The sequence below is a fragment of the Pogoniulus pusillus genome, chromosome 5 (assembly GCF_015220805.1).
Source record: "Pogoniulus pusillus isolate bPogPus1 chromosome 5, bPogPus1.pri, whole genome shotgun sequence".
In the NCBI taxonomy this organism is placed as follows: domain Eukaryota; kingdom Metazoa; phylum Chordata; class Aves; order Piciformes; family Lybiidae; genus Pogoniulus; species Pogoniulus pusillus.
Window position 1 is genome coordinate 31,356,063 of NC_087268.1, and position 70,662 is coordinate 31,426,724.

At 43.5% G+C, this 70,662-nt stretch overlaps 3 protein-coding genes across 19 annotated transcripts in view; all 3 read right to left on the bottom strand.

Annotated features, from left to right (window-relative positions):
• Positions 1 to 4,311: 4,311 nt before the first annotated feature.
• F10 (coagulation factor X) lies at positions 4,312 to 22,891 on the bottom strand. Of its 2 annotated transcripts, none has more exons than XM_064143705.1 (8): positions 22,614 to 22,891; positions 20,110 to 20,270; positions 12,452 to 12,476; positions 9,922 to 10,035; positions 8,927 to 9,067; positions 7,319 to 7,569; positions 6,436 to 6,553; positions 4,312 to 5,644 (listed from the first exon to the last, which is right to left on the bottom strand). In XM_064143705.1, exons 1-8 carry the CDS (start codon positions 22,678 to 22,680, stop codon positions 5,097 to 5,099), a joined length of 1,425 nt encoding a protein of 474 aa, XP_063999775.1. In that variant the 5' UTR covers positions 22,681 to 22,891; the 3' UTR covers positions 4,312 to 5,096. The 2 variants fall into 2 exon arrangements, with proteins under 2 accessions (XP_063999775.1, XP_063999776.1); XM_064143706.1 differs by lacking the exon at positions 22,614 to 22,891 and adding an exon at positions 22,274 to 22,367.
• Positions 22,892 to 24,838: 1,947 nt separating this feature from the next.
• F7 (coagulation factor VII) lies at positions 24,839 to 38,489 on the bottom strand. Its single transcript, XM_064143707.1, has 8 exons — positions 38,420 to 38,489; positions 35,122 to 35,282; positions 34,439 to 34,463; positions 34,232 to 34,345; positions 29,124 to 29,264; positions 26,795 to 26,901; positions 26,152 to 26,272; positions 24,839 to 25,533 (listed from the first exon to the last, which is right to left on the bottom strand). Exons 1-8 carry the CDS (start codon positions 38,487 to 38,489, stop codon positions 24,995 to 24,997), a joined length of 1,278 nt encoding a protein of 425 aa, XP_063999777.1. The 3' UTR covers positions 24,839 to 24,994.
• Positions 38,490 to 47,405: 8,916 nt separating this feature from the next.
• MCF2L (MCF.2 cell line derived transforming sequence like) overlaps positions 47,406 to 70,662 on the bottom strand; it is a 123,263-nt gene continuing 100,006 nt past the window's right edge. For 3 of the 16 annotated variants that reach the window (XM_064143719.1, XM_064143721.1, XM_064143720.1), the window contains exons 14-31: positions 70,442 to 70,508; positions 66,892 to 67,007; positions 65,861 to 65,930; positions 64,605 to 64,697; positions 64,374 to 64,466; positions 62,821 to 62,946; positions 60,750 to 60,971; positions 59,541 to 59,633; positions 58,840 to 58,918; positions 58,637 to 58,703; positions 56,505 to 56,614; positions 55,776 to 55,862; positions 54,518 to 54,577; positions 54,094 to 54,168; positions 50,825 to 50,952; positions 50,099 to 50,211; positions 49,870 to 49,973; positions 47,406 to 49,720 (exon numbers count right to left, since the gene is read on the bottom strand). In XM_064143719.1, the coding sequence (XP_063999789.1) occupies positions 49,626 to 49,720; positions 49,870 to 49,973; positions 50,099 to 50,211; positions 50,825 to 50,952; positions 54,094 to 54,168; positions 54,518 to 54,577; positions 55,776 to 55,862; positions 56,505 to 56,614; positions 58,637 to 58,703; positions 58,840 to 58,918; positions 59,541 to 59,633; positions 60,750 to 60,971; positions 62,821 to 62,946; positions 64,374 to 64,466; positions 64,605 to 64,697; positions 65,861 to 65,930; positions 66,892 to 67,007; positions 70,442 to 70,508 (1,798 nt within the window). In that variant the 3' untranslated portion in view covers positions 47,406 to 49,625. Of the gene's footprint in view, positions 49,721 to 49,869; positions 49,974 to 50,098; positions 50,212 to 50,824; positions 50,953 to 54,093; positions 54,169 to 54,517; positions 54,578 to 55,775; positions 55,863 to 56,498; positions 56,615 to 58,636; positions 58,704 to 58,839; positions 58,919 to 59,540; positions 59,634 to 60,749; positions 60,972 to 62,820; positions 62,947 to 64,373; positions 64,467 to 64,604; positions 64,698 to 65,860; positions 65,931 to 66,891; positions 67,008 to 70,441; positions 70,509 to 70,662 lie in introns of all 16 variants that reach the window. The other 13 variants (XM_064143725.1, XM_064143713.1, XM_064143723.1 and 10 more) reach the window with 11 other exon arrangements.

Genomic DNA, 70,662 nt, shown 5'->3' on the forward strand with positions numbered 1-70,662 from the left:
AGCTGGTATAGCTCGGTGCTTGTATTCAGTTCCTTTAATTGCAGCTTCCTCCTGGCCCCTTACCCTTATGCATGCATTCAGGTGTTGCACCCCAGGGAATCTTCCTTCGTGCTGGGGCCTCCACCTCCTCCTTTGCCTTCTACCTGTCCACACACCAATATACATCTGGGGTTTATAAGGTTCAGTGGTGAATCTGTCACACAGTCCAGAAGCTTTTTCACTGTCCCCCTTTTCCAGAGCAGCTGCAGCCTTGACGAGTAGAGATGATCTTATCTTTGTTGCCCATTCCAGATGTCTCCCACCACACATCTCCCCAGGCAGCTACTGTCTGGTGAGTAAAGGTGATTTTATCTTTGTTGATTTACATGTACATGAGACTCTCTCAGTGCCTTAAATGTTTTGAGTTTTTAGTGGGCTATTTTAGAAGTAGCCTGATCTTTCTCTCATATAAAAGATACAGTGATTTGATTTTCTTCTTCTTTATCTTTACTTTCTTCATGAGCTCTGTCATTTTACAGTTAATTTTACTAAAGTCATCTTCTGTATATTGTCAGCCACTTCTAGTCTGTTAATTAAAATGAAATGTAGATGAGTGCACTCAGAGTTGCTTTCTACATGTACATTGTATGAGAAACCTACCCTTGAAATAGTCTGAAGATTCTTGGGGCACCTGGTGCCCCATTAAGTACCTTCCCCACCTCATCCCTTGGTAATGTGGATGACTCAGTTGTTTGTTCAGATTTTTCAAACCACTTAATGACTTTTACATCAAAATTAAACATCAACAAGGCATGTATCATGTATGCAGCATGTTTCACACACTTATTCTGCAGAGAAGCATCTCAAGGTCCAGCCTCAAAGACAGTGAGGCACTTCCTCAAGTGGAGATGTGACATCTGTTTTGAGACACACAAAAGCACAGTGGGTGCTGATGTAGAGTTCTGGCTCCACTCAGCACTGTTAATTCTTGTGGGGTTTTGTCAGCAAATAGCTATCAATACAGATGTTGCCTCTCAGCTCTGCTAGAACCTTGAGAAGCAAGTAAAGCATGGAGCTAATTAGAACAAGAGAAAACAAGAGAGAAAATGCAGGTTTTCTTCTGGGTTGATTGACATGCTCATAGGTGAAGTCTTGGAATATAGTGGAGCTGGTAAGCAGGTATCCAGTACAGATGCGGCAAGCTGGATGGAACCTCTAAGTCCCAGAGGTCCTGTCTCTGTCACAAGCACCTAGACAGACCAATTCCCACCTTATTCTGGACTTCTTTTTCTTTTGTTTTGTCACACCACTGCATGGGAACAGCTGTTGACAGGGCCTTGTGGTCTGGGGCCCTGCCTGTGGAAGACAATCCTGTCAGGTAAATCACCTGTCAGGCAGCAGCAAAGAGGAAAGAAAACCTTGTACGTTATTACTGTGCTAAGTCACAAATGCATGACTATAACTGTGACTCTTTGCTTGTGTTGCCCATATAGACACACAGAAAACCGTGGCTAGCTCTGGGATCTCCCAGACCAGCTTACACACTAAAAAAGATAGCAAGTTTACCTCTGTTTTTCTTGGCATGTTGCCCAAAGTGTCAGCAAAAAGCCTCCTAGGAAACTGCTTCCATTTGGACACTATGCCTGCAAAAGTGTAGTTCTCTCCCAAAGGACAACTCATCCATATTCAGTCCCTGGCACAGCCTGTGTTGTGCTGCATACCTGACAGCACCTTACCTCCTCTGTTCTGAAAGACTGCCACATTGGCAACTACACTGGCCTCCACACAAAAGCTATCACAGGTCTTTTCTAGTCAGTTAGGTTTTCCCTGGCATCTCCCTGAAACTTCCATGCTGTAGTTGAGGTGTGCTGTGTATTCTTTTCACTACAAACATGAAGTTTGATTAGTCCCTCTGTCTCTGCAGCAGCCTTTTGCACACATGAAGGCTACTCCTATGTTTCTCCTCAAGCTTTCTGTTTTAGCCTAAAGGAGACTCATTTTTTTCCAAAGCTCAGTGCCTCATGCACAACAGTCTCTTGCCCAGCTGTATTATCTTGGACCTGTGTCTGCAATGTCCTACCTTTTCACTCTTCATATTGCCCTTTCCAAACCCCCAAAGTTATTTTCTTATCATCCTTCTTTTCTTCCCTGGACTGGCTTTTACTTGAAGCCTGAGCATGAGATAGTAGCTTAGACCATCTTTTACCATCCTTGGTGTCACTTTCTGCCTAAACCAGCGGTGTTTGCTTGCTGTGAGGAGTTCTGGTATTTTAAAATCCATTAGCTTACTCAGCACTTGTGTGCTGTACCTCTTTTCAAATCTATTCCAATTTTGCTACAAGAAATGACCCCTAAATAATTAGTCTACAATAAAAACTTGTCCTTTAATCCTTTTCTTGCGGGCTCTAGAATTGGTTACGCTCTTTTGTAGGAGGCCAAGAAGAAAATAGATGTTTCACAGGTTCACAGATTGCATTGAGTTGGAAGGGACCCTCAAAGGTCATTTTGTCCAACCTCTCCCTGCAGTGAGCAAAGACACCTCCAACTGGATTAGGCCACCCAAGGCCACATCAAGTCTCACTCATCGAGTTTCACTCCTGTTTTTTTAGCATGGCAGAGACACCATTATGGAACGAGGAGTGAATGTGATGCCTTTGAGCTTCGGCCACTCCAGGCACCATAGCACAGGATAAAAGGCTAAGAACCAGTTTAATTTGTAAAAGACAAACAAACTGATTGCAAAGCCTAAGGACAAAGTCCCTTGTAGTCTGCAGAGTAATGACAGTTCTCTGCTAATAACAGCCATGTTGCACATAAACATGGACTTTCCTCACCCTCTTGCACGCTCACCTTTTAAACCGGCTCTGTGCCTGCTCTCAAGGTGCTACTTGGCTTGTCAAGAACCTGTATCTGCACCAGCAAGTAAATCTCAGCTACTGCCATCACTCCCAGCAAGGGAGGTCCTCTCCTCTGCTATCTCAACACCTTGCATAGTCCAGGTCTGAGTTTCACTTCAGTCCTCAAGCTTCACTGAAGTAGGAGAATGCTCTTGGCACAAGCATGTAAATAGGATTTAAGTAGCACCTAGGCATGAGGTTGTCCCTTTGAACAGGGATGTTTCATTCTGTTGGTGGACAGGGCAAGCTACCAGTGGGACAAGTGATTCAACCAGGAATCCAGCAGACAGAACTTAGGGAACAAACAGTTGAACAAACACTGAAGTAAGCCTGCTGAGGATTTGTACAGGTAGAGACCACGAGTCTGGGGTAATTGACCTGCAGTGTCTGCTGCCCACAGTTACTGCTGATTGCAGCATCTCCTGTTGCTCTGCAGAGTTGTATTTCTGGTTTGTCAGCCTGGTTTGCAAACAGCACCTGCTATACAAAACTAGCCAGCACCAGCTGAGACCCTAAGAGATAAACAGCACAGGTCTGGTGCAGTTTGGTGTCCCTCAGACAGCAAGGAAGCAAAACAGATTGGAGGAGCTCTGACATCAGGATATTTAGGGTGCTAAAGCACATGATGTACAGCAACAAGCTGAGGCATCTGGGATTGTCTAGATGGGGAGAGCTGGGAAACCTAACTGCAGTCATCCACTGCCTAAATGAGGATTACAGTGAAGACAGGGCAAACCCTATCCCAGAAGTGCCCACAGAAAGAAGAGTCAGAGGTTGCAACAAGGAAAATTCTGCTTGAACATGAGAAACTTCAACCATTAGAAGACCAAAGCACAGTAACAGGTTGCTCAGAGGGCAATAAAACCTCAACCAGAACTTGACTGGGCCACTTCCCACACGACCTGATTTAACTTTGCCGTTAGTCCTGCCTTGAGCACAGGGTTGGACCAGGTCGCTTTCACCTGTCTCTTCCACTGTAAATTTTGCCATGATCTCTGCCACTAGATGTAAACTGTAAATTGATGTTTACAGATCATATGGAAGAACACTACTCCACATTAAAAGAAACCAACAAAACCATCAGTGGGCCAAGCTTCTCCCTGGAAACCTTACAGTACAAATCAGATCACGGTACCTGAAATTACTATGTGTGGAATGTCACTGTTTGAATTCATCACTAAGAAAATTATTTTCTTGGCAGCTAAATTGCCCAATTGCCCTTTATGAACTTCTAGGCCAGTGAAAGTCCTTTAATTACCCCTCCCCATTCTCTACCTCTTCTTCAGCCTTGACAGAAGGCAGGTGAAATGTGTCACATTTGTTTAGGGACATCAAATTCCCCCCCCCCCCCCCCAATGAGATTTTGTTTTCATATATTTGTAATCTGACTGGGGGAGTAAATAAAGAAAAAGGACAAAAAAAGAAAGATTTTTTTTTTATTTCAAATGCTAGTGTAACTCAATATAGCCTCTTACAGAAACACCCAGAACGAGGCAAGGAGTGTTCCAGTTCTCAGCCATATACAATTCAGACTGTGATACAGAAAATAGTGAACATGCACATATTCATCTTTTGTTTGATGAGCAGAACAGAAGTGTTCAAATTAAACTGAAGTGAAGCACAAGCCATATATAGCAAAACCCCATTTCAGTTGGGTACTGTGACCTAAGTAGGCACTTTTGTGGAATGTGCAGTTATTTATCATCACACATTGAATACTTCTGTCTCAGCTTTTACCAAGCAAGCTTCCCTGATCCCTCAATCTGCAGGTAGAAGCTAAACAAACTCCCTACTGAGTCAGCTGGCTGTAATAGAGGATTAACTAAAGTTCTGTCCTTCCCACTTCTATCATAATTAGTGGGAGGTTCATATTATGTTCTGGAGTCTCCGGTGGATAGCCCTTGGATGAACACACAGGAACCAAAATGGCAACAGAAAAACACCCAAACAAGGAAACCGAGGACCCTGCTGAGCTTCTCATCGTACAAACGGCAAACAACACCAGCAGCCTGCATATACACACTTAAAACCAGGAACAAAACAAAAAGAAGCAACACCATAACTTTAAGGAATGAGCTCTCGAAATTTAAGATTAGCAGATGTGGCTTAAAAAAAAAAAAAGGTAAAAAAAAGGTAAAAAAAAAGAATAAAAGAAAGAGTCATGTTTCTATTACAGAAACTGCACTTGGTTAGCTAACAGAAGGATCGAGAACCATACCACTACAAATTCTGTCTCATGACCATTCTTACCCAGCGTAAGAACCTGGACAGTTTGGTATAGACACCATATTTGCCTTTCTTTGCACATCCTTCTCCCCAGCTAACAATTCCAGTAACAAAATAAGTATCCTTATACCTGGTGACATGAGGCCCTCCGCTGTCGCCCTGACACGCATCTTTTTGCTCTGTCTCATAGCCGGCACAGAACATGTTTTCTGTTATTGCAAAGTTGGTGGATTGCTTGCAAGTGTTCCTATCAACATAAGGGACCTCAAGCACTTTCAGTTTCTTGGACAGTCGTCCGCCTTCAAATTCACGCCCGAAGCCACTAACCATGCCAGACCTTTGGTTCATCAGAACTTCATTAGCAAAGTCTGCTTCGGGGAGGCATGCTGCGATAATGTACTCAGAAAAGGTTATAGGTTCCTTCAGCTTTATTAAGGCTATGTCATTATCGTAAGTCTCAGCGATGTATTTAGAGTGAACGAGAATTTTGTCCACAGTATGCATCGTTTCAGATTGTTCTTTCTTTTCTCTGTCCACTTCACCTGCATGAGATCATCCGAAAACGTATTAATATGGCGAGAGTAGTATTAGGAATGACCCTGACAAAGGAAGAGGTTAGTATACCCATTCCTAACGCTCTGCATATGACTTTACACCACACAAGTAAACTATAAAAATGTGTTGCAATGGTTGCTAGCAGTACCTGGACCAGTTTCAGTTCCAAGCATTTGTCCATGGAGATTTTGGTACCAGTTTACAGAAACCTATTGACATAAACTAACACAACTTTGGGTGGAAGCTCTTACAGGAGCTTGAGCCTGGCTTGTATCAGGGAAGAAAAACTGGCCAGGGTCAGGACCAAAACCAGTGCAAATATAAAGTTGCTTTGATCCTGGGTCATGCCTCAGGTATGAGGCTGTCATCATGTGAGGCTGCTGCTTCTTCCTGTAGTCCGTGTGTCACAGCTTTCCTGAGTGTTCCTACACAAACAAACCTGCTTGTTTCAGGTGTGCCTGGAATGATCAGCTTTCTGAAGAAGCACCACTGTGATGAATACAATGCTAGACAATATTTCAAGAACATTTGTTCTTAATCACTTCCAATTAGCTGGTAAAGAAGAAAGGGATGTACCATTACCACGTCCTGTATCAGCTGCCTCTGTTTTCACAGAGCAGGATTCCCAGAACAATGAGAAAGAATAAAAAGCAACAAAGTGACAAATCATAACAAATAAAGCAATATGACTACAATATGACTGCAAGATTTAGAGCACAAAGGATTAGTCCACGACACATGCTCAAACGTCAGAGGAGTAAAATAAATAAGCACTTACCGACAACAACTTTAATTTCTTTAGATTGGTTCATACAATGAGCTGCAGTAAGTATAAATTTTTCAGTTAAAATAGTTCCACCACAAAACTCTTCCCCTTCCTCATTTAACAGAACAGCCTGCAAAAGAAAAAAAAGAAGCCAAGTGCAGAATTAACTTAAATGAGCTATAAACAGGTAATTTATTTCTCTGCATACTACATATATGCTTATTACTACAACATTTACTGTTTGGCAGGTATCTCCAAGTATTGCACACGCATGAGGAAGTATACAGTACAGAATCTTGATTGTCTTTACATGATGTAGATGTTTGCTTCCCACTGCTTAGTAATGTCCTTTAGGAATAAGCCACTGATTGAGCAGGGATAGCGCAGCCCCCAAGTCACACCATTTCTTGGACTTACTACCCCAAAGAACTTCTGTTCAAATTCTGTTTCACTCCCTTAGTGGCCCAAATAGAGAAACTCATTTTGGCTGATCCAAACTGAAGAGGAGAACTTGGATATGAAAGCATATTTGTGAGGCAAATGCATGATTTCTTTGACATGCACTCAGGTATACCACCCTAAATAGACCACCGTAAAGCAGAAAGTGAATATAACCTGCAAAAACATCTGCCAGCATGACTAAAAAGCCCTCTCTGGTGACAGCACCATGTAAAGCAGCAGCACTGAAAACTGCACAAAGCCTTCTTCATTTCCACATTGTAAGGCTGCAGTTTGCAGAATAGCAGATCTAAGTGCTCTGGTTCGTACAACTCAGTCACATCCAACTACTAATGGCCTGCTAGCCAGGTAACAGTCAGAAAGCAAGGAGTTTATATGAACTGTTTCCCTCAGAAACACATTCTGTTTACATGCAGAGCACAAACACCAGCTTTACCTGCCATGGACACTCGCCAAGACGACACTCATCACCACCTACTATCCTGGTAATGACATGTGGATTCCTGTCACTTGCTTCATTTCCAGGACTGACGGTTGGACTTTCTGTGGTAGTAACAATGTCCTCCTCCAAAACTGTCCCATTTATGGAAGGGACATCTTCATCAGTAGTTACACTGCTATTATCAGGGGGTGAAATAACTGACCTTTTTTTTCTTTTCACAAAAACTCTTCCACATGGATACTTTACTGTAAAGTCAAGAACGTAAGAATTAGAGATGGACAGAAGCGTCAGCACAAGAGGAAATTCCTTAACAACACCATCTCACAACAAACCAATTAATGAAGCTGTCCAGCTTCCAAAATGCTAGCAAAACCTTGACAGATACAATAAAGGAGTGAGACCACAAGGTTTGAAAATAATAGGCATTTTGTAGTCCCAAATCTCATCCATAAGTTCAGTCTTTGAACAATGTTTCCAAAGCAGCTAAAATGTAAAACATCATCTTCAATTGTTGACATTGCTATATTCATGTACTCTTAAAACCATCTTAATTAAGAAATTAAGTGAAGTGTTTGATTTTAGGACTAACAAGGATGTGCTAGTTTGAGCCTAGCTAGAATGTTTTGGTGAAAAGGACTAGATTACAGACTGTGAAAGGAAAACAATGGTGATGTCTACTTCCCTCATAGGCCTGCTGAGATGTATAGGAACAAGAAATAAAAACACAGATAACCACTCTCACTGGGGCTGCTGGCTGAGCTGCATCTCTCTACCTCACCCTCCCTTTGCTTCCTAACCCCCCTGGCCTAACCTCCATTCTTCCCTGGGACTGGGGTAAAGTTGAGAGGGGTAGGGGGAAGGTGAAGGGGCAGTTGAGAGCCCCTCCTGGGGACTCAGGTTTCTGGGAGGAGAGTTGTGTTTCTGTATTACCTTTTACCTTGTATATTTCTGTCTATAACTGTATATACTGTAAATATCTGCTTGTACATTGTGCTAGCTGTAAATATAAGCTTCATTCCTATTTCCAGAGCTGGCTGAGTCTAGTCTGGGTGATTTCCAAAAGTGTGGGGGGTGGGGAACACCCAAACCATCACAAAGGCTCAGGACAGAAATGTATTATTAGTTACAATAGACAGGAAAACTGACATCAGGAGCATACAGTTGATTTAACCTCTCTCCCCCCCCCGATTTGTGGAAATATAACTAAAATTAACAAACGTAAATAACATTAATTGTAACTATTTAATGTAAACCAATTACTATTTGATTATGTTAATTAAAACCTAAAGTGGGAAAGTTTGTGAGCTGCTGGTTCTTATGAGTTTAAATGTTCATGCAAAGGAGAAATAACTGCAATCACTTTTCTCCTGTCAACAGTGGAGTCTCCTCAGGTAATTCTGTGAAAGGCACTTTGCAAAGGGTTCCAAATCGGCTGGATTTTGATACATCCATTGCATCACCACACAAATGGAAAGCTTTGGAAATCAGTTTGCCTCAGTGTTATATCTATGGCATGTAGAACACTGATGGTTCGAAAGACATTCTTAAACTGTGCAACAAGTCTCACCAGCATTGCTAGGAGTTTGTTACGTGGCTTCATACCTGATGAAACGCAGTGTTTGCCATCCTCTGCTAGAGCATACCCTTTTGCACAGGAGCACACAACAGCCTTCTGTACACTTTTTTTGATGCTGCAGAACTGCTCACAGTCACCATTGTTTATTTTGCAGTACTTTGGTATGACTGTAAAAGAGATATTTGAAGAAAAACTGTAAATAAATACTGGCTCCACAGAAGATATCAAAGTTCACCAAAATAAATTGCACTCTTTAAACAAGATCTGTATCTCCACTGGTAAAACACCCGAAGCACAGCTTAGTAAGAGCACAAGTGGCTGCACAGATCATACTTGCCAAGGCCAAGTGGGCTCAGTGGCAGTGTCATGGTAAATTTAAAATGCAGAGACAAAATGACAGTGAAGAAATAAATGAAACAGATATTGGTAAATCCTTACACAATTCTCCCCTCCTGCCTTTAAACACAGCTTCCCATCACTTCCCTTAGCCCTGTGTTTGAACTTCAATTCCAGACTCTCCATCCTTACTTCTTGGCAACCGAGAGATGTGTCAGGGTAGTTGCTGTATGAGACAGAAGTGAGACTCGGGGAGGATTTGTATTAAAAAATAAAATGATTCCTTGCAAAGCTCAAAAAGTCTCTGCATTGTTTACTGGTATCTGCTTTCTTTGGTTCTTCACTGCAGTGAGCTGAGAAGAGAGGCTGTACATCTGCCCTTGGAACAATGACACTTTAACATGACCCTATGCTTCCTAGTTTCATTGTCATATTTGGAGATTCAAGCTCATGCAAAGACACACTACAATAACTAGAAGGATTCTTTGGGGCAAGTGTAACTTTGGAACATTCATTAACACCATTCAGTTGTAGAGTCACCAGGGCTTTGTGTTTCTGGCACTGTCCTCCAACTCATCCCTGATTGCCATCCGATTCTACTTGGTTTTTGAAGATGCAAATAATGCTCATTAAGAGAGAGTTAACTATGAATTTACTGCCACGGTTCTCTAAAGCAGAAACCTACCAAATTCACAGTTCTTCCCTTGATAACCATCCAGGCACGAGCAAGTGTAGGAAGCAATTCCATCTTTACAATGTCCACCATAGTGACATGGATTTGAGCTGCACTGGTCCCCATCTACAAAAACAAATTTTTTGTAAGACCAGCAGTAATTCATCTTTCCTTTTACAACATGTGTTCTGTGAGTTGCCACAGTCCAGATACAATAGTCTAAATGCAATCTAGCTGTGGTGGCTACTGTATGACACCACATACACAAGCCTTTATCTTCCTACAAAGAAAATAATACAGTCAGAGTATACATCATTTACAGCAAAGGCTGTAAAAGCAGAGAGAACATTTCTACCTCACAATTACTGTTTGAAGATAGTAACCTTTTGGCCTCTTCCATTTTCATACAATTGTACATAGCAACAACAATTCAACTTTTCTTTAAAGGTCATTTCATCACTTCTGCATGTACACCTGCAGTGCTGTTCAGTTAAATACAGACATCAGCATACTAGCCAGAAAAAAAACCAAACCAACCAAAAAATGCTTTACAAAGCTCTGATAAATTCATGCGTGCAGGCCAAATTTCTTGTTGTATCTGCTGAGGTATAAGCTTCAGCTTCAAAAAATTAGCTCTTGCCTCACGCTATCCACATCTACAGTGGGATCTCCTAGATTGGAAAGGCAGATGCACAGCCTTTGTTCCATTCTGTGACCTAGACACACCAGGGCCACAGACACATGTACCTCACACAGTTACATGCAGTAAAGTGAGGTTGCACTATGCCTGCAGACATGTCCCACTCCTGCACAGATGCCCACTGACACGGTCTCATGCAGTGACCTGCTGCAATTACATGTGTCTCCCCATCAAATGACCCTCTTGGGTTCTTCTGCTGCACTGTTCAACAAGAAACAGGAAGAACAGTAGTGTCCATGGAGGAGACAAGATGCAAGAAGCTGCTCATCCTAAAGATCCAGTTTGACACCTCCACGGTGGCTTTGGCCTGTGATCTTATCTGCTGCAGTTTTATCTGCCACAGGGCACATCAGCGTGGCTTTGTGTACTGCGCTCCACATCTTAACACCCTTTCTGTGCCTATACCCAGCCAAACACAACAGTGCTCTCAAATGCTGTATCTGTGTGTGGTCCACTACAGTGGCATTGAAGACTGATGTCCATCCTCAACAGAAGGAAGGTGAGACTACCATTTACCAAAAGAAAGACAGACTTAAGGTCTGAAGCACAGCTCCTTGTTTCTGCCTCCTCTGCACTGTCAGAGCACTAAATTCTGCAGAGGTCTTAGCTAAGCAGCATCCTACCATTAGAAACTATGCTTTAGTTTTCCCTGGTACTGTAGTTGCCACTGTGATACACTGCAGAATCTCCTTCCAAAAAAAAAAGGATATGAGAATAGATTGTGCTAGTAACTTGTCTGAGGGTAGCCATGGTTCTCAATACTTCTGAATACCAATAAAGCATTTGTGGTCTTAAAACGTAGGAAACTGGCATTTCCTCTAAGAGCACTGGCACTGATGTTGTGCTGCTTGTATTCTCGTGAGAAAATGGTTAGAAATTTTCCACTCTGGTTCACTGCAACACTGATGTAGACATTGCTTGAAATTTCAGCCTGTAGGTTGTGGAGTTCATCCCCTGCTTACAGGATTGTGAGAGTCTGCATCTGTTGTGTGGCAACTGTCTTTAGTTTTCTGCAGATTCCAAAAGGCAAAGCTGGGATGTCTTTGGTCAACACTTCTGAGGTAGTCCTAATATGGAAGCTGGCCACATACTTTCCGAAGGACACAGTACCAAACACTAACACAAAAAAGTCTGTCCCTGTATAGTGACAATGAACACCAGAACCCTAATAAATACAACTGGGACCTTTAAAAAACCAAAATAATCCAGAAAGATGTGATGGGTGGTACCTGCTAATCTACTGGCTTGTCATCCTTGAATGTCAAATGGTGCTGTAGAAAGCACATCCCACATAATGCTCCATAATACAGGAATACACAAGAGTCTGGTATGGAAGCGTTGAGTAACTGATGAGTGACTGTGTGATACAGCTTAATGTCTTCGTGTTGGCCACCCTCATTGTGCTAGTTTGAGACTAGCTGGAATATTTTGGTGAGAAGAATCAGACAATAGGATGTGAAAAGGAAACAATGGTGACTATTTGCACCTGGAATTCCTCCATCCAGAGCTGCCCCTCTGGAGGGTAACAGACTGGCAGAATCACATGCCCAATTTCTGCTCCTCACTGTCTTTGCATGCCAAGGGCCACCGTCACTTTTTTAAAAGAAGACAAAGATCATCCCAGCACTTTCAGGTGGCTGAACCTTGCCTTCAAATGAAGCAGCTGGGTTCAAGCAACAGCATGGCAGTAAATCAGGTTCCTTCTTCAGAGGAAACACAATGTGAGGGTGTCCAGTGCTGAAAAGAGGAGGGGGGCAGGAAGCGGTCCACTAAGATGTGCATCCTTTTTAACCTTGCAATAAGGAGGTGTAATTCTCTAAACAAACGCCAGGCATTTCTTACCTACATAGATGTTCCAGAATTCCTCCTACAGGTAGGCATGGGAAAAGGGGAATAAAAGGAGACAGAAAGAGTTAGATGAGAATTACTTAGTTCTTCAGAAAAATATTGGAGCTTTCACACAGAGGATACTTGCAGCTACAAATCATTAAAACAAATATTTAAGTTGTAGGCATGCACAGTGCCTTCCTTGCAGCCTGCTACCATTTAATAAGGTAAAACCATATGACCCATCTATAGTGCCCAGCTCTGCAACACCAAGTCTCATGTAATTTTCAGAACTATCTACAACTCATTAGAGACTTCCCAATGTGACTCACTCAGCACAAGGCACTTGATTTCTTGCGTAGCTGTGTCTTAAATTCAGTAAACACTAATGGAACTTACATTCCTGCCGCAATGAAGGGACGGGGCAACGGCTTGATGCAAGCCAAAAATCCACTTTATTAGAAAAATAGGCAGGTATATATTGTATCAGAAGGGCTAGCATGTTACTCACTGATTGGATAGAACTACAGTAAAAGTTAGTAACTACTATATGATTGGCTGATACTCTGCTCAGGCCGAAGACGCTGTTTCTACTTTCTTCTCTGCTCCTTGATATAAGTTGCTATGCAACTATCTGAGCAGTCCTGACCGCAGGATCTTACTTATCTTACTCTTCTGAGGTCTGTCTGACCCACACATTGCATGCCCAAGGTCTATACTGTATTTTGTTTTGTCTCGGGCAGCTGTTCCCTGCTAACAGGCCATTCCCTTATTCCTACATCTCCCCCTTTTTGTTATACAAAGGAGAACCTAACAGTAGCACAACCAATCATTCGTTGAATACACAGCAAAATACATAATAGCAATATAAGTAGCAAGAATATTATAAGCAATACATAACAAAGCATTTTTACACACTACAAATAAATCCAATTAGTCCCCATCCCACAAAAGATTTTACAAAAAGAAATTCTAAAAAGTAACCATAACTAAACAAAGCAATTCTAATTCAGTGAAATTAACTAAAGTAAACTAACAACTAATCCAACCTCCCATATTCCCAAGATCACAATAACTGCAACTTTCATCCTAGAGTCAAAGCTGTTACTTTGTCCTTGTCCGTCTGATCTTCTTGAATCGATCCCTTGTAAGGACGAACATATTTTGCTGGTATCCATCTAGGACCTGACTCTGTGGAAACACAAGCATATCCTTTTCCCCATGTTATCAAAGGATAAGGACCTTTGACTTTACCTGATTCTAAATCACGAATTAAAACTGGTGGCTTTTCCTGAAGCTCAAAAAGGTGATTATTTGCAAAATGCCGCACTATTGGTGGAATATCATCTGTCCTTGTGCAATTCAAAAAGTTGTAAACATAGAGAGCCTTTTGTAATCTTTCTTCAGGTGTCACTGAAATCCCTCCTCCCCCTTTTTGTTTCTGCAAAAGAGATTTCAAAGTCTGATGTGCTCTCTCAATGATAGATTGCCCTGTAGGGGAGTGTGGGATCCCAGTGACATGCCGAATTCCCCATTCTGAAAAAAAGCTTTGCAAGAATTGAGAAATATAGGCAGGGCCATTATCAGTTTTAATAGCTCGAGGCACTCCTAACATGGCAAAGGCTCTAAGAAAATGCTTTTTTGCATCCTTTGCTTTTTCTCCTTTATGACAGGAGGCATATAATGCTCCAGAAAAGGTATCAATAGAAGAATGTACATATTTAAACAATCCAAATTCTGGAACATAGGTCACATCTGATTGCCAGATTTCTAAGCTGTTTAATCCACGAGGGTTAACACCTTCGCTACCTGTAGGTACAATGGTACGTTGGCAATCTGGACAGGATGCAATGATATCTGCTGCTTGTTGAGCAGACAATTCAAATTGCCTTCTTAAGCCTTTTGCATTTTGATGGAAAAACATATGACTGAGCTTGGCCTGAGCTATTCGATCAGGTAAAGTCAAAACTGGTAAAGTTAGTAAATCTGCTTGACGATTCCCTTCTGCAAGAAATCCTGGGAGGTCAGTATGAGATCTAATATGCATAATGAAAAATGAATGTTGTCTGTTATTTAAAAGAAAAATCAATTTCTGCAGCAAATCAAAAAGGTGGGGATTGGAAACATCTTTAAGTGCAGCAGCTTCAGCACGCATAACAATCCCTGCCACATAGGCAGAATCAGTGACTAAATTGAAAGGCTTATCATGATGTAATTGAAACACACGTGTTACTGCTGCTAGTTCCACTATTTGAGGGGAACCTGGACATAAAGAAACTTCTGAATTCCAACCTTGCATATTAACATCCCACCAAACTATTGCTGACTTTTGTGATGTTCCTGACCCATCTGTAAAAAAGGTAATCGCATCCAGTGGTTGAAAGCTTCTCTTAGGTTCCTCTGCCAGAGCAAAAGATAAATGAAACAATTTGTGGGGTGGTGGGTGATTTGAAAACTGACCCACATACCCCTGGACTGCCACTTGAAATGGTAAGGAATTCTGCATCAGCCAGATAAAATAAGCATCTGTAAGTGGGGTGTAAATGACTGAAAATTGTTTGCCCGTTAGGGTAACTACCCTATTCCTAGCTTTCATGATAATATGAGCAAACATTTCTGGCTGGGAATAAATAGTTTTTGAAGGCTGATGGGGTAAAAAGACCCACTCAAGAAGTAACAATGGATCTTTCAGGCTCAAATCCCATTGAAAGATGAGACCCAAAGGTTTAACATCATCCCACAAAATTATCAGAAACAGTGGCAGGTCAGGGTCCCAACGATGAGCCTGTCGTGATTGTATGGCTTCACAAATTTTTTGAATGGCTTTCTTTGCTTCTGGAGTCAAAGAACGGGGGGCAGACAAATTAATGTCACCTTTTAGGAGTTCAAATAGTGGGGCCAAATCAGAATTAGAAATACCCAGAAGAGGCCGTAGCCAATTTATAGAACCTAGTAGTTTTTGAATGTCATGCAAATTGCTCACTTGAGTTTGCAGCTGAACCTTCTGAGATGTTATTGTTTGAGCTCTTATTTTCCATCCCAGGTATTGCCAAGGTTCAAATCTCTGTATCTTTTCTTTAGAGATACAAAGACAGGCTTTTTCAATGGCTGTACAAACCTCCTGTACCGCCCGTTCCATGTCAAATGGATCTTTGGCAGCAATAAGCAAATCATCCATGTAGTGATACAGCAATACCTGAGGAAATTGCTCACGTACTGGAGACAATGCTTTAGCCACATACCATTGACAAATTGTGGGGCTATTTTTCATTCCCTGTGGTAATACAGTCCATTGATAACGCTTTAGAGGTGCTCTCATATTAACACTTGGGATGGAAAAGGCAAACCGAGGAGCATCTTCAGGGTGAAGAGGAATGCTAAAAAAGCAATCTTTCAAATCTATGACAGTTAAAGCCCAATCTTTAGGAATCATTGTGGGAGAGGGGAGCCCTGGTTGCAATGCTCCCATGGATTCCATAGCATCATTAATTTTTCTTAAATCGTGAAGCAAACGCCATTTGCCAGACCTTTTTTGAATCACAAAAACAGGAGTATTCCAGGGACTAAAAGAAGGTACTATGTGCCCTTGCTCTAGCTGCTCCTGTACTAACTGTTCCAAGGCGCGAAGTTTTTCCTCAGGGAGGGGCCACTGATCTACCCATATAGGAATTTGTATTTTCCAAGATAATTTTGGGGTATCGCGCCCATCAGCAGCCCTCTCTAAAAATGTGTTTCCAATGTGAGACCCCATTGCGACAGAACATCTCTCCCCCACAGGACCATAGGTACCGGCAACACAAAAGGTTTAACAGTTGCAATCCTTCCCTCAGGCCCAACAATCTGTATAAATTCCACACTCTGCTGACTTTTCCCCACACCCCCTATTCCTGCCAGTGGCTGTAAGATTTTTGCCAGTGGCCATACCGGGGGCCATTTGGCCAAAGAAATAACAGTGACATCAGCACCAGTATCAATAATGCCATTTAAAACAACCTGCTGGTCTGCTTTTTTCATTATGCATTTTTGTATAGGTCTTTCATTAGACACCGACTGAGTCCAATAGACCTCTGGAAGTCCTGTTGAACCGAAAGCTCCTTCACGTTTCTTCACTGTTTGAGGATTAAATGGATCCCTAGGAAGTAAAAGCAACTGAGCTATACGGCTATTTTTTGCAATCGTACAGGGAGGGAATGGTGTCCAAACCATGATTTTCACTTCCTTTGCATCACTATCAATAACTCCTGGTAATACAAAAAGACCAGTCAGGGTAGTTGACGATCTTCCCAAAATCAAAGCTGTTGTATTTTTTGGCAAAGGTCCCTGAAAGTTCGTATCTAATAAGTGAACTGAAGAATCGAGTAAAGTCACTGCGTATTTGGTTTCCAAGTCCAGTCCTGCACTGCCTGATGTGGCTCGTTGCAAGCCGCAGACTGGCGTTCGGAGATCTGGTATGCCGGCTGCATCATTTGTGTCGGAGCGCGGCGCCGGTCCGCGCTCTTCCGCCAGTTTCCCTGAAGCGGCTTCCCTTGTTTATCGTATCTAGAGTGGCACTGAGCTGCATAATGGCGACCTTTCTGGCACCGGGGGCATATTGATATAGGCTTATTCACTTGCCCCTTTTGAGCGTAACAGTTCTTCCTAATGTGACCTGGCTTCCCGCAGCCAAAACAAACAGTCGCCCTCCCCCCTGTGTTCACAGCGGCAAAAGCAGCCGCCATAGTCTCGCATTTAAAATCGGACGTCCCGAAGCGATTACAAGCTTCCATCATCTCAACCAGGGAGGGTTTTGGATTCGGTAACGATTTCAGCAACTTCTTACAGTCCACATTGGCATTTTCAATTGCTAATTGTTGAAGTAAAATCTCTCTAGCTTCCTCGTTTTCAACCTGCTTTCCAAGAGCTTCCTGCAATCTTGCTACGAAGTCCATAAACGACTCCTTTGGTCCTTGCATGATAGTCGTAAAAGCCTTTTGGGGTTTACGGGTATCTGGAATCTTAAGGAGCGCTCGCTTAGCAGCCTCCTTAGTGGCGTCCAGAGCTTCTCTCGGACAATCTCTCGCCTGGGCAACGGGATCGGCTAACGGCCCCGTGCCCATCAGATGATCCATAGTTAAGGCTTGCAGGGCTGGATTATTCCCCGCTGCAAACCTTTGTAAAACAGTTTCTAAACTCTGACGCCATCCCGACTCCCAAAGCATATATTGAGAAGAGTTTAAAAGCAATTTGGCTATTGTCTTCAGATCATAAGGTGTTAAAACGTAACTTTCACAAACAGACTCCAACAATCCCGCGAAATAATGTGAACCCAGTCCATTATCAGCGGCAACACGGCGCAGCTCTTTGGTAACTGAAAAGCTGAGAGCTTCCCACTGGGGGTTGCCGCCACGCCCTGGATAGATCACCGGTGCTGCGACGATGCGGGCTGGTACTGTGGCAGGTCGGGGCGGAATCGTAATACGCCCTGCCATGTCGGCATCCCCTTCGTCTAAAGCTCGTTGTTTAATTGCTGCCCACACCACACGGGGATCATGACCATCCGGTAGATACGGGTCTGGTTCCTTTTCGGGATCAAAGGGATCTAACTCAAAATGATCTTCGCTAAATGATGTTGATTGCGAAGTTCCCACAGCGGGCTTAAATCGCACTCGCGGCTTAGGCGCCGATAAAGTAGGCAAGTCGTTAGCATCAAAAGGCAAGGGAGGGGCAGAGGGTTGAATCGGAGCATTCGTCTGCATTCCCTTCTTCTTTAAGTCTACGGGATTAAATGCTCTCCCCGACTTCCCCTCCTGTTCTTCAACAGCCTCAAACACCTTTCGCCACGGTGCAAGCAAGCGCTGTGCTTCTAAATCACCATTTGTAGAAAGATCCCATAAACAGTCCCCTACATTGTCCCATAGTTCCGACTCAAAAACTGTAATTTCTGTAGTGTCAGGGAATTTATCCTTGACCCATCTCATAAGTAATTCCAGCTCATAAGCAGATACGTCTTTCTTATGTTCATATACAAAATCTTTCATGAGCTTATAAACGTCCCTTTCTTCATATGAGGTTTGATTCCCCATGTTTAAGTTCCTCTGAGCTCACCTACCAATCTCGAGGAGGTGATGAAGTGCGGGCCCGCGATCTGCTTCCTTTCAGCAGCTTTCAGTTCCCAGAGGCTTGCGGCCGGTCGTCCTCATATCCCGGACGATAAGCACCGATATCACGTCGGGGTCACCATTTGCCGCAATGAAGGGACGGGGCAACGGCTTGATGCAAGCCAAAAATCCACTTTATTAGAAAAATAGGCAGGTATATATTGTATCAGAAGGGCTAGCATGTTACTCACTGATTGGATAGAACTACAGTAAAAGTTAGTAACTACTATATGATTGGCTGATACTCTGCTCAGGCCGAAGACGCTGTTTCTACTTTCTTCTCTGCTCCTTGATATAAGTTGCTATGCAACTATCTGAGCAGTCCTGACCGCAGGATCTTACTTATCTTACTCTTCTGAGGTCTGTCTGACCCACACATTGCATGCCCAAGGTCTATACTGTATTTTGTTTTGTCTCGGGCAGCTGTTCCCTGCTAACAGGCCATTCCCTTATTCCTACAATTCCTGTAATGTCAAATTCTGTCTCAGATCTCCTCTCTCCATACTCCCCCATCAATGAGGGCCTCAGAAATCCCGAGATGTAAAAATATTTTCTCCTATTTGAACTCTTCTTTCCCTCTGCACTGAGGACTCCAGGTATGCTGTCTGTCCAACACAGTCCTCTCCAGTGACATCGGGTCACCAGTCAGAACAGGCTATGCTGGTTCTGCTATAAATCAGCCAACCTTTATGCTCTGAAGTACCCTGGCAATGCACCCATGAATCCCCACCCAGGTCATGTCAGGGCCACTGCAAGAACATTCTGGCATCAAGTAAAGCCAAAGTGAAATTAACCTCAACTCAGGGCTGTTCTTAGCAGCCACACAAGTATACTTGATGTTCCCAATTCCCTCCATCACCAGACACTTCAAGTTTTCAAATATCTTTTTTGCTGACACCAGTGTCCATAGCTGTCCCATCTCTTTAGCTTTCCTTTGAGCTTGGAACAGATCACCTTTCTGTCTGAAGTTAAGGAGGCATCAGGGTAGAGCAGGTGACACTAGAGTCACACATACAAACTTCATCCCATGTGGGCAATTTAACATCAAGGCATGTAAGAACTGTCCATAGCATACATTCTGTCAGTTTGGATACTGCAAAAGAGAGGCACAAAATGATAGGCACTACAAAGCTGTAAGTTTGACAAAATTCTCATGTTTGTATTTGTCTTCTCAACCTTCCCATGGATTTTCTACCCAAGAAGTCTTGACCATACTCATCATGACACTCAGCTACACCACACAGAGAGGCTGAACGGGTAGTATCAGGGTATTTAAAGGTCAAATACCTCACAGTGGCAATTAAACAGATCAAAACAGGCAAAAGAATGGAGGCTTTAACACAAGCCAGCCTTACAAGAGCTAAATAAAGAATTGCAATACATTAATGCCTTAGCTATTTCAACCACACTATTTATTCTTCATGTTAAGTAACTGGGAACAATTTTTGAGTTTTGATGGTCAGCTCAGAAAAGCTTAATGTTATTTTGTAAACACAAAATATATAGATCTATGTTTCATATTTACTTCATTCTTACAGTTTTCTCCTGATTTTCAAAGGCTTCTCTTGCTTCTTCTTTTGAGCAGCGCTCCTCATTGCATTCTCGTTCAATGTTCCCTTGCTTAATTTCCTCCAAAAAGGAGTTAGCACGCTTTGCCCTTTCCAAGAACTTATCAGCATTTTCTTTCTTGATGAACACTAGGCAAAAGAGAAAATTACACAGCTAGCAGGTACATTTGGTGGCGCTACAGTCAGTAGGAACAGGTGAAGTAGAAACAGAACCAAAACAGACCCTTCTACCATTCTACTTATACACAACATTACCTGTAGGGTTAGTCTTCACACAGACTAATGCATTTCAGGATCCCCCAAAGCAGTCCCTCTCTGAGAATCAGCAACTCCAGAACAAAGTGTTGGTTTGCCAAATTACCTGCTACTAAGTTTAGTCTTGAAAACGAGAATGTGTAGGTTGTAGCTGAGGGCTTATACTTCTGTTGCTCCTGCTAGGAATTCCACTCTTGAACAGAATGACTCTCCCTGAAGGCCAGACTGCATTCCTTGATTTGGTTTTAAAGCTGACTACCAGGGAACACCACTGTCTGCTCCAGGAGCTTGTAGTTTAGAAATTAAATGCCACACAAGCTCAAGATGAAGTAATGTATCTACTGACAGATGGGAAAAGCCCTTGTATGAGTTCTACAGCCCCTCACACCCCAAATTCCACTGCACTGCACTGGAGTCTTCTCAGAAATGCTAGCACACTTCTCTGGAGAAATGTTCATGTACTGCTGAGGTGTGTGTGCAGGTAGAGCCAAGGTAGCTATGTTCAAAGATTTCACTCAGAACAGAAGCAAACAAACATCAGCTTTAGCAGGAAAGTACGCCTTGAAGTCAGTTCACTGGGCTGGTTTATTTTCTAGAAGCTTGGTGTCATAGAAGTGTAAGACCTGCTGCCTTCAAGTTCAAGTAGCTTGTTGATTCAAACTGAAGGAACAGAGGCATTAAACTGAGCTCAGCCACTTGGCTGCATGAACAACAGTGGTTACTCTCCAGTGGCTGCTGCTGACATTGCCAGACAGGAAAACCAGAAACAACACTGGAGTAAATAAATGGTTAATCCTCCCATAACAAGCCACATGTATGCTGGGAAAGTCTGCAGTGCTTGGAAGCTGGCATTTAATTATATTCTAAGCACCTGGAATTTACAAAGAAAAAATACTTTCCAATCACAGTCTGAAGTGAGTAAGACAGTGCTGTAGATGGGACTTCAAGGTCAATGGGCAGCCTGCATGTGCCTTCTGGACTATTCTTCATGAAGCCAAATTCAGCAATAAATAAACTTGCTGACTGCAATCATCATACATCCTAATGTCCTCTAAGAAAACACAGAGAGGACTTACTCTGCTTTCACTGAAATTGGTGGATTAGCCACAAACAGCCAAGTTCTGCTAGTGCTGTTTATATTAAGCAATCCCATAGAGCCCACACATCGTTTCCAAAAAGACTCCTCTCAAGGAAAGCTTAGACAAAGCACTTGTAAGTCAGCAACTGTTAGTTCATTCACCCAGTCTTATTTGCCCTTAAATCCATCCCTCTCTGCAGTGACAGCAAAGTGACAGGATGCAGCTGGTGGGGTTATCACCTCTCTAACTCTTGGCCTTCACATCACCCAAGTACCCTTGAACTAGCCAATTAGTCTTCCGAGGCTGGCTGTTCCCTTTCCCAAGGTTTCTGTCGTGCTTCCATCTTCGGAGACATCAAGGAACAGCAGGCATTGCTCAGCTGAAGCCCCACGTTCCAGAAATGAGGAAGACCTCATTTTAAAGTACAAGTAAGCTGATTCACTGAAGGAAGAGCTAATGACTTTTAAAAGGCTACTTTCTGTTGCTGCTCTGGACTTTGGTGCTGACCTCAGTGACACAGAGAAACGTGCTTCTCCGCGGCTCCCCATCTGCCTCCACGGCAGAGCCCACCCAACCACGTCTTGGCCAGGTTTCCCCTCACAGGCACATGCACCTCAGGCTTCGAGGGGTGTTGGCCTCCCGGTGCAAACGACGGGACGGGACGGGACAGCAATCCCATTTTATAGAGGGGAAACAGCAGAGCGCTGCGCCGCCCGAGGGGCCGCAGCGGGATGCAGCAGTGCTGGGGCTCAAGCACCTAGAAGTGTACCCTGGCCGCTCCCTGCCCCCGAGACATACTTTTCCCGTGTCTCGGCGGGGTGCGAGGCTCGGCACAGGTGCAGACAAGTCTTCATCCGCGGTGGGAACCGAGCCCCCGTTGGAAGACATCCCCTGCGGTGCCGAATTCCTCCCTAGCCGCTTCCGAACAGCGGTAGACCCCCGCGCAGGCAGGGGCAGGCAGGGTCCTTCCTGAGCGAGGGTGGGAGGACTTCTGCTCCTCACGGGCCCGGCGGCGGGAGTCCCTGACCTGCAGCTGCGTCCCGCCACCGCCTCCTGCGTTTCCCCGAAAGTCTCTCAAGAGCTGCGAGAAGGGGGCATGACCACCTTGCCCCCTCAAGTAAAGAAGGTGCCGGCTTACCCCCTCCTTCAGCCCAGAGCTCGCCCACCAGCGCCGCGCAGAGCAGGAGTAGCAGGCGGCCGGCCATGGCAGTGCGCACCCCCGGCTGCTGGTCCGGTGGGGTTGCGCCGCGCCAGGACGAGAGCGATGTGATGGGAGCCGAAGACCTTCACAAGCTCGGGCGCACAGAGACTGAAGCTGCGTTGCTTCACCCTGCCCAGAAATAGCGGAAGCGCCGAGGAAGGGCAAAAGCCGCCGCAAGGTTCTCAGCCCGGGGGCCGGGCTGATGAGGAGGCTCTTTTTTTTTTCCAAACCCAAAGAAGCCCTTTTTTTTTTAATTGCAAATCCTCCCCGCCGCGGGGGATAGGGCAGTCGCAAAACGCGGCCGTCCTGGCTCTGGCTGGGCTTTGGCAGGTGTGGGGCTCGGCGCCGGGTCGAGCACGGGCAAGGGCAAGCTCCCCCTCCAAAACACCCGTCAGCTGCGCAGCTCCCACCCGCGTTTCGCTCATCCCATCACCTTAACCTGCCGGCTCCGTGCTTTCGGCATACAGGGTCCGATTGACCTTGGCCTGGCGCTCGCCTGCAGTCGGCTGCCATCTGCCCCCTTTTTGGGCAGTTTCCCCTCGGTTGTGCCCTGTGCGGTCTCTGCGCTGTGGAGACCACGGCTTGGGTGTTTGCTGTTGGATCTCCTTCTTCTTAACTTGGTTAAAGCAAGGTCTTATATTTAAAGTATACCTAACCCCCAGCTTTGCTTTGAAAAACTTGCTCTGTGCAGCCATTAATACTGGTTGTTTTCTTTGATGATCTTGCCCATTCTTTGCAAGGTGTTGGTTTGTTCATAAATGGCAATATTTATGCTGGAACTTTACAGAGGAAAAATCATGCTATGGAATATAGAAATCTCAACACTGTTCTAGCTTGAGGAGTCGGAAGGGATGATTTTGCACTGCTGAGTGTCTTGTCTTTGCAGATGAAGCTTTGTTGCAGCTTACTGCTCCTAGTCACCTCTCTCCCTGGGAGTATGTTCTGCTGTTGTATATGCTTTTTGGATACGTTTTTCATGCTGAAAGACCTCTTATTTCTCAAGTCTCTAGAATTTGCTGCCTTCCTCAGTTCACTAAAGAACAATATACCGTTGTTCCATGTCGGTAAAGCAGGTTAAAGGATATTCAGTACTGCAGGGTATAAGTACCATATAATGTCAGTGGTTTCTCCTTATAGTTGAGTATGGTCAGTTTAAAGTGCCTCATTTAATGTTAAGGTTTTGTGACTGAGCGTGGTTTGAATGAATCCAGAGTAAAAGTTTTGCATAAGATACTTAAACTGTTTTCTAATCTGATCAGTTTTATTTCTCTCACATTTTCACTGTCTCCATGCTTACATTAGAAGGTGAATTTCATAATGGTATAGCTGCTGGCATTTTCAGAGCACTTCAGATTCTACCATTTATGCATTAAGACTTTGGAGAATGGTCTTCAGCCAGCGTTTTGCAGATGGTCAGAAAATTATCCTGTTCTGGTTTTAGATTTCAAGACAGTACAATTTAGATTATACTGGACAACAAATAAACATTCCCTTTCATTTGCCCTATTCTGTATCAACAAGCATAATACCATGGCAAAGATAAGATTAAATCAGTGATACTCTTTACCACTCATAAATGTAAGGTTAAATATTACATGCAATAGCCTTGCTGCAATAATCATTGGTGCAAGAAAACAGAAATCAACTTTTTGTAGCAGACCTGTAAATCTGGAATGAACTTTTCCCAGTTTTGTCCTGGAGAGGCTACAGTTCCTCCCCCTCAAATCTACCTGTTGTCACTGCAAATTGTTGAAGGAAACTACTGTAACATAAGCTAAAAGGAACACTGTTTCTATGGCTTCTGTCACTGCATCATTAGGTTACAGGACCCATCAGCATAGGAAGTTGTGAAAGCCAGAAGGATAAATGTGTTCAGAAGAGATTGCATACTTTTGTGGACAACAGGTTCATTCATGGCTGTTCAACCTAATGCAACTTCTGGTTCGGGAAGTCTGTACATTGCTGATTGCCAGAAGTTGAAAGGGTAGCTGGAGGAAGTGATTATGGTGTGCTTGATGTGTTGCTCACAGTCTTGCAGCATCTATCTCTGTCCCTTAGCAGAAATGGAGAGAGTCACTCTGAGTCCATTTTGTTATGACTGTTACATGCCCATGTGACAAGACATAAGTCTCCAGACAATACTGATAGGAAAGTTATTTTATGTACTCAAGTAGGCATTAGGCTGGTTTCAATTTGCTAATAGTGGTGTGGTTGTCACACATATCACATTGCTAAGATAATGAAAGGAATGCTTCAGTAGGAAAATGGCACAAAGGGATTGGGGAGCAATGATCAGGAAATGCTCTGATTCAGCATCATTAATCCATGTGCTTCTTCAACCAGTCAATGTATTTGGATACCCTTGTGTAAACCCCATAGCTGCCTTTAACAGCACAGCCCTTTCCCCAGCTGACAATCCCAGTCAGAAACCAAGTGTTCTTGTACTTTGTAGCATGAGGTCCACCACTGTCTCCCTTGCAGGAGTCTTTAAGACCAGTCAGATCTCCTGCACAGAACATATTCTCAGTAATATTTAAGTCGGTCTCCTTTTCACATTCTTGTGTCTTCACGCGTGGCAAATCCACCCTCATCAGAACAGAGGAGGTGGCACCTCCGTCTAGTAGGCGTCCCCATCCGCTCACTGTGGAGAACTTGATGGAGGAAAGTTCATACACTGCAAACCGTTTTTCGGGCAAACATATTGGCACCACGTAGTCGGTGAGATTCACTGGTGTTTCCAAGTTCAGAAGGGCAATATCATTATTGACTTGTCCATATGTGTATCCTTCATGAATGATTATCCTGGCAACTCCGCTTTCTTGCTCAGTTTTCTCATGGTAATTTATTCTGTGTTCACCTGGAAAAGTTAGCAGTCATGTCAGCTCAGGCAGCTCCGTGATTCCTCACAAGTTTGAGGAGATAGGGAGTGCCTAGCCTGATGCTGCTTAGGGACAATTTTATACTACCAAAGCCTGCACTCTTTTTCTTTCACTCTGGGTTATCAGGATGGGCTGGTGAGGGGCCTGGAGCACAAATCCTATGAGGAGAGGCTGAGGGAGCTGGGGTTGTTTAGCCTGGAGAAGAGGAGGCTCAGGGGTGATCTTATTACTGTCTACAACTACCTGGAGGGACATTGTAGCCAGGTGGGGGGTGGCCTCTTCTCCCAGGCAACCAGCAATAGAACAAGGGGACACAGTCTCAAGTTGTGCCAGGGTAGGTATAGGCTGGATATTAGGAAGAAGTTCTTCACAGAGAGAGTGATTGGCATTGGAATGGGCTGCCCAGGGAGGTGGTGGAGCCACCGTCCCTGGGGGTCTTCAAGAGAAGACTGGATGAGGCACTTAGTGCCATGGTCTGGTTGATTGGATAGGGCTGGGTGCTAGGTTGGCCTGGATGATCTTGGAGGTCTCTTCCAACCTGGTTGATTCTATGATTCTATGACAGCTCAGTAATATGAGGAGAGGATGACACATACCCAGCCTCACCCGCAGCTGTGTAGGTTGAGCATACTCCAGACAGTGAGCTGCAGTGACCACCCATTCTGGGGAAAGAAGGGTACCACCACAGTTTTCTTTCTGATTCTGTAGTATAAGGGCCTGCCAACATAAAACAAATCTGTGTGTTAGTATCAAATGTGCTTGACTTGAATCTCAGCAGAGTTGGATTTCACAATCTTTTTTGCTGTCTCTTTAAGCAACTCTATTGGAGAATACTGTGCTGACTACACGGAAAATTTAGGAAGTGGAGTTTTCCCATTGACATTTTCTCTGTCTCATAGAATGGACCCTGCCTATTATGGCCAAGAGTCTGTCTCTTCAGACTGCAATTAAACTTCTTGCTGGTGGTGGGATTAAGGGCTAAGGGGGTCAGGAGATAGAGGAGATTGCATTAGCACTCCACACCTATGAAAGCTGGCACTCCAAAACAAGGCTAAGATGCATGATTAAAACAGGTGGATCTGCTGGCTATAGATGAAGAAGGGATTTGGGTACCCAGATCTTTCACTTTTTATGGATTTTTAACATACTAGATTTAAAACAATGAGTTTGACATAGTGGTTTTATAAGAAGGAAAAAAAGAAACCCAAACAAAACAATGAAAGATTTCTGAAGACTTACCTGCCATGGACATTCACCTGGAGGACAGATTAAACCACCTACTATTCTCCCTTGTGCTGTTGCATTTTTTTTGGCCAGAACTGGTATTTTTCCACATGGGTATTGCACTGGGGAAAAAAAAAAAGACAAAGTGTGATTTTTGTTGCACTGAAATCATAGCAAAATGCATCTCAGCAGGTGGCTCATCATTTTGGAAACAGACAGAAATGCTTTCAAAAAGTTGAGTGCAGACCCACACATTATCATTGATATATATTCACCTAACACAGGACTTTGCAAACCAGACCTGATTAAGATAGATGTTAACATCCTGAGGTAGGCTGCAGGCTGGAGCAGAAGTGACTTTGTCAAGCTTTATAGTCTGCATGTTTTCCGTGATTCTGCTGACTTTAACTCAGTTGTACCAAGTGGACACCATCCACAGCATGGTGAGACACATGGCTTAAGCTTAAGTGTGGGATGTGAATCTTGCTATCTGTTGTTTGGGTAGACCCAAAGATCTCCTCAGATCAGGCACTATGCCTTCTGGTATGCATCATGGCAGTCTGTCTAGTTTACTCTGGTCCAGAGCACCTTTGATTCTTCCAGACCACACATCTCAGTCAAAGGTCTGTTTTTAGCCTGATCAAGCATGTGAAGGTTGGCAATAAACTAAATCAATCTTTAGGACTGAACCTGTGTGGTGGTTTTTGTGTGGTGGTTTTTGTGGAAACATTGGGTTTTCCATCCAGCAGTCACTCTGCAGTAATGCTGTGAGGAGTGCTTGATTTCTGTCACGTTGGGAGCTAGGGTACTGTAGTCTGTGCTGAAACGGATCTGACAGCTCCTTGAATCTGTGGTAGCCTGGCTGAGCTGATCACTTCAGCTGATACAAAGATGGCATCAAGCTGTGACAGGTACAGAGGCAAGGCATGGAGAGACAGGACTAGCTCTTTGGTGGCAAGTGGTGAAAGATCTGAATAGACATAGCACAAACACAGCCCCTCTAAACTCTGTCTGCAGGGCAATGCAGGTTTGAATGTTTGAAAAGGCCTTTCTAAGAGGTGATGAAAGGGACAGCGAAGGGACCAGCAGTTATGCAGTCTTGTTTCCTTGCAAGATGTGGTCAGCACTACATCTGTTTTTGAACCCCAAGAAGCAAGCAGCAACAAACACATCTTCCTGGAAGGGAAGGACATACTGGTAAGCCTGTGGAGAATATTGAATTCTTTGTTCCCAGCTTTTAACAAAAGCAGCTTCCCCAGTATGTGATGTTGGAGAATCTGTTAATAAGGGATAAGAACATTAGTAGACTTTTTTTTTTTTCCTAATGAAATTGCTGTTGTTGAGAGCTTAGTTGTCATTATCAGTTCTTTGCATGAGTGCTCCATTGAGGTGTGTGTAGGGGGGCATTACCCCTCAGAATTACTTCACATGCTCCCTGCAGCTCTGTTGTGTTCATATCCCCAGGAGCCTCTTTTCCCCCTCTAACAAAGTAATTCAAGTAGACATCTGCAACAGATGCCAGCTTGTGTATCAGAAAAATAATAAACTTGTGCTACCTGCATCTTGGTTGAAATGTACCTTGTCAGATGACTGAGAGAAGTATCTAGCCATAATGTCTAGAGAAATACCAAAAATGTATTACTCCTAGAAAACAGGAAAAGAAGAAACAAACCCAAACAAAAACCCCAGACAAAACCCCATAGGTTTCTTTGATTTTAATAGACATCTTTCTCTATTGACTCTCGTGCTGAAATAAACACTGTAATACAATCTATGGTGATGATTTGAGATTGGAGATCCAACAGTAAACCCACTGCACAAAAATATTTTCCCATCATGGGTGTAAGCTGAAACAAAAAATAGCTTCTGATGTCCAGAGCCATTCCACTCACCAGACACCCCCTCAGCCACACCCCAAATCCTAGACTTCCTGTTGCTCTGCTTTATTTAGACCACCTGGCCATGAGCTTGCCTCTACTGCTCCTTTCTTCCCTACTGGACTAGTAACAGGAGCACTCTCTGAGGAGGAGGTAAGGCTTCATCTCTTTCCTTGATCCCAGCAAATGGGATGTTTATACTAAAATTTCTGATGTCCCAGAGGAGTAGACCTCTGGGGCCAGGAAAGAAAGGATCTATAAGGATCCTAGTTGAGTGGGCATAATTTCCCAGCTGCTTTTTTGGGGATATTCAACTTCCTGCAGAAGCTGAAACATACTGCTCCAGATTCTGCCCTTGAAGGAGAGGTGAGGAACTTATGGCTGAAGTACCTTTCACCTCCTGATGTTTATATGCTGAATTTTTTTCCTCCAGAGCTGGCTTAAACACAGCATTGGGCTAGTCTTACCTTGGGGAATGCAGGACACGCCATCACTTGCTAAAGTGTAATCATCTGCACAGAAGCACACTCGCTTTTCAGACTGCTTGTCCGCACAGTACTGTTCACAGCCGCCGTTGTCATAAATGCACTTCAGCGTGTCAGCCACGGCTAAAGGCAGAGAAAGAGTGCTTTAGGCTTCCCAGCGTGGGGTTTGGTGCTTAGTGTGTGTATAGGCTTAACACTCCAGGAGGAGTAACCCTGAACCTGACCCTAGGGGTCTTGACCCCTCCCCAGGGGTGGGTCACACCACCAGGTGATGGTTAGCCCACTCCCCCCACTTCCTGTCCTATAAAAAGGGGGGGACGACTTCCTGCTCTCTCTCTCTCTGCCACTCCCCCTACCTCACTCTCAGCACCTCTCTCCACTGCCTGCACACCACGTGGCAGACACGAGGCAGACAAAGCCACCATCACAAACCTAGCCCCACGTTGGGCGCCAAATAAATTGTCTTGGGATCTAATCCAAATTCCCAGAGACTCAGATAAATTTGATAGAACCAATAACAATTTGTAGAGTGCCCTCCCCTCTTCCCCCTTCTTTCCCAAAGGAAGAGATTAGATCTAGGGAGAGAGAGAGGTAAACACACCCGAATAAATCAATCTCACTCTATTTGGAAGTTAAAAGGAAAAGTTTAACAATAACTTAGAAAGGTATTGGAGGTAGGGGAGTTTACAAAGGATGGGGAAGGGGAAAAAATAGCAAAATACAAAATGTATAAATGCAACCCGAGTTTGTGATGGTGGCTTTGTCTGCCACGTGGTATGCTGGTATGCAGGTAGTGGAGAGAGATGCTGAGAGTGAGGTAGGGGGAGTGGCAGAGAGAGAGAGAGCAGGAAGTTGTCCCCCCCTTTTTATAGGACAGGAAGTGGGGGGAGTGGGCTAACTATCACCTGGTGGTGTGACCCACCCCTGGGGAGGGGTCAAGACCCCTAGGGTCAGGTTCAGGGTTACTCCCCCTGGAGTGTTAACCCTATACAATGTGAGTCACCTGCAACTTGAAATGTTGACAGGGAAGTAAAGAAGCAAAGCAGATTTCTGTGCTTTATGTACAGCACTGCATCAAAGCACCTCTACTTTGGCAAAAGCTAGGCAGGCCTGGATCTCAGGGGCTAGGGAGGAAAAGGCTGTTCTTAAGAAGCATGCCTAAAATTACAGCAATCTGGATTTATGGAGTGGCTGGGCTATCTACAGGGTGGAGATGTGATTGTGTGGTAACCATTGTAGTAAACTACTGAAAAATTGCAACTGTTTTGTATTTAACCATTTGGCAGAGGATGACCTTTGAGACTAGCTAGTTAGAGTCGTTTGCCTTCTTTTAGGTGTGCCGTGTTCTGACGCTCTGAGTGTAGCTTTCAATGTGCAGTGCCCACTGAAATCAATGGAAGATGTTCATTAACCTTAGTAACTACTGAATCTGTCTCCTCAGGCTTTGTACCATGCATTTGCAGCACAGTTCCCGTTCGCAGTCTGCACTGAGCTTGTAAGTCAAAGTAGCTTTAGCACTTTGAATCGCAGAATTCTTTCTGGTTGGAAAGAAGCTTTGAGATGGTTTAGTTAGTCATCTAACTCTGCCAAGTCTAGTGCTAAACCATTTCCTTTAGCTTCCAGGAATGGTTATCCAACCACCTCCCTGGAGCACCTGTTCCAGTGTTTGATAACCCAGGCAGTGGAGAATTTTCTTCTAGTATCTAAATCTAAGCCTCCCCATGTGCAATCTAAGGCCATTTCCTCTCCCCCTATCACTTGTTACTTGGGAGAAGAGACCCACACCTACTTCACTACAGCCTCCTCTCAGGTAGTTGTGGAGAATGAGAAGATCTTCCTTCAGCATCCTTTTCTCCAGACTAAACATCCTCAATTCCCTCATCTGCTTCTCAGGAGACTTTTTGTCTTCAGACACTTCACCAGCTTCATTGTCCTTCTCTGGACCCACTTCAGGACCTCAATACCTTTCTTGCACTGAGCAGCTCCAAACTGAGCACTGTACTCATGGTGTGGCCTCACCAGTGCTGAGTACAAGGGCACAATCACTTCCCTGGTTACACTATTCCTGATGCAGGCCAGGATGCCTTTGGCCTCCTTGGCCACCTAAGCACACTGCTGGCTTATGGGCAGCTGGCTGTCCATCAGCACTCCTGGGTCTTTCTCTGCTGGGCACCTTTCCAGCCACTCTGCCTGAGGCCTGTAGCATTGCATGGGGTTGTTATGACTGGCCTCAGCCTGTCAGTCCAGCCTGTCCAGATCTTTCTGCAGAGCCTTCTTACCCTCCAGCAGATCAACATTCTCTCACAGTTTAGTGTCCTCTGCAAACATACTGAGAGTGCACTCAATTTCCTCATCCAGATCACTGATAAAGATGCTGAAGAGAACTGGCTGTGGCACTGAGCTCTGGGGAACACCTCCTGTGACTGACTGCCTACTGGATTTAACTCCATTCACCACCACTCTTTTGGCCCAGCTGGCAATTTTTTACAAAGCCTCCACTCATCCCAGCCATGAGCAGCCAGTTCTCCAGGAGGATGCCATGGGAAACTGTGTCAAAGGCTTCACTAAAGTCCAGGTAAACATCCACAGCCTTATGCACTAAGAGAGTCATCTTATCATAGGAAGAGGTCAAGTTTGTCAAGCAGGACCTGGCCTGCATGAACCTATGCTGACTGAGCCAAATCATCTGGTTGCCCTGCATGTGCTGCATAATGGTACTCAAGATGATCTATCTGTTCCACGACCTTTCCCTGACACTAGGGTCAGAATGACAGTCTATAGTTCTCTGGATCCCCCTTCTGGACCTTTTTCTTTGTGGGTATCATGCTTGCCAGTCTCATCAACTGTGACCTCCCTGGTTAGCCACGGCTGCTGCTAAGTGGTGGAAAATGGCTTGATGAGCACTTACACCAGCTCCTTCAGTACCCTAAGGTGCATGCCATCAGGCCCCACAGTCTGAGTGGTGCAGCAGGTCATTGACCTTCTCCTTTTGGTTTATGGGGGCTTCGTTCTGCTCCCCATCTCTATCTTCCAGCTCATAGGACTGAGTATCTGGTGAACAACTGGTCTTACTGCTAGAGAAAGAGGCAAAGAAGGTACTGAGTACCTCAGCCTTTTCCCCATCCTTGACCACTATGATCCCCTTTGTGCCCAATAAATGATAGAGACCTTGGATAGGAAAAGAAAAAAATCCACCTTTTCTCTCAGACAATGCACAAAAAGCAGTTTTCTTTTTTTCAAACAAGGTGTCATGGTAAGCCTAAGTAGGCCAAAATACACATATACATGTCCTGGCATGCCCAGGCATGGTTTTCTGCTCTCCCCACTTCTGCTATGGGGAGAAGCAACTGCGGGAAAGAGGACAAAGAACCTGGAGCCACTGAATCCAAGGACTGTGGCTTGCTCAGACTTGTTTCCATCCTGTGGTAAACAAGGTACACACTTAGCTTGTGCCTGCCTTGTGCAAGGCCTATGCTTTTCCCACATTTGGGTAAAGCAAGCCTGTGTCTTCACCTAAATATGGTCAGGCTCGGCTAACTGCCATTCTGATTGGCCATTCTGTGTCCAAAGGCACATGAGTCTTGGGCTGTATTGATAAAAGAGATGAGCAGGTAACACAATGTGTTCTCCTGTTGTATTCGTCTCTGCTGTTTGCTGCTGCTGCTGCTGCTCACTGCTGTATTGTATCCTGAACTGCCTGGGAACTGCCTGCCTCAAGTTTACCAGGAACAGGCTTCAAACACATCCACACAATCAGCCTGCATAGCCAGTCTGACATCATGTTAAGACTGCACATCACCAGACATCCTGCCTACACCTGAAAGTCTCCTGTCAAGATGGGAGGTCCTGGAGATACACAGATCATCCAGAGAGCCAGGACCAGATCAGAGATATTCTGCCTCCTTTCCCTGGCAGCATGTGGGCTCTGGGAAGAATCAGAAGCCTCAGCAGCTGACAAGACAGTAACAGAACTCCCTGAAAGTGTTTGAGGTACTGTTTGAAGCTGTAGCTAGCCCCACGAGTCAGGAGAGATTTTGTGAGTAAATACTGAAAGTCTCTTGTAATTCACTGTGCTAGTTTGAAGCTAGTTAGAATGTTTTGGTGAGAAGAGCTAGATTACAGGCTGTGAAAGGAAAACAGTGCTGATGTCTACTTTGCTTGTAGGCCTGCTGAGATGTATAACAAGAAATAAAAACACAGATAACCACTCTCACTGGGGCTGCTGGCTGAGCTGCATCTTACTCTCTAACCTCACCCTCCATTTTGGACTAATCCACTTTGCTTCCTAACCCCCTGGCCGAACCTCCATTCTTCCTTGGGACTGGGGTAAGGTTGAGAGGGATAGGGGGAAGGTGAAGGGGCAGTTGAGAGCCCCTCCTGGGGACTCAGGTTTCTGGGAGGGCAGTTGTGTTTCTGTATTACCTTTTACCTTGTATATTTCTGTCTATAACTGTATATACTGTAAATATCTGCTTGTACATTGTGCCAGCTGTAAATATAAGCTTCATTCATATTCCCAGAGCTGGCTGAGACTAGTCTGGGTGATTTCTAAAGCGTGGGGGTGTGGGGAAAACCCAAACCATCACATTCACTATTGCCTTCTGCCATAAGCAGGAAGGGGCTTCCTGCATCCATCTAATGGGCAAGCAGTACAATTACCTGCAAGTGGTATACTGACCACAAGAACCTTCTCTTCCAGTTCAATTAATGTTATATATGTTTGCAAGTTATTTCTAGATCTAGTTATTCCTTTGTGTAATGTTTTCATGGCTATGCAAATAACTAATTAAAATGAGTGGTGGGCACAAGACTTCTGAATATTGAAAATTAATAACCAATATTAATTTTGGAAACTCATATCTCACATCAGTTAATTACCCCTCCACAACAGAAGGTCACCATAGGGTGATCATTCTGCTGCTTTACAGTGCCCGACTGCTGGCTGGTTAGATCCATCACACAGCATCACAGGCAGTAGCTGTCAGGGCTAGGGTGGTGTAGAATGATAATGATTGCTACTGTTTATCTCAGCACCTTGCATTTGAATTAATAATGGCATTTTAATTTTGTTAAGCTATGCCAGAGCTGACCTTTTTCACAGCTTTTGCCCTCATATTCAGCGGGGCAGCGGCAAACATAATCCTGAAACTGGTCATCACAACTCCCACCGTTCTGACAGGGGTTGGAGTCACACTGGTTAGGGTCTGTAAAAACATTCATTATCAGTCTGGCTCACGTGAAGAGCTGCAGCATTGGGAGTGTTTTTGCAGCTGTTAGAACATCCCAGATGATCATACCAGAATAGATGTGCCAGAACTCTTTCTGGAAGAAAAAGATGGGAGATTTTAATTAAAGAATCATAGAATCAACCAGGTAGGAAGAGACCTCCAAGATCATCCAGTCCAACCTATCCCCCAGCCCTATCCAGTCAACTAGACCATGGCACTAAGTGCCTCATCCAGGCTTTTGTTGAAGACCTCAAGGGACGGTGCCTCCACCACCTCCCTGAAACTCAGGTCCTACAGTCCTTGTAGCACAGGAGAGGTGGGAGACAGCCACAGTGATGTCTCTTTTCCTTTATAGTTTATGACAGGCAATATCCATGCTACATTACTTTTATATACCAGTGGAGAAGGGCACTGTGTGGCACACACAAATGTGTTACCCATTAATAACCTCCATATTGTTTAAGAGGAATGGACTGAAACAGATGTTGCACAAGACAATAAATTAAGGTATTGTCAGGCCAGGAATTACTGGGAGGTTACTTTGAGAGCATCCAATTGCCCACCATCCCCCCAGACACTATGCCCTTCCACAAGTCACTGCTGCTGCATGTCCCCCTATAAGAGAAAGATGCAAACAGTAAGACACAATGTGCCTTTTATCTTTGTTTTCATGGTTTAAAGTGTCAAAGCACATTCTTGAGTAAGAGGAGTCCATCTGAGAGCGACCACTCACCCAGCCCCGTGTTACTTACTGTCCTTTGATCATCCTGGTAAATTTCTCTTGCTTCCTCAAAGGAACACTGTTCTTCCATGCATTCTCTCTCTATTGACCCCAGTTTTATCTCTTCAAAGAAGCTGTTGGCTCTTCTTTGCCTTTGCAAAACGCTGTTTGCCTCTTCCTGCTTTAGAAAGACTGAAAAACAGCAGCATGATCTATTTGTCATACAGCTGCGCTCTGCAGGCAGACAGGGCAGGGAGGATGATTGCTCCTGAAAGCTTTTCTGCTTCTCAGGGTCTTTCTGAGACACTTTAGCAAATGTGAAAGCTCTCTTTCTCTGGCTTGCCTCCTGGATAAAGTGGCAGCACGTGAATGTGTGGCAGCCCAGAGCTGAAGACATGATGTTACCTTACACCGGTGCTGTATGTCAGGTGACTCCTGAGGTACTGTTGCACATCATTTAGTAGGTCTCAAGACACACTGCACAGTTTCTGTCAGTTCTATCAGCTGCAAAGCCTGTGTCACTTCAGCAAGCACTGATGTGCTGAGGCCTCATTTTTCTGTACTTTCTACAGTAAAACACTTGGTGACAGGTGGACCCCAGTCACCCCTTCACCCGCAGCCACACGTTGTCTCACACCCCTTCACTCTTTGGACATGTGGACTTCACCACTGGTAGAGCACAATTTTAAAACTACTGTTTTCATGTGTTTATTTTGAGTTTTATTCTGTGTGGTGGAGGGTTGCACAGGCCTCAAATGACTATGTTTACAAACCTATTCATGCCCGGACATGTTGTGTCCCCCCACCCAAGGGTGTTGCCCTACCTATATTTGGGGTAAACAAGTTAAGGTGGACAATGGGACACAGTAGCCTTGGTGCCTTCCAGACTGTGTTGCCTCCTCGAAGGTTGAAGTAAACATGTTGTGTAAGCTCACGTGCCTAGGGTGGGGTTTCCACCTGAGCCCTCTCCATATTTGGGGGTACCGGACACTCGGACTTCACCTTATTTGGTGTGTTTTGGCCTGTTGCCAAGCCCTCATTGGACAGAATTGTGGCCCAAGGACCATCAATCGTGGGGTCAAAACTCATAAAAAGGGACAATTCAGTGTCCCTGCCATCTCGCATATCTTGCATCATCTTGCATCTCTCGCATCTTGCCTCTCGCCCCTTGCTCCGTTCTACCATCCACCTGCTGCTCCTAGCCACTTCCAGCTGCTTTGGGGGACCACTGCCGCTGCATGACTCCAGCCCACGGCACCAGCCCAGGGAACTGACCAAGGCGCTCCCGGCCAGCCGCCGCTCCAGCCGCCGCTCCCAGCTTGACCGTGCCCGTGGGAGCTCCAGACAGCGCACCCCAATAACCCCTGAGTTGCATTATTCAAACCCACGATATTTGGGACCATTGGAACTGACTCCAGCCAGTGAGTAACTGAGCAATCTCGATCTAAGCCAGCATAAACTCTCAATAATCTACCAGTGGCACTTCCATGCCACAGACTCTCTTCCTAAATCCTTTCAGACCTCTGCTAAATTCCCAATTTCGCTGTATATAGACCTTCTGTAATACAGTCTCGGAACCGTATCCAAAGAACGTGTGTAGGGTAGCTGTAAATAAGTTTGGGGAAGGGGGGCGGGGGGAATTCCTTGTGCATATAATGTTAAATTATTTAAACCCTTTAAAAATTCGGCCTCATATTTCAGTCCCCCAAACCCAGACAAATCCCTCCATGACATTCTGTAAAGAGTCAGTGTTAAGGTACATAAACTGGACAATGCTATTTGCATTTCCTAATGGAGCCTGTGGATGGCTTCTAGCTACTGCCAGCACCACAGATCACAACCACAGGGATCTTCTGCCTGTGCATCAGTGCCGTGCTTTGGAAGACTTTGGGTACCCAGGTTCAATAGCAGACATCAGCAGAACTCGCTTCCTAGAGCTACACCAACTTGCAGCTGACAGAACTGTGCACTGAAAGAGCCAATACCATTTTCACCATACTGATCTGCTCCCCAGCTTCAAGGTGCATGCACATCACACAGCTATGCCCTCCTGGTGTAAGTCAGGCTAAGAAACTAGAAATTCAAGTGCTGTGGTGTACTTTTACTCCATGTACTGCACAGAACAAGCCTTGAAATGATTAATGTTGCAGTCGTTTTCTCCTTCATATCAGGAGGAAATTCTGGAGCTTCATGGCAATTTACATTTAAGCACTTTTAACTATTTAACTTGGGGTTGTAAATGGATTTGGGGATTGAGGTTGATGCATATCACTCACTTGTTTCCTTGGGAATGTCTCCACTATATGACTCCTGAGAGAGCAGAAGTGACTTTCTGCCTGCTGGGACGACCCTGAGGTGGCTGCTGGAGTATGTCCTCACCAACATGCACACAAATACCGAGAGGATTTATTTCACTCTGGTGAAGTATCTCTACACATCTGTATGTGATCAGAAAGTTTGCTGAATTACAAAGTAAAATAGTGGTAACTTTCCCTGTTACTTCCACATTCCTTGAAGGAATAAAATCCTGCGTGGTGTGCGTCGAATTTGTCCTAGCGTGTTTTGTGAGTATTTGCTCTTTGTAGAATGCTGTCTGGGTTTTTCTGCTGTGATTTCAGAGTTAGGCTGGATGCATTTAATGTGGTTTTATTTTAAAGGCTTGTAATTAACCTCACACTACAGGTACATGATGTGTATTAGTGCACAGTCACAGACTCCGACAGAGGAGCGTAGCTGGAGGCATCCTCTCTCTCACTTCTGTTTCAGTGTCCTTAACTATTTACATTGGAATGCTTTCACCTTTGCTGTCTTTTTCCAGCTTTGCTCCCTGGAGTGCAGGAGACCCAGTCAATAGCTAACTGGGACTCTGAAAGCACCATTTTATTAATCTGGGAGCTGGTTTTCAGACACATCCTAGGGCCGCTGAGGAGCTGCCACTTCACTGTCTTCCACTGCTGCTGAAACAAGGTGGATCCTCACCTCTCTGATTTCTCCTCAGATGAATGACAGGATATTGATACTTTGTTTTGAAAAATGCCACACTTCAAAGTGAAACAAAATAAACACAAGTTCCTTTTTTTCAAGTAGTGGGCAGACAGCTGATGGGTACCTGCTTTCTGTACACTATACAACATTCATTCAGCAGTCTAGAGATGCTTTTCCTAAAGCATATGGATGCCATCAGTGAAAGCAAACAAGAGCAGGACAAACATGCAACAGTGCCCAAAGCATGCAACAGTACTCAAAACTTGCAATGAAAATGATGTCTGAATAACAGGAGAGAGGTCCATTGCTAGTAAGCACAGTTACTACCATATCTCACAACATACCTGCATCCAGAGAAAGAGGATTTAGCAGCAGAAAGCAGAGAAACAAAGCCACAGACTGCCTGGAAACCATGATGAACCCTGTGAGCCAGCGTCCCAGTAGTGTATTGACATTTCAGCAAGGGTTGTTTGGCCAAAGAGCTCAGCTTGAAATGCTCAGAGCCAGAGGAGGGGCTGGCGAGTCAGGGAAAGAGAAGAGGATCCATGACAGCCCGGTGAGCTGAGCAGAAGGGCAGATGCAAATCCTGCAGTGTGCCCTTTTCACACAAGTGGGGAGCTTGGCTTTGAAGCACACTCTCCTGTCTTGTGCAAAGGCTATGCTGATTAGACAGGCTGCTACCCTGGGCCTTTATTTTCCATCTAATGTGCCTTTTTCATGGAGAAACATCAATACTGGGACTCTGTCTCTGTATGACTGTCACTGACATCTGTTTTTCCATTTCTCTGTCACCAAATGAAACTCTGCATTTACTCTGAGTTTACCTGGACACTTATGTGAATTAACAAACAAGAGACACCTTACACTGTTTGTCTCCATCCTTACCACAAGGCCTTTGTGACCTGCACAAGTTGGTTGGAAGAGGACCTGAGCTGATCCACGAAGAGGACCAGAGCTGATCCATGCTGTATTTCTTTAGTAATGATAGGGGTTTGAGCGGCTGATCTCCAGACAATGTTTTAGCTGGAAGATAACCAATCCTCTGATTTAATGGAAATCAATTGATGGCATCAGAGTAGACAACATCCTTGATGAAATATTTACTTAAGATAGCAGCGAGGTAAAGAGCATGTTTGCCTATGAGAAGTGAAGCACTGCCTGAGGGCTGGAGTATTCTCCCCTTTGTGTGTGGAAGGGAAGGAGGGGGTCAGCTCTGCGGCTGAGTGCTACAGCAAAGCAAAGCAGCGGCTGGGCTTTTACTTTGCTGCCGGTGCTCAGCCTAACTCCTTGCAGAAGTGGTGGGTGCTGAGGAAAGGCAGGCTCCGGGCCCTTCTTTGCACACCATGCTGTTTCTTAGTGGTGGTGCCCACAGCTGGAGGTCCTGCTTTGAAATGGCTTTCCCAAGAGCACCCATCCCAGCACTTAGATGGATTGCAGCCTGGCTAATTCCCAGCAACCCAGTTCCTGGGACAGTCAGGCATGGATGACAGGTCCTGTCCTGGGGCAGACGATGAAGTCCAGTTACTGGAATACAAAAGGAGCTACAGCAGCCCCACACTGACACTATCTCTGTTTTTGGGAATGCTCTCCACCCCTCATAGCCTGCTGACATTCCTTGTTTGCTTGATATGGCAGAGTAGAAAACAGCAAAGGAACATTCAGCTTAGCAAGACTAAAGATAAGCTTATAGAAGATGCTTGAAAAATTCTCTTTGTCTCACCTTTCTGTTTGAATTGAGCATGAGGCTGTGCCTTCCACATCTGAGGCCAGCCCGGGTCTACACCTATTGGCTCCTCATGCTCTCTTTCCTTAGGGTGGGTCAGTGTCTCCCAGCCATGGAGGCTGGGGTGGCTGCCACTCCACAGCAGCATCCAGCATCTCTGCACGATGGCACCCGTTAGCTTTCTTCTTGCTTGGTAGCATGCAGATCCTGTGCATCCTGTAGGACTCATATGTTATTTTCTTTCTGCCTTTCTCTGCTGGCATCCCTTAAACGTGAAAGATTTTCCTTATATTGCTTGATTTTCCTTTTGCTGCAGTCAAACAATGTTATTACTTTTAGAACCCAAGGAGAAGCCCAAGTGCTGGGAATAACACTCAGTTCATATGGGGACAGTCTCTCTTCCAAGAAAAATGACTGTGGTTAGGTTTCATCAGCGGTGACAGGGGTGGCCAAGCACACGAGGAGGGTCCCTGGGGATTCAGCGCTCCTGGGACTTCATTACAACTCTTCACTCATGACTTTCATATTCACGGATCTCACCTCAAAGCTGTTCCTTAATAACTGCAGCCAGGCCAGTTTTGTGGTTAAAGAGCTGCTTTTTGAAAGAAGAGCTCCTCTCTCCTTACTGATTTAGACCCCAGGTTACACGGTGGGGGCTAAGCAAATATCAGTTCACTCGCTTCCCACAAAATGCCCAAGTCTCACTTTGTGTTTCTTCTAGTGTGGTCTTGTTACTGCTCATGAGAGTTGCCCTGGTATTCTGCTCTATAAATCTTCTTGCCAGCACAGGCTTCAGCCTTGGTTTATGTTTTCTGAGCAGTTCCAAGAAAAATAATCTGTTGTTCAGTTAGAAGTGAGCATATATTAATGCACACCCACCCACCCTGCTGCTGGTGGGTGCTACTAGCATCACTTTGGGAGCAGCTGTTCAGAAAATATGATGCAGGCTATTTTTAGTGTATGCTGTGGGTGTGCCAAAGTTGCATGGAAGACGTGATAAGCTGATGTCTCTGAGCAAGCCACTCTTTGTTTTTGTTTCCTGCTGATAATTGTTCAAGAAGAAAACCTCTTACAACTATGATATACACATTTTGGGTTGAAGAGAGGATAGGAAGCTCTTGGGAAATGCGCAGCTTGATCTCATCCACCAGGTCATTGGTCCTTTAAACATGAATTTTCTAATTAGCACTCAGGAACAATTAACATTTATGACTTTTATTTCAAACAGGCTGCAAAGAGATCATTTGAGTAAGCTGACAAAGCTTTGTCTAGGTAAGGAAGGCTTAGGAAAAACCCACCTCACAAATTTGTGGAGAAGTGCAGGGTGCTGCACTTTGGCCACGACAACCCCAGGCAGAGATACAGGCTGGGGTCGGAGTGGCTGGAGAGCAGCCAAACAGAGAGGGATCTGGGGGTGCTGATTGATACCCGCCTGAACATGAGCCAGCAGTGTGCCCAGGTGGCCAAGAGAGCCAGTGGCATCCTGGCCTGCATCAGGAATGGTGTGGCCAGCAGGAGCAGGGAGGTCATTCTGCCCCTGTACTCTGCACTGGTTAGACCTCACCTTGAGTACTGTGTTCAGTTCTGGGCCCCCCAGTTTAGGAGGGACATTGAGATGCTTGAGCGTGTCCAGAGAAGGGCGACGAGGCTGGGGAGAGGCCTTGAGCACAGCCCTACGAGGAGAGGCTGAGGGAGCTGGGATTGTTTAGCCTGGAGAAGAGGAGGCTCAGGGGAGACCTTATTGCTGTCTACTACTACCTGAGGGGAGGTTGTGGCCAGGAGGAGGTTGCTCTCTTCTCTCAGGTGGCCAGCACCAGAACGAGAGGACACAGCCTCAGGCTGCGCCAGGGGAGATTTAGGCTGGAGGTGAGGAGAAAGTTCTTCACTGAGAGAGTCATTGGACACTGGAATGGGCTGCCCGGGGAGGTGGTGGAGTCGCCGTCCCTGGGGCTGTTCAAGGCAGGATTGGACGTGGCACTTGGTGCCATGGTCTAGCCTTGAGCTCTGTGGTGAAGGGTTGGACTTGATGATCTGTGAGGTCTCTTCCAACCCTGATGATACTGTGATACTGTGAATCTCCAATAACAATGGTAACTTGTAATCATTCATTTTTCAGGCTAATTAAAAGCAAACCAAGGCTGCAATCGAGTTAATAACTTCCTGTTTCCTCTATGTTAATCTGTAAATAAATAAATCTCCTGCTGTTAAGATTTAAAGCAAATGCTTTGGGTTTTAGACCTCAAGAACTATTTTTTTCCAGGAGAAAATGACTTGCCTACTTGGCTGAATTCTGTACTCCATGGTGCTAGTTTGAGCCTATCTAGAATGTTTTGGTGAGAAGGACTAGATTACAGGCTGGGAAAGGAAAACAATGGTGATGTCTGCTTCCCTCATAGGCTTACTGAGATGTATAAAAACATAAGTCAAAACATAGATAAGACGCTCGACATCACTCTCACTGGGGCTGCTGGCTGAGCTGCATCTCTCTAACCTCACCCTCCATTTTGGGGTTTGCTATATTCATGTACTCTTAAAACCATCTTAATTAAGAAATTAAGTGAAGTGTTTGATTTTAGGACTAACAAGGCTGTGCTAGTTTGAGCCTAGCTAGAATGTTTTGGTGAAAAGGACTAGATTTCAGACTGTGAAAGGAAAACAATGGTGATGTCTACTTCCTTCATAGGCCTGCTGAGATGTATAGGAACAAGAAATAAAAACACAGATAACCACTCTCACTGGGGCTGCTGGCTGAGCTGCATCTCTCTAACCTCACCCTCCCTTTGCTTCCTAACCCTCTGGCCAAACCTCCATTCTTCCTTGGGACTGGGGTAAGGTTGAGAGGGGTAGGGGGAAGGTGCAGGGGTGGTTGAGAGCCTCTCCTGGGGACTCAGGTTTCTGGGAGGGCAGTTGTGTTTCTGTATTACCTTTTGCCTTGTATATTTCTGTCTATAACTGTATATACTGTAAATATCTGCTTGTATATTGTGCCAGCTGTAAATATAAGCTTCATTCATATTTCCAGAGCTGGCTGAGTCTGATTTCTAAAGTGTGGGGGCGGGGAACACCCAAACCATCACATCCATAGAGCAGTTATTCTCAGTAAGAGGAAGTAAAAGATGGGGGAATACTTGTGATAAATTTTATGTCTAGCTGTAAGCACAAGTCCTTAACCTTTTATTTTATTTTTTAATCTTGATGTTTTTCTCTTCTCCCCCCCCCCCCCCCCACCTCTTCTTTTTGCTGCTAGAGAAGACTATCTGAGGATATCTAGATACAAAAGGAAGCAAAAGACATAGCAAAGACAGCACACAGTAAATGTACAGTTAAGGCAGTGTGTCAATTTTTTTTACCTTTTAACGTCACCTATCTCAGTAGTAAGAAATATTAACTCTATTGCAGACCTTCCTTAACTGTGTCCCGAGATCCATCACAGCTGCAACACCATCACTGACAAATCCTTAGTCTCTTAAATGCAGCTGGGGACCTCAATGACTCAAAAATAAACCCCTTGAAAGAAGAGTGGCCAGTTCACTTCAGTTGATTTGCCAAAGACAGCATTTCAGCACCAAACTGGCTAACTTGATGTTGTGGAGGCAGGGAATTAATGTGGCCAATTCAGGAATGTATATAAAAATAGAGTTATTTTATCTTCCTGAAAACCTGCCCCCAAAACTGTATGCAGAAATTAGTTTTAATGAGCAGATTCAGTTAGGTTGAGAAGATCTACAAGGATACCATAGGTAATCTGACTATTTTGGAAGTCAGAAGTTGGAAAAGGCTTTAGCTATTAAATGATAGCATTCCCTGCTAATAATAAAGCTGAGCCAGAGTTACTCACAGGTGAGTCAGGCTGGCTGAAAGAAGGGTGGTCCAGATGCTTGTCCACTCGGGTTCTCTTTCAGAGGCAGTCGTTAAGGCCTATTGAGCCTGTATAAAGGGTGCTAATGGTGGAAGCATCCTTTGGAGCAGAGCGCCAGGAGCTCCTTCTGCAGGATCTATCCAGGTGGGGGAGAACTCCCAGGCGGAAACAAACTCTAAGGCAGGAAAGAACTCTAAGGTGGGAACCCCAAGGTGGGAAACCCCCCAATATTTATACCCTCCCTAGCCAAAGAGTTACCACTTCCTAGGCGTGAAGACCACAGCCAATCCCAGCCCGATTCCAGCGCGGGCACTTCACGGGCACCCCTCGTGCCGGCAGGGCCCCTTGCTCCCAGCTTCACACCTGCAGGGCTGGGGGGAAACAGGTCTGTTCCTGCCTTTTCCTCCCCCATTCAAACCACAGAGGAAGAGGAATTTAGGGGTATACAGGACTCCAGGACACTTGAGTACAAACCTTTCAAAATAAAAATGCAAGAGAGGTTTTTTCCTACCTCCACCCTTAGGCTGTTGCTGGTACAGGCAGCAGTGGCTGCAGGAGCGCTCAGTGGGTGCCAAATAAGCATCCATTATCCCATCACCTCTTCTTGCTTGTATAGGGCTCTTTTTGCTATAGGAACTTCGTGCTGTGTGATTTTGGCCTGTCTCTGCAGGGTCAGAGCTCCTGCTGGTTTGCCTTTGCCCTGGCTAAAGCTTGGCTTCTCCTGAAGAACCAAGGGACTCATCTTCTTGCTACACAGTTAGGTTAGATGAGGAAATACTGCCACTTAGTCTGCTTTTTGCATACACCACGTTGCCTTTTTTTTCCCTCTGAGGCTTTGTCTAGACATAACACTGCTTCTAGGTTTCTCCAGAAAACACTTGAGCTTTGGGTGAGGAAACTTCACCATGAGCATCCTTTTGATTACGCAAAAGACTTGAAGGCCATTGACATGGGTGTGTATTTATTTACCTGTGACAAGATATTTTGAGCTAATCGTGTTCAGCTGTGACCAGCAGCTGAGAGAGGGAGTATTTGCCAAAACATGGTTGAATTTGCCTTATCCATGCTTCAGCAGAGCTCTCCAGCACCTTGCTGCCCTGAGCACATCTTGCCTATGCCCTGCTGCCTTTGTCCCCACTGGGGACATTGCAGAGGCTATAGTCATGGGAGTGAGTGTGGGTTCAGGGAGGGGGATGGTGTGCCTATTTTGGAAGCATTCTGATTTGGCCAAAACAGGGACAGGAAGATATGAGGCAGCCCCAGTGTTCAGCACATTCAAATGAGATGTAGCGCAGCAGGACCCCACTGGAAGGATAGGATAGCTGAAGTCAGCTTTGGAGCAGCTTGTGATAGTGGATGCCAGATATGCAAGTGACGGATGAAGATGAAAAGGTTGCCCAAGAAAGGAGCTGAGAAGGCTTTGCATACACAGAGCTGGAGCCTAACCCAGAACTATGGATGGTTCACTGAAAATTCAGCTTGAGGTGCAACAGCTTGGAAATATGTGGAAACTAACAATAAGGATCTCATCTTCATCTTCCTTCACAGCTGTTAAAGTAAACAGTTACTGCTAATGTGGCCATCGTAGCTTACATATTACATATTCATCTCCTTTCAAAGGAAAGCTCAGAGAAGCTACTTCAACATCTAAGCACCTTATTTTGGTAATATGGTAACCAGACACAGTTTACACCACATCTTAAGGGAGAATACCATCTGGTACTCCTATTCCTACATCCAGTGTTAAGGGAACTGAATTTGGGAAGCATCCTTGTACCAGGCAGATCTGACACTCACCCACACTAAGGAGACTACTAGTTCTGGAGGCTTGCATGGATGCTCTGAACTTTACATGGAGCTCAGAATAACTCTCTGAAGTACGATACAGAAAGGAAATGGGAATCCCTGTCATTTTGAGATAAGTGATGTAAATGAATTATGGTCCAAGGTCCTCACAGACAACATCTGTGTAGAATGGACAAAGGCTTTCATATTCCAGCTAGCAGCCTGCCTTTGTATCTAGGGAAGACAGTGATCCAACTTTGCGACAGTTATCTAGGATATAACTAACCCAAAATGTATCCATAGCATTTCCAATAGGGAATAAACATTATCACAGTATCATCAGGGTTGGAAGAGACCTCACAGATCATCAAGTCCAACCCTTTACCACAGAGCTCAAGGCTAGACCATGGCACCAAGTGCCACGTCCAATCCTGCCTTGAACAGCTCCAGGGACGGCGACTCCACCACCTCCTCGGGCAGCCCATTCCAGTGTCCAATGACTCTCTCAGTGAAGAACTTTCTCCTCACCTCCAGCCTAAATCTCCCCTGGCACAGCCTGAGGCTGTGTCCTCTTGTTCTGGCGCTGGCCACCTGTGAGAAGAGAGCAACCTCCTCCTGGCCACAACCACCCCTCAGGTAGTTGTAGACAGCAATAAGGTCACCCCTGAGCCTCCTCTTCTCCAGGCTAACCAATCCCAGCTCCCTCAGCCTCTCACATTGTTATAATAAAAAATAAATCAGCTTTTTAACATAGCAAGTTCTTTACTTTCTGCTATGGTAAATCTGGGCTGGAAGTCTTTCATTCTTTTGCTTTAATGAGTATGTAGTGGTTCTGCTTTAGAACGGCCAGGCACCCTTTTGCTCAGAAAAGTAGGACTACCTACTAGAGAGGAAGCTGTTGTGTTAACAAGAGTAAATAAAAGCAATCAAATCCCAGTAACAGGTTAGTTGGATCTTGCAATTGCCAGTGGCCACCACCTCAGCTCACATCACTCCAGTGAGTGTGAAATACAGCTCCTTCCATGGTGTGATGCTCCTTCAAGCCATTAAACAGTGAATGCATAAACAGTGAATGTTTCTCTTCGGATGGTCCAAGAGTGAATGTGGGGTCTTGTTTCTCGATGAGCTGCAGCTGTTGCCAGACAGACCTTCAAACACGGTGTGTGCATACTCACAAGGAGCAGGGAAACTGTGGGATACACAACTTTTTCTTTGGGGAAGACTCAATGTGGTGTCTTTCAAAAAACAACGTGGGGGGAAAAGGGAATCGATCTTGTTTCTTGACACTGGCTTTCACTTTTTACCCTCAGCCTGCAGACATGATAATTCTCCAGTCCCAGGTAAACAAATCCTATGAGGAGAGGTTGAGGGAGATGAGCCTGTTTAGCCTGGAGAAGAGGAGGCTCAGGGGGGATCTCACTGCTGTCTACAACTACCTGAAGGGAGGTTGTAGCCAGGTTGGGGGGGAGCTCTTCTCCCAGGCAACCAGCAATAGAACAAGGGGACACAGTCTCAAGTTGTGCCGGGGTAGGTATAGGCTGGATGTTAGGAGGAAGTTCTTCCCAGAGAGAGTGATTGGCATTGGAATGGGCTGCCCAGGGAGGTGGTGGAGGCACTGTCCCTGGGGGTCTTCAAGAAAAGCCTGGCTGAGGCACTTAGTGCCATGGTCTGGTTGATTGGATAGGGCTGGGTGCTAGGTTGGACTGGATGATCTTGGAGGTCTCTTCCAACCTGGTTGATTCTAGGATTCTAAACGAGACAGAATCACAAAGGTAAAACAGTGGTGTTCTGAGGTGGTTCACAATGAGTAGGCAAAGGATTTGAACACACAGACTCTGACAAGCAATAGCTAGACAGACCTGGCTTTTTGTTCCAAATCCTTCAGCCTGTTTCTGTTTTAATGTAACATCCGGAAGAAACCCTTGATGCTGTGAGGCAAAATAAACCACGGAGCATGTCCATATAAAGGCATTCAGCTAGAAGTGCTGAAATTTATTCAAATTAATTACAATAGAGACCTCTGACTTTGAACTTCTAATTCACAACAGCAGTAAAAAAAAAAGGTAATAGTGAATGGATTGTATATTAAAGTGCAACGATGTGGAGAAAACCATTGAAGTAACACAAATGAGGCTGCAGAGAGGAACGAAAGGACAGTCTCATCCTAGCAATGACAGCAATATATAAGCAAATTATGTTACAGAAAATTTACAAAATAACTTATGTGGATGAGGGTAAGCTGAACCTCATGTTGCCATTCCATTGTTAAATATCAGACTAAATACTCCCAGACAGCACAGCATTCTATGGGGTAATCAAAAAAAAAGATCAGAGGATTTCTGCATTGGAAAAGATGCCTTAAGTAAAACCCTGATCAGCCTTTATATTGTAGTATTGCAAGAAACCTAAGTATTTATGAATTGTAAAGTGACACATTCAGCAGCATGAAGACTATAAATACATCTTTTACATTGATACATTTTATCTACACACATTTACATATCTACACATGCATATATACACACACAAGCACATACGTGCACACGTGTATGTGCATGAATGCACGAGCGTGTATATATATGGTTCCATTTGTACTGACCACGGTCAGCTGCATTTTTGATTGCATCTGGGGTAGGGCTGCTTTAACAACCCAGGAGTAATATTGTTCTTTAGAATATTTGTTGTCTAAGTTTCCTAAGCTGCAGCCTCTAAAATACAAAATTCTGGCATGAAGACAGACTTCAGGGCTCAGCCTTCAGAAAGTCTGATGATGAACAGCACTTCTCGCTGACATAATCTGCTGTGCTTAGTGCTTCTGAAAAAGTATGCTCTTAATGTCCACGTTATGCTTATGTAATATTGTACATGAATCACTTAAAAACCTATTTTCATACAAGTAAAAACATTTGAGAGATGGAAGGGACTGAACACAATATTCCATACATGCACACAGGTTTGGAACATCTGTAAGGATGACGCGTAAAGAATGTCTGGCAATGTGGAAGTCCACAATGTTGGCTTACATCATACCTTGAAAAATGGCAAGTTAAGCATCACCCTTCCTTAAAAAAAACAAAACAAAACTTGTCTGTAGCATAAAACTGACTCTTCTCTAATATTTTTTTTCTCTTGTGCTCCCCTTTTATAGAAAATTATGTAATTGTTCTTTTCTCTTCGAATAAATCTACAACAAACACTACTGACTAAAAATACATCTGATTTCTAGCCCTCATAGGTTTGTCTGAAGGAAGGTCCTGATCCATAGCACAGCCACAATAGTTTCCTCTGCCTGTAGCTGCATGTTAACTGTGAGAGCTGAAGGTAAGTGTCACTACCATCTGTTAGGAAATCATGTAGTGAATAAGAACATTTGTGTTTCATTGTGCACCTGTGAAAGGAAAAAGATATTACTAAATTACCAAGGCTATGTAAACACAGTGATCTTGGTAAAGAATTTGGTTGTGAGGTCAAAAATACCTCAGAAAACAGCTATTCCATTGCACACATCATTACAATGTTGGAAAGGATAAAAATAAGTTTCTTTTGATGCTGTTGTGGTCAGTGAATTGGCCATGTCTGCATCCCAGTCTCTAGGGAGCAGAATAATATCCTGAAGACCCAAGAGAAGAGAAAAGGCTGGACCGAACCTCTTTCTTGGTTGCTGTAAGAGTCCCATTCACTGCACTGACTGAGGTACATCCTTGGAGAAAGGGGTTTTTAGGAATAGAAATTGTAAACTCAGATTTATTTTTCCTCATACCTATCCTGTACAGTGATTGCTATGTTATTAGTCTACAATGAGGATTTAGCACCGAACACATTTTGTTTGCTCACATTCAGATTCTGGCTGTTATGAAATGATACAGTTCTGCAGAAACCTGACTGTGTATCAATGAGAAAATGTGTTCTATGCTAACAGCTCTGTAGCTTCAGACTTCAGAGCAGAAGCCTCCACGAGAACCTATTTCAAACTGTTTAACTTCTATCTACAACTTCACGTTCTGTGCACTTTCCATTGGGATCTTCTGGATCTTCTAGGAGAAGCTGTAAAAATTGCCAAGGAAGATGCTCAGGGCTGGCAACACAGAACAAGTGGTTCTCAGCTGCAGTCCGATGTCCAGAACTCTGCACATAATGGCAAACTCCACATTTACCTTGCATGAAGGTGGGGTGAAAATTGACGTTAGCCCTTAATGTCAGAGAAGCTGGTGCTGCTGACATTGCAGCTGTCGCTGCAACTTGATGATGTGCTCAAAGTGCTGGAGGCAGTGCCTGATTCTGGGAAAGAGAGAAAAAAAAGGCAAGAAAGTATGTTATGGTTGTTCTTCACAACTGCTGTGTTGTGAAAAACGTGGCATGGTTTTCACAACTTGACAATAAGAATCTGGAAGAGAGACAATCCTCTCACTTAAAAGTAAATAGCCTACCAGAGCTGCTTAAAGATTGAGCCGATTTTGAATTGCCTATGAGCATCAGCAGGTTGCTTGCTGGAATCCAACCATCTCTACCAGTGCTAAGGTTCTTTACATACCTAAAAAAACCCACAAAAATTCAAGTCAGATTGTTTTATTTGATGCCTTTGAAAGTTTTGTCCTAAACATCTGCCTTCCAAACACAGTTCTGCGTATAAAAATTCCCAAACACAGATCTGCGTACCAAAGTCCATCCTCCCCTTCACGAATCAGTTGAACTAGATCTCCACTTTTCACTGTAAATTCTTCAGCAACTCCTTTCTCATAATCAGTCACAACTGTATATTTACCAGGAGTCTAAATGCACACAGAGGAAAAACATAAACAAATTATTTCTATTGAACGCTTTCAGGTACGTTGCAGCTTTTGTTATGAAATGATAGCACTTCTCCCTTCTCTCTCATGCACAGACATGCTGGAGACAGTGTAAATAAACATACTGAGAAACTTTGCTGTTGGATTACATGCAAATTCAGTACAGGAATTCTCACACAGAATAAACTTCCACTCAAGTGTTGCCATTTCAACAATTCATTCAAATCTCTACAGAAAAAAGTAACATTGAAAAAAAAAATCAGAACAATGAAAAAGGGAAACTGAGCTGGAAAATCAGGAGCTTGATATATGTGTGGTCTGGTGACATGGTAGCTGAACATGTCATTTATTGACTGCTGTACCATGGGTTAAGCAGCTGTGGTCCTCAGGTGACAAAAAGGCACAGATGGATGCTCTCAAGGTACAAATACAAGGTTGATTCAAGAGAAGGGGACATTTGCTATTGACCTAAGAATTCTTCCCAGCTGAGAATTTCAAGGCAGACAGTTTCCTTCCTGCAGGCATTCCACTAAACTGCCAGACTCAGTGTATTGATATCCTGTGCTTAGCTCAGCAGCACAGCTTTTCTGCTTACCAGCTTCATCTCGCTTCCACCTCCTCCTCCGTCTTCCTCCGCATCTGATGAATTCAGTGGATCTTCAGCACTAGACCAGCCATCATTTTCTTCAGATGCATCAAGAGAATGAGACGTTTTAGACCAGCCTTGGGGAACAAAAACATAACAGTTGACTTTGCAGCCATGAGACACTGACTGGGAGAAATATTCTTCCCACTGAAACTCTCTAAGGTGATCAACAAAAACACAGGGAAAACCATACACAAGGAATGTATTACAGCCACTGGGTGAGATTCACAGCTGGCAAAAATGGGCCCACTCCCATCAGAGTAGGTAGAGCTGTGACAATACACAGTAGCGAATTTGGCCCTTTGGATTTATAAAGAGGGAAACAGATGGAAAAAAACCACAAATTCTGAACTAAAAAGCAGCTGTTTCTCACACAAAGATGAACAATGGATAGATACTCTTTTTCTTGGGACAAGGTAGAAGACAGGAAGAGAAACTTTATGGGAAGAGGATGACCACACAGGCTTGTCACCCAAAGCAACCTAACAAGGCTGCTGGAACAACAGATGGATATGCATTGCCTCCTTCAAACTGTTGAGCACTTAGAGCTGTCAAACTCAACAGCTAGGGGCACTTCGTACTTCACCTGATGAGGCAGTTGTTCATTTGAGGGTACTCAGGCTGACACAAGGATACTTAATCACAGTGACTTAGTGTTAAGTTACTGCACCAAACACCATAAGAACAATCTCCTGCCTGTCATTGTCAAGTGATCCTTTTTCTCTCTCAGGGTGAAGCATTTATTTACAAAGCTGAATCGTATCCAGAGTGCACAAAACCCTTTGCCAAATAAAACTACAATTAATTTTACCAGTGGGATGCTTTTCAGTGAGGTCAGCAGTTGCTAATAAATATGTCAAGCTTATAATGGAAAAAAAAAAGAAAGTCATAATAAAAGAGACAAATATTTATAAGAAAGATTTTGGTTCAGGCCAAATGGTAACAACAATGAAACTCAAGGAAAGGAACAGAAGAACAACAAACCTCACAACTTTTATGTAACTGTTTAGAAAGCACCAGCAGTTTTTGCTCTTTACTGCTTCTGAAGCATTTGCCACATGGTTGGTCACGCCAGTGTGTTAAGGAAAAGAAATGAGTATTGCCAGAGTAAAGCCAAAGCAATCTAAGAATCACAGAAACAAATCACACTCACGGCACATCCACCAGAGTGGGACTTTTACCTCGCCTGCGCTGCTGGATGACCTGCACAGGGTTAGAAGTACTGACCCATTTGGCCCTGTCCAGGGTTAAGAATGAACTTCCATCTGTGAAGAAACTGAGTAATAAATTCCTGCTGTATTCCATGAAAAGTTCCTTAGAAGCTCACTTCTCATAGTTGGCTCATGGGATGCAGCTGAAACCCTTTATTTCCAAGCCAAGAACAATGCAACGAATGAAAACTTGGTTTCTTCTAATTGGTCCAAGTCCTCATTAAAAACAGAATGAACAAGTTCCACAGAAGAAAAAGACAGTGATGTCACTGCAATTGCTTTGCCTGTAGCTTCACACTCACTGGTCTGCACATCTGGAACATTTTGGGAAACAGTTTCTTGTTCCTAAGACTCATTTCATAAATTGAGCTGATGTTGGTAAGAGCAGACTCACTTGGTCCTGCTATAGTAACAGCACTCTTACTCCTTCTACAGGCTGCCACAGTGGACACTATGGTCATAGCAGCTAACTACAGATACCAGAATAATACCTGCACATTCGTTGTGCCCCTGTATATTCTGCACAGTGAGAGTAAATCAGAGTCCCTGTTAAGGCAGGAAAAGTAAGAAAATAGCAGACATTCTTGAGAAAAGGCAAAGTTATGCAGAAGTAAGTTTAGATTTGATGCTGCCAGAATATCCAAGAATCTGTTCACTGCTTCTCTTCAAAATGGACCACAGATTTCTTCACAAAGAATCTACCTGTAAGATGCGACTGCCACTAATTGATTTTCCTTGAGTTTGGTAAGATGTTAAGTCAGAGTGATATAGCAGTGAAAGGAAATGGTTGGGACCAATGTGCCCGGGGAGCTGTGATCATCACGCGGCACAGCTTCAACCTGAAATGCCTTGGTCAACTGCTTTCTCATCCCTCTTTGAGCTGAGGAAGGAGAAGAGATGAAGTGTCAGAAAAGAGACTGGAATGTGCAAGACTGAAGGGAGGAGTTACTAGATGTTTTTAATTCATTTACTTGGATTTAATGCTTTCACAAAGTGAGACTTCCAGCAGCATTTTCAGGCCCTTCAGGGTTTCTTCACAGCACCTGGAAATCTCAGATTGACTGCTACCTGCAAAAATTAATCCTGTAACTCCCAAATCTATACGTCTGGAGTTTCTGCATGTGTCTGGCCTGCTCAGACAAGGTGAATGCTGTTGCATGGTTTCTCCAGCACAGCAGCTGAACCTTTCAACACAGATAAAGACAAGATAATGGCTGTGGAAACCTGGAGAGGAGGATGATGGCTTGAAATGGCTTTATCTTTAGAACAGCATTTTCTAGAAGAGATGGTGGTGGAAAAAGAGTCAGAAAGAGAGGGACTGCTCCCCTTGTACTTTGTAGTTAATCAGCGCTAGTGATTTGCTACTCAGGTCTTCAGTCGCCTTGCTGGTTAGAAATGGGTCATTCAAATGAAATGATTTTCTATTCTCTGCTTAGCTCTGGCTTGGGAGGACAAGAGGCAAACTGCTACAAGGGGTTAAGTCATCTAGGGTTCACAAGGTGGTAAAAATTGCCTACTATTACCTAAAGAAAGATACAACAGGACAGTGACTACAGCAATAAAAGTAGATCTAAAATGGAAATCCCACATGACAGTGATGATCCCTACTCTGCCTGATGTACATCAAACTAATCTCAAATTAACTTATTTTTCCCCTTAAAAAAACCCAACAAACTGAAATCCTCTTTGCCAAGGGAACAGTGACAGGAGGATGCTAACTGGAAAACCATGTCTCTCACAGCACCTGGACACCCCAGTAATTCCTTTAAACACTTAGCTTCCCATTGCCCTCTCCTAAAAACTAGCTAGCCATGCGCTACTCCTGCCAAAGGAGAAGTTCAACCAGATGTGCTAGCAAAAACACTGTGTAAAGAAGCTGACAGAACCACTTGGAAAAACTCAGCTGATATCAAAACTGCTGCACACAATTGCATCATATAGGCATCCTCAGTATTCTATGAGGGATGTGTGGCTATTTGTGGAGTACAAGATGTGGTAACACTATACCTCTTAAACCAAAAGGAGTTGGGTCACTCACTACTTCGTGTCGCTTAGCTTTTTTGTCAGGACTGGTAGGAGAAGCTGCAGGAGGATGAATAGGCAAAAAACACAGAAGAGAGATATTGAAGAACTGGAAAAAAGAGAATAGGTGGGTTGCATGCTAATACCTTTGAGTTTACACTGGAAATCAAGTGGATTTCTGTAATCACTCTAATTTCAGCCATCATTGGTCAAATTAACATCAGAAATAATTATTTACATGTAGTTATTGGAAGATAAATTGACAAGTTCATTTTACAGTGATAGATGAAATCACATATAAACTTTTCTAAGTGAACTAGACATCAACTAGACACCATGAATTTCAACTTTAGACAAATGTAACCAAATTAAGCATCAATTTTACACAAATCTAATGCTAGAGCAATACCTGGTCCTGTAAGAAGGATCATTGGCAATGTCTGGCTTTTAGCAGAAGAAGATGGAGTTTCTGTCAAGGCAAGCATGGGATTATTAGTGCTCACCTCATTAGCATTAGATGCATGTCCCTAGTCTCTGTCCAGAAAGAACTCAAAGGTAATTTGGTTTACAAAGAGGCATTCTGAAAAGATGCTTGGGGGAAAAAAAAGGTAATAAACAAATATATAAATAAAAATCATGCTCTTGAACAAGTGCCATCATCTTAATGAAATGCAGGCCATTCAAAGACCTGTTCAAAGAAAATCAATGTACCAGTGTGATTACTTGGCAGGAGGAAGCAAGAAATTGCTGACTTCTGTTGCTTGGTTTATGGGGAAAAAAAAGCATCCCTCAAAACCCCTCAGAAAATACCACCACCAAAACTCCACCAACATCCCACCTGAAAAAAAAAAAAGAACAAAACAAAGAAAGAACCTACCAAAATCCTCGCTGAAAAACCAACACACCACCACCCCCAGCCAAAAAAAAATAATCCCAAACCACCAAAAGAACCAATAAACGAACAAACAAAAACCCCAACCAAACAAAAAACCCTAATGAAATACAACCAACTGGAAAACCAAACAAAGCAAAACCAAACCCAAACCCCACCCACCCAAACAAACAACCTACCCCCATACTGCCCCAACAACGACAGCCTTCCCCCCCGTTTCTGGAAGCACAGGAAAGTTCTTATTTATTCTAATATATATATCTGGAAATATTATTGGGAGTTGTGTTAGAAAGGATGCAAATGTAGGAATACTCTAGCAAAGTCTTGATTCCTTTCTGCCAAGTACAGGTGCATTTGGGGCAGATCCACTGAAGCTAGAAGCAGGCCAGGTATTCTCATCTGAAGACAACTTCTTTCTTTTAGTTTTCCTGCAGGAATAGGACACTACCAACTCCTTCCTTGGCCTCAATAGTGAGACTGGAAGCATTGGAAACTACACCTCTTTCCTTGCATCAGCATCAGCTGCACTTTTCCCAGCTGCATCACCCCTCCCACTCTGAAATTGGTTTCTCTTGAGGACTCCCTGTCAGGAACCTAGGAACTCAGGAATCTAGGCTCCAGCCTAGGAGAACAAGCTACTGCACAGACTGAAAAACTGCTATACTACAAACACACACATCCCACATGCATGTAAAAGGATGCTTCAATTGCAGCCTTAAAAGGAAAACAGTCTAGCTCTTTTTTTTGGGGGGGGTGGGGTGGTGTTTTAAATTACCTTTCTGACTTTTGAGGTTAGTAAAGCCCTGCAGCATAAAGCACTTTTTTGACAGTATAGAGCATTCTGAGGTAGAGCTAGTGTCATCTACAAGGGAAGAGAGAGACACAGAACAAAAAGGGAGAAGGCCATGAAAAGATCGAGGGAAAGGCTTGTTTGCAGCTCTGCATGTTAGGATGAGAAAGGATAACTGAAAATCCAGGATCAACAGAAGAACCCAAGCAGCCAGTTGTTCTCAATGTACAGCAGCTTCTACTGCCACTGGTTCAGTAAATGATGTGAACCAAAACTGAAGAGAACAAAACCAAACAACAACAAACCTCTTCAGAACAGGTAATGCTGAGAGATGTATCCAGAGGAAGAAAACCCTGAGAAGCTGGGCATCTCCAAGACAAGACCTGCTGCAGACCTGGGCCTCATAACGTAGTTCCCACTTCCTTTTGGCTGCCTTTAATTTGAGGTGGCTTTGGGCCTGTCCACACTCCACAGTGTAGCACAGAAACCCCAAGCTAAGGGCAGATGGGACCAGCACGCTGGTGCGGTGTGGGCAGCACTTTGTGAGTGGGCTGCCTTAGGGCTGAAAGCAGCAAAGCCCTGCTAGTTCAGATACAATGCTGGCTTTACCTGCATTACCATACCTACTCTGCTGGTGGATCTGCCTGTGCATCTGCAGTGCAGGCATACTCTTTGCAATTACTGAGAATAACAGATGTGTAAACTCACCTTTACCTTTCTCAGGGTACTTTGGTGCAGCTGTGATGCCATAAACTTCCTGACTTGTGAGATCAGCTTTTTTCTCCTCCATTTTCTTAGTATTTCTGATGTGGTTCTGTGAAGGACTGTTTAATAGAAGAACATTAAGACAATGAAACACCTTGAGCAAATATGGAGGTTGACCATAGAATCATAGAGTCAACCAGGTTGGAAGAGACCTCCAAGATCATCCAGTCCAACCTAGCACCCAGCCCTATCCAGTCAACTAGACCATGGCACTAAATGCCTCAGCCAGGCTTTTCTTGAACACCTCCAGGGATGGTGCCTCCACCACCTCCCTGGGCAGCCCATTCCAATGGCAAATCACTCTCTCTGTCAAGAACTTCCTCCTAACATCCAGCCTATACTTCCCCTGGCACAACTTGAGACTGTGTCCCCTTGTTCTGTTGCTGGTTGCCTGGGAGAAGAGACCAACCCCCACCTGGCTACAATCTTCCTTCAGGTAGTTGTAGACAGCAATGAGGTCACCCCTGAGCCTCCTCTTCTCCAGGCTAAACAACCCCAGCTCCCTCAGCCTCTCCTCATAGGCTTTGTGTTCCAGGCCTCTCACCAGCTTTGTTGCCCTTCTCTGGACACGTTCCAGCACCTCAACATCTCTCTTGAATTGAGTGGCCCAGAATTGGACACAGTACTCAAGGTGTGGCCTGAGCAGTGCTGAGTACAGGGGCAGAATAACCTCTCTTGTCCTACTGGCCACACTGTTCCTGATGCAGGCCAGGATGCCACTGGCTCTCTTGGCTACCTTCAATCACAGGCTGCCTTTTACACACAGACATGTAAGCTAAAAGCCATTGTGCTTATAGGAGCTACTTCTGAGAGCATAGCTTCTAGTACTGAAAAAGTCATTGGTAATTGTGTATTTACAGACCACAAGCATTTACAAAGGGGAAAGGCTCTTCTAACTGACTGTAACTGCATGTACTACAGCAGTCAGAGCTACTGAAAAGACAGCTTGGGTCAGTTTCCACTCACTCTCAGTTGCAGGCACAGACTGTGTGCTGATAGTTTCCTCCTGAAGATAATAAGGAAATTAAAAGAAAACAAAAAAAAAAAGGAAAAGGAAAAGGAAAAGGAAAAGGAAAAGGAAAAGGAAAAGGAAAAGGAAAAGGAAAAGGAAAAGGAAAAGGAAAAGGAAAAGGAAAAGGAAAAGGAAAAGGAAAAGGAAAAGGAAAAAGGAAAAAGGAAAAAGGAAGGAAAAAAGAAACAAACTAACTCTGCCCCCCCAGAAGCTCTTAGCACAGGAACAGATGAGGGATGAACAAAGACCATAGGGCTGGACCTTGCAGCTGGATTCCCATCACACCTCCTGTAGGAAATACATCCCACAAATACTATGCACCTGGAAAATTACCCCCAAATGATAAGCAGATGCATAAAACATGCAGCGTGGAGAGCTACTGATACATACTGAGTAAACACCACATGGAAATGACCAAAGATGGCAGCTTAGGAGTATATACACACAGACATGTAATGAAAAAGAGTGAGCAGCAAAGTATTAGAAAGAGACATCAGAGAATAGCAGAACAGCAGGTAGTAGAAGAAGACTATATAGTTTGATAGTGTAAAGGATAAAAAAAATAGGAAAAGAAAAAAACTTGACAGAATTTGGGACCCTGAAGGAACAAGTAGAGGGGAAGGAGAACCTCCCTTGACCTAACTGCACCCCTTCTAATACACTCCAGAATGGCATTGGCTTTCCTGGCCACAAGAGCACACTGCTGGTTCATGACCATCCTTCCATCCACCAGGACTCTCATGTCCTTCTCCCCTTCACTGCTCTCCAGCAGGCCAGTCCCCAACCTTCACTGATACATGGGATTGTTCTTTCCCAGGTGCACCACTCTACACTTGCCCCTGTTGAACTTCATTAAATTTCTCCCTGCCCAACTCTCCAGCCTAAGTCTCTCTGAATGGCAGCACAACCCTCCGGTGTGTCAGCCACTCCACCCAGCTTGATGTCACCAGCAGACTTGCTGCCAGTGCACTCTGTGCCCTCATCCAGGTCATTGATGAATATATTGAATAACAGGTATTTTAGTATATTTGCAAGACAACCAGGCTGCTTTGGCAACAGGTTTACTTACCTTGTGCAAGATGATGCTGGTAGAGGTAAACTCTGTGTTTGTTCTAGTGTCCTGTGCTGACTGGCTTCTGTAGTGGAGGAAAGATAAAGAATATTAAAACTGATTTGTGTTTCAAGCCTTTCATTTTTACAGTCCTAGACAGTGAAGATATACAGGGCAGGATTGGAAATTCAAAGATAAGAAAGTTGAAAAATACATTTTACCTCTGCATGCCTGCAGTTGACTTGTCAACACTTTTCTTATTTCATTCACCCAAGTCGCTTTAACTTCAGGGGTTGGTGCCTACCCAAAAATAAGTACAATCAGCCATCACACACTCAAAGAGCTGCATGCCAAAGTACAGCCACAGAGAATTCCTCCAAGAGGGGCAGAGTTCCCTCTCCAAAACTACAGTGAGTAGAAACTAGTTGTGACAGAGGGAACATGCTGAGGCAGAGGCTGTACATGTGCTGCGGTCAAACCCGGGTTTCCAAGCCATCCACCACTCCAGTGATGATGTGTGAAATATCCTCCAGGTCTGTTGTAAAATTGGATTTGGGTTTTTTTCCACAGAAGACTGTGCAATTGCAATATATTCACACAATCACAGAATGGTTTAGGTTGGAAGGGACCTTAGAGATCATCTACTCCTCTTCTCCATGGACAGAGATGCTTCTCAACTAGACTTGGCTGCTCAAGGCCTCATCCAACCCTAAACACCCCAGAGTGGGCAGTCTATTCCAGAATCTATGCTATGAATTAATCTGGTGATGGCGTTTTTCCCTTCTGTGTTTTCTCATCACTGCCTATTAGTGACATAAGAGAGGGGAAAAAAAAAAACCCAGATATTCTTAGGGTTAAACTTCTTCCCAGCTCTGCCTTTCTCCCCCTCTCATTTTTTTTCACGTAGGGGCATGTTATTTACCTGTATAATGTAAACTTCTTCCCTTGCATTATACCAGATTTCAAATTTTTTTGCATCACCTTTGACATTTTCTGTTATTCCAACTGCTGCCATCTGGAAGCAAGGAGAAACAGGTGACGCATCCACATTGCAATTACAGTAACAACGGAAGCAGGCAGCTACTGGCATTCTTTGTTACCCTGTTTCTGAAAATGAAAACCACTTTGGCTTCTTGTTTGAGGAAAATAATAGCTAATAACACATGATCTCCACATTAAGACATAAGATTTAGTGCTTTGTATCATCTTGGCTACCTTGGAGGAAAGAAAGATGTATTTACATTGAACTGATGCTCAAGAATCACAGAATCAGAGAACTTCAGAGACTGGAGGGGATCTCTAGAGATCAAGTCCAACCTCCCTAGGGTTGTTCGCACATGAATGCATCCAGGCAGGTTTTGAAAGTCTCCAGAGAAGGAGACTCCACAACCTCTCTGGGCAGACTCTTCCAGTACTCAGTCACCCTCACTGTACAGAATTTTCTCCTCATGTTGAGGTGAAACATTCTGTGTTCTAGTTTGTAGCCACTGCTCCTTGTCTTATTGCTGCTGACCAGCGAAAAGAGATTGGGCCCCATCCACTTGACACCCACCCCTTAGATATTTGTGCACATGGATCTCCTCTCAGTCTTTCCAGACTAAACAGCCCCAGGTCTCTCAGTCTCTTTTCATAGTGGAGATGCTCAAGTTCCCCAGTCATCCTTGTAGCTCTGTGGTGGACTTTTTCCAGCAGGTCCTTGTCTCTCTTGAACTGGGGAGCCCAAAGTCAGGTACAGTATTCCAGGTGTAGGCAGAGTAGAGGGGGAGAAGAACCTCCCTAGACCTGCTCCTGTAGATGGAGCTGCCCCAGAGGATGTCTCTTAAAATTCAGACCACCAGATCTGACATATCTTTTATGCTACCCTGCTCTACACTTTCTATGTGATTAATGAACTGCCATTCAGCTAGATTAGCATGCTTTGGATTTTCCTGAAGGGTAATTTCCCCCCTACTATCTCTCTAACAGATGGCAGTACAAAGTAACATAGACCTGCAGCACCAGTTAGGTCTGGCTGAAAGGGCTAACTTCACAGTGCAAAACTGTAACACAGCTTCACGGAGAAATAGAATGTTGTATTACTGTAGGCTAAGCCCTGAGTACCTCAACCATGCTCAACTGCTGGGTATCTTACATTTAAGGAGTGTTTGTAGCTGTAAGAAGGAGCTTTTTCATAGCCCTCTCCATTTTCTTCTCTCTTTTTACAGAACAACACAGCTTTCTCGTGGAGGAAGAGGTGTCGCTGCATTGGCTTGAAGCGTGCCAGATCTTTCACCTTTGAGTGACCCTTTTTATGATCAGTCCAGACATTGAAGGATCCCTGCATTAAAAGCTTGCCCAGCTCACTCAGGTTTCCCTGAAACAAAAGAAAAATGTTGTATTTACGACTATAAAGACTGAAAGGCTGAAACAGCAGACTCTGAACAGGTCACAGAATCAACAGAATCAACCAGGTTGGAAGAGACCTCCAAGATCATCCAGTCCAACCTAGCACCCAGCCCTATCCAATCAACTAGACCATGGCACTAAGTGCCTCATCCAGTCTCTTCTTCAACACCTCCAGGGATGGTGACTCCACCACCTCCCTGGGCAGCCCATTCCAATGCCAATCACTCTCGCTGGCAAGAACTTCCTCCTAACATCCAGCCTAGACCTACCCTGGCACAACTTGAGACTGTGTCCCCTAGTTCTACTGCTGGTTGCCTGGCAGGAGAGACCAACCCCCACCTGGCTACAACCTCCCTTCAGGTAGTTGTAGACAGCAATGAGGTCCCCCCTGAGCCTCCTCTTCTCCAGGCTAAACAACCCCAGCTCCCTCAGCCTCTTCACATAGGGTTTGTGTTCCAGGCCCCTCACCAGCTTTGTCGCCCTTCTCTGGACATGTTCCAGCACCTCAACACCTCTCTTGAATTGAGTGGCCCAGAATTTGACACAGTACTCAAGGTGTGGCCTGAGCAGTGCTGAGTACAGGGGAAGAATAACCTCCCTTGTCCTACTGGCCACACTGTTCCTGATGCAGGCCAGGATGCCATTGGCTCTCTTGGCCACCTGGGCACACTGCTGGCTCATCTTCAGCTACTATCTACCAGTACCCCCAGGTCCCTTTCTTCCTGGCTGCTTTCCAGCCACTCAGTCCCCAGCCTGTAGCACTGCTTGGGGTTGTTGTGGCCAAAGTGCAGAACCCTGCACTTGGCCTTGTGAAATGTCATCTTCACAAGTTTTGTCACTCCAAGCAATCTCTCATGTCAATGTTTATGTTGGGTTTGAAAACAATAAAAATTAAGACCACGTTGGAATTTTACACAGAATTTCCTCTCCCCATTGCATTCAGGCAGGATTCTAGAGTCAGGAGTACCAGTATCAGAGACAGGGAGATCTACACAGAGAAAGGGGAGCAGCAACACATAGATTTGGTCGATTTGTTTTGTATTTTCCCAACTCTGCTCCAGAGCTGCTTACATTGAGCATTTGTTTTGTTTCTTTTGTTTTGCTTCTTTGCAGGTTGGTTTTTTTTTTGTTTGGTTTGGTTTGCCTTTTTTGCAGGTTGTTTTTTTTGTTTGGTTTGTTTTACTTTTTTGTAGGTTGTTTTGTTTTGTTTGGTTTGTTTTGCTTTTTTGCAGGTTGTTTTTTTGGTTTGTTTTGCCTTTTTGCAGGTTGTTTTTTCGTTTGGTTTGTTTTGCCTTTTTGCAGGTTGTTTTTTTCTTTGTTTTGCTTTTTTGCAGGTTGTTTTTTTGTTTGGTTTGTTTTGCTTTTTTTTTTTCTTTGGTTTGTTTTGCTTTTTTGCAGGTTGGTTTTTTCTTGTTTGGTTTGTCTTGCTTTTTTTGCAGGTTTTTTCTTGTTTGGTTTGTTTTATTTCTAACTGGAAGTTTTTGTTGTGTTTTTACACATAGATACAAAAACTTAGTAGTGCCTCCCATTTGGCAGTAGCCTAAATCAGACTCCTCATGACAATTTTCAGTTTCTAACTCGGTGTCAAGTTGATCAAACAAAAAAGCAAAACTTGAGCAGATGGAGCAAAATATTATCCATAGCAGGAAAACTTCAGAAGAGCATAGAGAGATGCATTTAAAATTATTTTCTTTACACAATTCAGATCAAAGGCATCTTTTGTCAGTCTTCTCATTACTACTACACAGCATATGCTATGCTGCACATATATCTGAGAAATCAATAAAAATTAATCAATTAAAACCACTGTTACTCACATCATAGCCTGTAATGGCTATCTGGTGCATAGAATCATTAACTGCTTTGAGAATGCCCAGTATAGAAGTTAATGCCTCCTGAAGATCTTCAGCACCTTCACAGTTTTTACTGTACTTCAGCATTTCCTGAGTAGGCAGGGAATGACAAGACACTTACTTAGATTTGTGAACAGCAGTAATCAGGAACATTCAATTTTTGCAATGGATTTGTGCTAAGTCTTTTAAGCCAATCTGTGAAGTTTTGTATCATATAACCTAGGAGGTTAAATACAGGCCAGAACAAAGACCCTAAAAGTCTTCTTGTCTCTGTTGTTAATTAGCCAAATTTATTTCATTCATCTAGAGATTTTGTAAACTCTACCAGAAGTTTTTACAGGACTCCTTTTTCAAATGTATTTGTGATCACAGTTGCCTAAAAAAACACCAACATAGCTACAAAAAAAAAAATCCAAAGTAGAACTGATGAAGCTGCATCTTCCAATCTGACCCAGATTGACATAGCTACAAGTCCATTTGGAACTCCCCAGGCTTCATAGCATGAAAATAAGCCTTTACTCATGGACTGCAGGCAGTCTAATACTCCTGTCTTTACACAAGCTTTATATAAATAAGTCTTTAAAAGCTTTTTAAACTGTATTGGTTCCAAGGCAGGTTTTTTTTTTAACTACCATTGAACACTACCATTGAAACGTGTCTATGTGGGAAATATTTTCTTACTTTAAACATGGCAAAACTTTGTACTTTAACTAAAAAATAGAAGACACTTTGTCCTTTCAGTAAAGCATGGCATTCTCTGTACCACCACCATGAACTGCTCTCAGTCAAGTACTCTTCCTAGAATGCATTTCTTAGAACCCAGTTAGGTGAATTTCCACTATCATAGAATCACAAAATCAGCCAAGTTGGAAGAGACCTCCAAGATCATCCAGGTTGGACTGGGCAGCCCATTCCAATGGCACTAAGTGCCCCATCCAGGCTTTTCTTGAACACCTCCAGAGACGGTGACTCCACCACCTCCCTGGGCAGCCCAATCCAATGGCAAATCACTCTCCCTGGGAAGAACTTCCTCCTGACATCCAGGCTATACTTCCCCTGGCACAACTTGAGACTGTGTCCCCTTGTTCTATTGCTGGTTGCCTGTGAGAAGAGACCAACCCCCACCTGGATACAGCCTCCCTTCAGGTAGTTGTAGACAGCAATGAGCACTATACAGATAAGGCAACTATAAATGAAAAGTAACAAGTAGTTCAGCTACTCTCTTTTCTTTGCTGCAAAGGTTTCTTGGCCTTTCCAATTCTCCTAATCAACTTTTCATCCTTCTCTTCACCAAAAACACAAGGTTAGAAGCAGCAACACAAGGGGTCTCTGTGCTACACAAGATGTCTCTGAAAAACAACCGAGCTGAAAGCTGATGGACTGGGATTTGTCTCAGTTCCAATTTATACATCAGTCTGCTGATTTTTAGGTTTCTCTCTAGCAGGCTGAGAGAAGTAGCATTTAAAAAAACCCAAATGAACAAGATGAACTTAACATTGGAGATTATTAACACATACCTTTAGCAACAACTGGTATTTGGTTATTCTTTGAACGGGTTTCAGCAAGTATGAGTCCAAACTGAGCTTGTGGTCCAGTTTCCTTTGGCATTCCTGTAATCAGTGTTGGATTTCATCAGGACACTAATCAGTATTTTTGCTATTTGTTCTCGAGGTGAGAAAATAAACAAACAAATCTAAATGCCCACAAAAGCAATCCCACAGTTGTTTCAGAGGATCAAGCAGGCATACCTGAAAGAACACAGAATCTGAAAACTGCCTCCACAAACTTTCGGATCGAGGTTTATTTTGACAGTATTTTTCATAAATCTGGAAATCCTCCATCTGAAATTTGGAACATAAACACAGCTAATAAATTCCTGTAGCATTAACAGACCAAGTTCATAAGAATTTTAACAACAATTAATACGGCTATGATAAGAAAAACCAAAACAACAAAAACAAATGCAGCTGCTTGTGATACCCAGCGCAAAAGCAAGTATGCAAAAATCACTATTTTGTAATGGTTACTAATTGGGTACTCAAAACATCAAAATAAAGTGTTCCTGTTAATTTTTTGCTTCACTTGAATGTCAAGCACCTTACAAAGAAGCACATATTTTATTTAGAAGTACATTTCTATTACAATATGGAAAATACATCTATGAATGCCCAACTCTGAGTCCTGTGCAACTTATTTAAAAGTCTTGTCCTTCTTTTCTTCATGTATTTAATTTTGTGAATGTGTTTTTCACTTGGAGTTACAGTCAGGTAGACCTTTTTTTTTGCTCCTCATCACTTCAGCAACTAAATAGCTCAAGTTCAGCACTTGTTGTAAGCAAAAGAAAGTAAAATTGTTGAAAATGTTATAGACTAGGAAGAATATCAGGAGGCACAGGAGTAACTCTGCCCCTTGGTTTTGGGAAGCAGCAACTGCATAGATGTAGGCAGCAAATAGGAGAGGAAGGCATGGCTTCTCGCAGGAGTTTTAGAGCATCCATAGATAGCAACAATGAGAGACTGATTTCCATAAACAGCCTCCTATTTGGCCTTTAGTACACAATAGGTGAGACTCACTGTCTAATGAATCTCAGATTTTAAAAGCTTACATCTGTCATAGCTTTCCATTTTCAGAATAAAAAAATAGCTCTGTTGGAAGTGTGCTATTTAAAACAAACCAAACCAAACTCCAATAACGTTACAAAAATCCAATGATCTAACCAAGTAAACCAATCATTTATAGTGATATGAAACCATGCACTGCATGGCTCCACCTCAAGGCTTCCTAACTGTTACTTCAATAAAGCATTCTTCTATCAACAAGGCAATAGTCCTAACAAAATTAGTTACTCTACACAGTGGAAAGTATCCTCAATTAACATCCACATTCTCAGTTTGTCACCTGCTCAGGACGAAGGGGATGTGGTGGCAATTACAGCATGAAAATCACTCTCAGATTTTAGTCCTAGAGAGGCTTATGCATGAAATGCCAGGAAGAGGGCACATACCTGATCCAGAAAGCACCGTCCTACAAGTTCTGGGTATTCTATATAGTTTTCTAATTCTCTCAAGAATATTCTATGAGGAAGAAAATTTTCTTAGTGCACACATTTAAAGACTTGCAGTAACTGTTCACTTTCTTGCTATTTGTTTTCAAAACTTCAGAAATAAGAGTTTTAATTCTGTACCAGAAAACCAAACAGAACTGTTCTAGACGATGATGAACTTAAAAAGGGATAGAAAATTAAAACAAACATTCCAACCAAATTATTTTTTCTTACTGTTGCAATAACTGAAATCAAATATGAGACAGAGGAAGGGAGGGGTATTTTTTCCCTGCCTTATATATTTAACCACAGGATTTGCAACGTTTATGGTGTTTGTTTTTCCCTTCAAAATACTACCAAGTATCACAAAGCAAACAAACCAGCCAAACCCCAGCTCCCCAAACAAAAAAAAATCCACCCAAAATAATCTGTGGCAGAACTTCCTGGTTAGTTTTGCTTGAATAAGAAACAATTGTTTAGTATGCTTAACTTCACTTGAAAATACTTCTCTTTTGTACCACCCTAAGTATTAGCCCATGAAGAAATACCTCTGTAGTGAAAAGGATTCAGACTTCAGAGAGTACAAATTTAACCAAGCCTCCATCAGATATTGAGAGTTGAGAATTTGTGGGTTAGAATAATAATTTACTTTCAAGAGCACCTTTCACACACACACAAATAATAACAAAAAGAAACCCAAGCCCAAATAGACCTTGCTTTATTTTTAGCTTGTATCCTAATATCAACAATACTCTTCAGGAAGAGGACTGTGATGCAAAATCTTACCTCTGTGCTGCAAATATCTGAATAACACTTAGCACATCTTTGCTCATCGTTTATAGGCATTTTGCTTTTTCTCTTCTACACATTATGAATTTTGCCACTAAGTCCTCCAAACAGGACTCAGTAAAGATCTTTTGGCAATTTAAATGAGATTAAGAGTAAAGAATCCCATGCAAATGCTATTTTTATATCTGAATGAAAATCCTCACCTGTTGTGAAAGTGATAAATTTCTTCCATATTCCCAAACAAGATATCTTTCTTATTTTGGAGCTCTGGCGAAATCAGATGAGCCATTAAGGGGTTGTCCATCTCTGCAGCATAACCCTGCAACACAGAAGAGAGGCACACTGCACTGATGGTCTCCCTTCACTTGGCAGTACTTATCTCTCTCTGACAAGGCAGTCTGCCTGCAGATTGATAGACAGCAAAGAGCTCAATATTAGTCATGAAAAAAATATGCTAATTCCATTCTTCCATCAGTCCAGCAAGAGGCATCTATAGTCTATAGAAAGACATTTGAGTGATTGCAGTTACTATGAAACAAGGTTTGCAATCATTTTCGCCAAGCAAAGTCTATGTATTCCCATACTGCTTACAAACTATAATTTACACCTTTTCTGTTAGACTTTGCACATCTAAGTTTAAAGTCACAATTCCAGTCCATGTAAAAGGCTTCATGTTAGTTTTAGCTATTAAGTATGACAGAATGAGCTGACTGTAGTTTATTTCTGCAGATTACAGAAACCATTAAACTGCAAACAGAACATTTTCTATCTTTAAAATGTTAGCTTTAGTACCAAAAATTTTAAGTTTAGATTCTGACATCTTCCATTTATCATACAAGGCCACAGCATCTATGTATCTGGTACAGATAAAGAAGAGAGAGCACACAGGTGACACTTGCTCAGGATCATTCTCCTCTGGGCTTCAGGTCACTCATCTGTGATTAAGCAGTTTCCTGAAACACTGAAAACCAAATTCCCCAAACAAGTCTCCCCCCAGAACAAAACAAAACATCCTCAACTAGTTAAACAGGAAAAAATAATGGCAAGAGTGATCTAGTACTTCTACTGAAAACAGATTTCTTAGCATAGAGATACTGAAGGAAGGTGATGTGACCTACTTCAGATGTGGATTAGATATTTTGTTGTTGAAAGCATAATTGTCATGGACAAGGTGATCACTGCATTACTGACATTGATTATAATAAACTGCACTGAATTATAACAAACTGACAAATTAAATTAATAGATAAGCAAAAGTGCACCCACAACCAAGATTTTCAAATTCAAAGTGAACTCCAAACTACCAAAAAAGTAAAACTAGCTGACAAAGCCAACTAGCCTGATGGATTCAAGCATTTGGATAAGATATTGATTACATTTTGTTTTTTTAAAATCATAAATATTCCTTTAACAAACTGGGGATTTTTTTCCTCAAACATCACAAAAAGAGAAAAACAATGCTATAGGTAAAGATGATGAAGCTCATAGGTAGCTAACCATTGGTTCATCTCTCATATATCTCCCCCAAACAGACAAATGCAGAGTCTGGTGAGAAAAACAAAATGTGCAGCCTTAAAAAAATACATTGACAAATATTTACATAAAATGGAGTTAGAGAAAAATTAGCAGGAAAAGAACTGTAGGCACCATGCAGTTTAGACACAGTGAAAAGATGCATGAAGAGAATGATTAATTTTCATATGACATAAAGATGATGCTGGTGACGCTGAGCATAGCAGCACAGCCAGGACTGGCATAAAAGAGGGGCTGCCTAACCCAGCTGAGGCACAAATCTGACAGAGTCTAGCACCTAGAAATTCTGAAAGAATAAAAACATGAAATCTATACATTGGAAAAAGCTTTTGACAATTTCCCCCCCACTTCAGGCCATTGTATTAAAAAAACCCTTTGTGCTTTACTACCTCTGCAGCAGTTGTGTTTTAGGAAAGGAGATGAAAAGCTACTCCACACAGCAACAGAGATAATTTAATCTTACTTTAAGAATACATAAAGCTTTGCTTAGTCTTCCATTTAAAGTCTGTTTCAGAAACATAGTAAATGGGAAAGAGTCAGAAACAAAACCTAAAAATACACTAGGCCAATATTTTTCCCAAATAAAAATGACTGGATCTTGTAGATTGAAGTCAGGTGATGATGGTTATTAATGCAAGAAGAACTAACAAACTCAGATAAAAGCTGCTAGAATGGTTTCCCAGTAACTGGTCTTGGGAACTACCCTGTTTTTTTTTTTCCTATTGGAACCCTTGGCAGAGAGAAAACATATGACAATTAAATATGACATCGTAATAGGAGACACTAACCACACAAAGGAGTATCAGTTTATTTCACAGGAAAAAATGGAAGGTTAATAGAATGGGAGAAGCAAAAGGATTGGGAGAACAGTCAGAACTACAGATTAATAACTAGAATGACTCAAAAGCTGGAAAGTTGCCATTGAACTGTGTCTCAGCGCAGATCTGATGCAGAACTACTGTTGGCACTCCCCATCACCCAGGTTAGAGAGGTAAATGCCAAACAGGAAGGAGGCACAGAGAATTGTGCCTGGCGTGGTTGGAGTACTAAAGAGTCTACCACATAGGCAGAAAAGCATGACAGCCTGGCCTAGCAAGACAAGGGTTGTGCTATACTCTATGTAAATCAAGAGTAATACTAGAGAAAGAGAAGGGTTCTGCAATGACCGTCCAGTACTAGCAGCTGGAGGACCAAAGAATTCTCCAGCTATAGAAGTCTTGATTTTATGAACAGAACTGTACAGACAGCTTTGCCAACAAAATAAAGTGATCCTTAAGGTCCACTCCAGGCCTTACCTTATTTCTATACACCAGGTCCTACCATCCTACTACCACTATACTTGAGCTGAACCCAGGACACAAATAGTAGAGAAGCTGAACATGAACTAGGCAAAAGCAAGATGCAAGATCAGAGCTCAAAACCCTAACAATGTACTCTTACTTGACAGTATGAACTGAGGCTCCTGTTGAGGAGCTTAACTTTGCCATGGACAGCAACAGTACACAGTTGGCTCAATTCCAGTTCACCCTGATTAAAATGATTCAACCTCAGTTATGCAAAACTTCATCATCTACATTCAAATTGGACTACAGCAAGATGACACATCCATATCTGTAGACTTAAACTTGAGGTACAACACAGAATATTGCAGCATATTGGTACAACCAACTCGGTGGTGCTGCAATTGTGCCTCTACAGGTGTGGAGCAAAAGGAGCACCTTTGTTTCCCTTATAATTTTGACTCAAGATACTGCTGTTATGATGCACTCTGTCGATACAGCTGTACTCAAAACAAGTGAAAGATCACTTAAAGATATGCAAAGAGGGATGCAAGGAGCAAGTTTTCTCCCACGCAAAATTATCTCAGTGTGAATTCACATTCCAGTGTGACATACAAACTTCCTGGAGTTGACCCAATACTCTGGAATGAACTTTTGCAGGAAATAATGATCATTACAAATCTCACTATGTTCCACCTAAATAGTTATGCATATCTTATTTTCTGCCCAATTTGTGTTTTTTTTTTTTAATAGAAATTTTGAGATGCATAAATATTTCTAGAAAAAAAAATAAGGAAAGCACATTCCTGCATCTGAAAATACAATTAGAGAGGACAAAGGTAATGATCACCTTGCAGAGGCATCACAGTATAAGAAAAGCATAAAGGGTATCCATAAAGAGATGGATTCACTAACAGCTGCAGTGAAATTTAATCTTTACCTCAAGAACGCAGAGAAGTTCTTCTACATATGCTCGTTCAGTCTCAATAAGTTCATTAATCACATGCCTGCAGACAAAGAACAACAATTAAGGCAGGTCTATTCACTTGTGCAAACCAACAATGCAACATTACCTTTGCCTTTGTTTCTACTTTACTTCAGACAATAAAAGAACCATATTCAGCTAATGTAAAGTGTGAATTTTCATGGGTATTTCTAGCA

Excerpts from the sequence above, each read along its gene's own strand:
- F10 (XM_064143705.1), bottom strand. The coding sequence starts at position 22,680 with ATGGCCGGCCGCCTGCTACTCCTGCTCTGCGCGGCGCTGGTGGGCGAG. Across the intron at positions 20,271-22,613 it reads GCTCTGGGCTGAAGGAGGGG|TGTTCATCAAGAAAGAAAAT; the intron begins GTAAGCCGGCAC and ends TCTTTTGCCTAG. Across the intron at positions 6,554-7,318 it reads TTGGCGAGTGTCCATGGCAG|GCTGTTCTGTTAAATGAGGA; the intron begins GTAAAGCTGGTG and ends TTTCTTTTGCAG.
- F7 (XM_064143707.1), bottom strand. The coding sequence starts at position 38,489 with ATGGTTTCCAGGCAGTCTGTGGCTTTGTTTCTCTGCTTTCTGCTGCTA. Across the intron at positions 34,346-34,438 it reads GTTCTGGCACATCTATTCTG|ACCCTAACCAGTGTGACTCC; the intron begins GTATGATCATCT and ends ATGTTTTTACAG. Across the intron at positions 25,534-26,151 it reads ACAGCTGCGGGTGAGGCTGG|GTGAACACAGAATAAATTAC; the intron begins GTATGTGTCATC and ends TAACTTTTCCAG.